This window comes from Pomacea canaliculata, linkage group LG2 (assembly GCF_003073045.1).
Source record: "Pomacea canaliculata isolate SZHN2017 linkage group LG2, ASM307304v1, whole genome shotgun sequence".
Classification (NCBI taxonomy): Eukaryota; Metazoa; Mollusca; class Gastropoda; order Architaenioglossa; family Ampullariidae; genus Pomacea; species Pomacea canaliculata.
This window is the reverse complement of record NC_037591.1, coordinates 23,646,717-23,718,805: the sequence shown is the minus strand read 5'-3', so window position 1 is coordinate 23,718,805 and position 72,089 is coordinate 23,646,717. Positions and strand designations below refer to the sequence as shown.

The window sequence follows — 72,089 nt, the reverse complement described above, 5'->3', positions numbered from 1 at the left end:
GATGCGGATCCCTTGAGGGATGCTGAGGGTAACCTGTGATATGACTGAAAGTATTTCAAATACGTCCAGTTGCGATGCAGGAGGCTGTTTGGTAACATTCATCCGCGGACCTCAGACCAGCTCAGCTCCCGATATTGCCTACTACCTGGACCTGTCCCCTTCTCCCACCCTTTAACCCCAAACGTTTCAGATTTCTTGATTCTGCAACAGCGGAGACCTTTTCGTTTTGAGGGTTTTAAGGGGAGGACAAAGGAAAATGGTTGGCGCACTGGTCACGTGACTAACGGACAAGGCTGGGAACGGTGGAGAGTGAGAGAAGGCCAAATGCGAGGTCGCGAAAGGCACTTTCTCAAAATGTCAGCGTTGGGAAGGCGAGAGATTGTGTGGGTGGAGGGTTGGGGTGTGGGGTGGGCACTGGGGGAGGCTGGACGGGGTAGGTAGGGTGGTGGTTGTGGTTGACAGTGACAGGTGGCTTGTGCACTGCATGCAGTCGTCAGCCCATCATCGTTCCCGCGGCTCACCTCTGTCGTCGGGTCCATCCAGGCGACGGTGCGCTGATGCTCTTGCCCCGGTCTCCCACTACCAGCTGTGACCATCCATTGCCAAGTCACACCGGGAGCTGTCACTGAGAAGCTGGAGATGGTTGTTTTATCATTATTTTAAGTACACAGATGCCTGAATTTCTGTAAAGCCTGTTATCATAAAGCTTACTACACTCTGTGTGTAGCTGAACCAGACACAGTATGAATTATTATTATTATTATTATTATTATTATTATTGTTAGTTTTCCAATCATTACTTGTTTTACCATAAAGCCTTGTATTTTATTTGCATCACAAGTAACACGAATTGTCCAGCCTTCAAAAGTTGGGAAATTAAGACTTAAAAAAAATGTTATCTCTTTTTATTATCGTATTTTTATTATTGCTGCTTTTGTTTTGTGCCGTGCCCTCTGTTTGGGCGTGTAACACTATCGAAGACCTGCCTCCATCAAATACTCATTGTTTCAAAAACGGATTCTATCGATAACACAACTGTTTTATTCCCAGAACTACCTCAAGTCCCGGTCTTACGACGCTGCCTTTCACGATGACCTCTGGGCATCTATGACTATGGTGAGTATAGTTCATTCTTCACTCATTCACAACATTAAGTTTTTGTGCATGTCGTCTCACTTTGTAACCAGAACATGCTGAGCCTGCCTGAGCAGACACAGAAGTTCTCAAACAGGGCGTTCCGAGTTGTAGACAACAGATTTTACTTCTTTGCTTCTTTATTTATTTCTTTATTTTTGTTTTCTGTCTTTCTACCACCTGGCGCCGACAATGACCTGAAGCAAGCCCAGATTGATGGGAAGAACCTCAACATTAAATCTATAATGGACACGTGGACCCTGCAGATGAACTATCCAGTTGTGACCTTGACCCGTGAAGGACCCGATAATGTGAAGGTCACCCAGACCCGCTACTTGCAGGACCCGGCAGCCAATGACCCCGGCAAATACGCATCTCCATTCGGGTACGAGCGTGTTGTTTGAATCTCTCATTGGAACTTTGGAACCGGGGCTCAGATTAAAGTCTGTAAAGACTGGGTGGATTGGAAAATAACATACACATTCTCTACAATGTCTTCTAGAAGTGTCCCTACGATCTCCGAAAATCCTCCGAAAAATTTCAGACTCCCGCGCACACACACATACACACACTTATACCACCTAATAAGTTAATGTATTGTATGCAAAATCACATATACATCCATCTGTGCCTACATCATCCATACCAACCTCTCGCCATCCACATATAGTCAAGAGAAGTGAGGGAAGAAGGGGTGGAGGGGCGGGGCAGAGAGCTTAAGGTGAGGAGTGAGGCGGACTGACTTGTCTTACGACAGGTACACGTGGGACATTCCACTCACCTTCACCAGCAGCCGAGAAAGGAACTTCAATAAGACGGACGCCGACGTGCACTGGCTGTGGCGCACGATCTCCATGAGTGAGTAGTGCTCACTGGTTCAGGTTGTGTCAGTGAGTGAGAGAAAAAGTGAGAGATTTTTTTTTCTCAGTGCATAAATGTGTGTGTGTGTTTGTTGCTATTTTTGTGTGTGCTTGTGGGTGTGTTTTTCTCGATACTTATCAGGAAACGTTTTCTAGGTGTGATACGTGCACCGGACCAATTACCTCCCCTGAGTGACCCCAATGGCTGGATTATCGGCAACGTGTTGCAATACGGGTACTACCGCGTCAACTACGACATCGCTAACTGGAACGCCCTCTGCCGTCAACTCCAAACTAACTATAAGGTGGGTAGACTTCATTGGTAAACTCATGCACTGCGCTTTTAGGACAGAAGGATGTATATTATGTAGACGACTGTTTGCCACGTTGGTATGCTTGCAATCTCTCTCTCTGATCGAATAGCTCTGATTATTTTATTTTTTTAAAAAAGGCAGAACTTGACTGTGGGTTTGCTTTTCAGCTCATTCCTGCAATCAATCGCGCCCAGATCATCAACGACGCGTGGAGCTTGGCCAGGTAAAAAGAAAAAGGGAGAAAGTGTTGTGAAAGTTGAGTATACCTTCAAAGAGAAGAAAGGAATGAAAAAGTAGAAAAGAGAAAGTAATGAATCAAGAAGTGTGCATGTGTGGGTGATTTAAAGTGCAGCAAATTCATTAGTACAATGAGGTGCTAGTTTTCCTAATGACAAACCTATGAACATCACTATCCACGGAAAGAGGTCAAACTCGTAAGTTCAAGTTTATAAAAATACATTCCAAATTAACGTGTCTCAGCTAGAAACCTTGACAATGTAAACCTAACTCCGATGTATGTGTTGTTGACTTCTTTTTGTGATGGTGATGTCTGGAGACCTGTGATTTGAGACTGGAAAGGGATTATTCACCAACATTTGGGGAACATGTCATTAAAAGATAATATATACCCTACTATACCTTTAAGAGGTCCAAACTCTAGCCCTATATGTACCTACAAACACACACCATTGCAGGGGATGCTACCTGCCGCTGGAGATCGCCCTCAAGACGGTGGAGTACCTGCACGAAGAGATGGATTACGTCCCTTGGACCGTGGCGAAGCAGGAGTTGATGTACGTGGACATCATGCTGTCACGAACAGCTCTCTACGGCGACTTTCAGGTACAGCCATTAAGTGGTGGACAATGCACAGAGCAGGATCATATTATCTGGTTAAGATTACAGGAGGAGAATACTGCAAGCATTATACAGCTTCACAATTGCAAGGGAGCGTGTGTGGTGCAAAGATTAGGAAATAACATAGAGGGAGGTCAGCGAGGGTGAGTGAATCGGGTGGGGAAAGGGAGGCTTTAAAAGAATTACATCCTTGTCTTTTCAAAGACACACAAACACGAGCTTCTATCCACGATTTCAAGGTTGTTATGATTCTCTGCCTAGCCCACGTGACCCAAGCACAGACAGGAACAGTGATAACAGAATGGGAGTCACACCCACAGTCTAAGAGAAGCAAGCTGACAAACCGACAAATTAACAACATATTCATACATACAAAAATTCTGATTGGACTTCAAAAATACCAGGGATCGTAATATTATTATGCAATGAGGGGAAACATTGCCGCTGGGAAGAAACCAAGGGCAAGCATCTTGTCTTCTAAGTTGAAAAGTGGTGTGCAGACCTCACCCTACCCTCCACAAACATTGCTGTGATACCTTGCCCCTCGCCACTGTTTTAAAACTACCAAGGCGGTGTAAAGCTATATCTGTATAAATACAGGTTGTCTTGTCCCTGACTTCCCCACGTTCCGACTAACCCTCGCTTCCTCCCTGCGGCTCCCAAAAGGCTCGGCAGGTGGTAAACAACCAACGGCGCAATACATATTTTTTTCCAAATGCCAAACACGACGCAGATTTGTAGGAGCGGCGAATTTTACAGTGCGAGAAAGTCTTTACAGATTCTCCTTCCATGTTCACACCAGTTTTTTTATTATTATTGTTGTTAATCAGCAGACTGTCTGTCGGTGATCTCGCTGTGTCCGTAGATGTTTCCAAGAAATTCCATTAGCCGCCTCGTACAAAGTGATTACATCTGTAAGATGGCGAGGCCACCTGCCGACGAGCTTCGCATCTCCTTCAGAAACGATATTAATGTTATCGCTTGTTCTTGATTGGCTTGTTGTATAGTGTTGTTAAGCCATATTGAGAGACTGTACAAGATGAATAACAACTATTAGAACGATTATCAACTTCTTCCTGCTGCCTGTCCTTTAGTCTTGCAAAGTAATTTTTTTTAAGCTTGTCACGTGCTCATACTCCACCTTTTTCAAGACCAGGTGCAGTGCGAGTTAAAGTATCGTAACATCTCATTATCTGCTCACCTTTGTGCCTATAAATCCATTAGTCTAAAAAATATAAATACATGGAAGAAAAAGCAAAAAGTTGACAGTATTACGTTATCGAAAATATTTTTAGCCAAGGAGTACTAATCTGGTTTTGGTTTATGATGTTTAGAAGTTCATGCTGTCCAAAGTGCGAGGCCCTTTCAGTGCCCTAGGGCTGAACAACACTGGGGCCACACACCTGGAAGCGTAAGTATGCACCTGCAGTTTGTATGCACCTCCTGCAGTTTGTATACACCTGTTGTTGTGCAGTGTCATAGGTGTGTCGACTGTTATATTTATTAGAGAAAAAAGCAGAATTACATCGAGTTTATTAACTCTTGAACTGCCCCTGGGGATCCATAAAGTTGTATTGTAACGACTAGATACTAGCAGGATATGAACTTTGCAGTAAAAAATATTTAATTTAAAAGCTAATGGTCTTGCTTGTAGACGTTTAGGCAAGGTGAAGATGTGGTGTGGAGGACGATTCTAGCCGTATAGCTGTTCTGTACAAACCATTTTTGAAGGCTTCTACAATATTTATGTCTGTTCCATTCACTTCCAGAAGCCGAAATAGCTCAGTTGGGAGAGCGTAAGACTGAAGAACTAAGGGTGTCTGGTTCGATTACGGGTTTTATGCAGAGGGAATTAATTTCAGCCTATAGCAAGAAAGAATTTTTTTAAAGGAAAAACCAAGCCCACCATCACTTTATAATTGCTTTGTACTGCACTAACAGATTTAAAAAAAATTGTTGCTTGCATAATGAAGACTGGCAACATGTACATAACGTTGTTTGTGTGTAAAAAAAAATGACGACCGTACATGAGTGAATTCATCTACCATGCCGAAACCCGGGATCGAACCAGGGACCTTTAGATCTTCAGTCTAACGCTCTCCCAACTGAGCTATTTCGGCTGACGTAAATCGTGAAGATAAATCAGGTTAATTCACTCGCTTGACCTAATTGTCACGTGCTATTAGTTTCTGGGTCAGTGGATGAATGCAGTAGCTGACACATTCACCCCACACAACCAAGGATGCTCAGAGGAAAGGTCGCAGTATTGTGTAAATAAAAATACGAAAGGAAGGCAAACCTCAGGCAGGCATTGACCACAGTATCTCGCATAATAATTAGTGTTGTGTACATTCCGTATTCATTGCGACCATAAGGGCAAATATCCAGTAAATTTTCAAGTTTTATGATGACCCCTTATCAGCAAGAATAAATACTAAATAATTTCCACGGTAATGTAGTCAAGAAAATATTTCTACTTACTTTGTATCATGTTTATTTCTTTTTTTTTCTTTATTTCAAATAGATTTACACGGGCAGCGCTGGCATCGAGGCTTGTTACTATGGAAACGAAGACTGTATAGGAAACGCCACAGCCCTGTTCCGGGAGTGGATGACACACCCGCAGACGAACCTGTATGACACTCGACAAGCTCGATCCTTAAGTTACTTATTTTGAACCAGTCTGATGGCAATGATATACACCCCGCCTTCTGGCAAAAATGATTAAATTAAGAATAGATAGAATTCTTTCCCTCAGAGGGAAAGTTATTTACACGAGTTATAGCACAAGTTGATCTGTTTGTTTTACAGGAATTACTATTTTTTATTGTTTAAAAGTGCTCAGACTCTCTCCCTTCATCTTACTTTATCTTGCGAATCGTCGATGCCATGTCAACAGGTCAGGTGGGGTACCTGAAAACTTCCACACATCCTTACCTTGGTCACAATGTTCACAAGGCTCACTTCTATACCCTCGTCACAACATTCACCAGCTGATGGAAGGTGGTGCTAGTTGTGGACCGTTCATAAGCTACCTCTCTAGTTCCGACAAAAGGGGAGGGAGTTCACTAAGACGCCCGTCTAAAGTCGGGTTTGCGCCAATGGCACACTTCACGAAGCTCAAGCCCCGCTGGTGATTGTGCATGCATTATTAAAGATGGCGTGCGCAAAGCCGGAGGTTGTTACGGAGAGGGGTGGCGAGTGTGTACTTCTCCCTTCTCTCCGCCCCACCACCCTCTTCCCGTCGTTAGAGGTTAGTCGGAAACTTGGGGATCGGTTTCAGAGCTGTCAAAGAGGAGACTGGAGCTGGGCGGGGAGATAAAAGGTTGGAAACTGAGGAGGTGGACAAAAAGGGTTCACAGACGTCTTGGTGTTTACGGGCAAGCAGCAGACGACCAAAGATGGAGACAAGACCGAGGAGGGGTGTGTAGTAGTGGAGGCTGAGAAGCAAAATAAGCTTAACTTGAGCCACCGGTGGGCGATAACTGGCAAGATAGTAACCGGAAGTTGAAGAGGGTCACAAGGATTACAGCAGTAACCGTTAACTCAGTCAGGTCCAGGAGATCGGCGCTTGTAGATAAGGCATCCCACCCTTTGTCTCTCTGCAGTCTTGCCCAACTACTTAGCTTGTGCAACGCCCACATAGCTAGGAGCTAAAATATACTGAATATCAGACTTCTCAGAACCAGAGAATGTAAAATGTAAAAGCCGGTGAGTACACCTCACTCCTGTCCTGAGCAAGTAGTGGTGAGTGGGTGTCAGTCGCGACAGGAATTACATTGTCGATCTGAACCGTCCTCGATGTCTTTAAACCTATAACAGCACTCATCAGCTTAGGGGATGCTTTATAGCCACCCGGGATGTTCTAACTACAGTTGGCCCGACACGAATGACAACATGGTTGGTGAAGAACGCAAACTTTTGTGTCGTGGCCAAAACTAACTTGTTGTTTGGTGACCCGTGGGGTTTGGAACTAGCTTCGATTTTGACTGCATTCTTCGATGCTTGACTGTAGTCCCGCTTGTTAGCATTTCTTCCTGTTTCTTATTTTTGTAAGTCTACGAATACTAATGGACTGTTGACTTATGACATGGTCATGCGATCCAACAAGACCCAGTACTGAAATACCTCGCACTTCCGTTTTAGTTTGCGCACGCGCACTAGCTCATCTGCCTAACCCAGCCTAAATACACTTAATTTTTTTTACCAATGATATTGCTCTCTCGATAAATTTCTGTTTATAAATTTCACACATATATCGATGTTTTAAAGGCAGGTTCGTTATTGCATAAGGGCATATAGTCTCTAGACAACAGACTGACTTAGACCTTCTGAGCAGAAGAGTGGGTGGACAGCTATCTCACTCCCCTGTGAGTCCACCCGTGCTTAATTCCTGGCGTGTGTCTGTGCGAGTCTGGGGACGTGTTGTGTCTGTGCTGCTTCCCATCTGTCATCTAGTCTGCTGTCGGCAGCGATGCTTTCTCTGATCATCAATGTCGTCTGCTTGCAGGATAGACCCAAGTCTCAAGACCACCGTGTACTGCACGGCCATCCGCGAGGGCGGGCTGGCTGAGTGGGACTTCGCCTACGAGCAGTACAACACTGCGACAGTCGCCGCGGAGAAGACGAGGCTCCTGAGGGCGCTGTCCTGCTCCACGCACGTCTGGATACTCAGCAGGTAAAAGCCACTCCATGTGGCCCCACAGGGGGCGCTTCTAGCTTGCTGTCTACATTAGACAGATAGCAGTGCCGACAGACAGCAAAGCCGCTGTTATTATTATCATCATCATCATCATCATCATCATCATCATCATCATCGCATCAACAACGTAGTCACCACCGTTACCTGGCTATTCGCAAACACCATGATGGCTGTTATACAACTTCGTTGCAAAAACGTCGATTGATGTCATCATTACGTTTTGCCTCCATCCATCTATTGTCTACGATCATCATTTACTGCTGATCTTTGTCTACAGTTAACGGGCAGCTTCGCTATTATGGAAAAGAAATAAGAAAAGAAAAAAGATTAACCCATTTCCAACTCTGCTTGCTTGGCTGGTTGGCTAGCTGGGTGTTTGAAAAAAAAATTGTTTTGTTTGCTGCACGTTTATGAAGAGTAGCCGTTCTTCTTCCATTCGAGGCTTTAAAAAATTTGAGAAAAAAATTGCAGCAACATGGATGGCAGGCGAAAATTGATGTCCTCTCACTCAGATTTCCGCCCCTAATTTACTAGAGGAAAAGCCATTTTCAAAAACGAATTAACTCCTGGCTTTGAATAAATGACCAATTTCCAGTGATCAAAGATTGCACCTCGGGCAGCGTGGTTTGCCTGAACTAGAAAGGCTGTAATGCTGAGTGTGCTGGAGTGAAAGATTTGCCCACTCACGCAAACCTGCAGGAGATGTGGTTTCTGCGATCATTCGTATGTCCTCTCCATGCTTCGTCCTTGCTGACTTGTCGGTGACGAGTGGTACACGCCATTCAAAAGCATTTAGGGTGAACGCTATACCCTAACAAACAGCTTGTATCAATCTTGTAAAAAAAAGAAGACAACATTTGTTTTCTTCTGTCATCATTGTCTGTCCCGTTTTGTCATTATTTTCATCTTCAATCGACTGCCGTCCACATGTTGCAGCTGCTTACATTGCATCTCCGTCCATCAGTAGTGGAAGTAGCTGCTGCTGCTAGCGTAAAGATAAAGACTATGCCAGCACATAAAAGCTACCGACTTTAATGAGGCCATCTTGCTACTTCACAAGCATTTTTGCACGATATTTTACAATCACAATTGTTTCCTCTTGCTATTTGTTAATTGTTTTATATCAAGTGCTCACAATTTATTAAAAAAAAAAAAAAACTACATCTAACGTACATTGACCTTCACCCTTGTCTTGCAGGTTTCTGAAGCTGTCGTTGGTCTCGTCAGAGATTCGTAAGCAAGATGCCCTCAGGATCATTCAAAGCGTCTCTGAAAACGAGATTGGGAGGAGTCTTGCGTGGGACTTTTTAGGGCCAACTGGCCAGCGTTGTACAAGGAGTAAGTCTGTCATCGCCATGTTTAAAGACTTAGGCTTCCAAAGTGTTGGGTTACCTATAGCTCTCCCACCGATGCAAATAGAAGTGCAACGGTCGTAAAGGCCTTTTCTCATGATGTTCTTGAAAAATAAATGTTGAACAGTACCTGAACGGACTAACTACTGGTGTTACGAGTTCGTAATGTCAAAGGTGATAACCTGATGAGAAATGAATAATGAGTTACTCCCCTGTAAGATAACAGCTTCTTCCTAAAAGTGAAAATATTTTTTTAAGGCCACAAAGAAACATTTGCTTCTAACAGAGTGCAAAGAACAAGTAATTTCTTTCACTGTGCTCAAATATTCTTGTGCGGGGCATTTTCTTCTCGTTAATTTAACAGAAATCAACTTGCGAGTTAACATGACGACCTCAGTCACGTCCTCCTTCAACACGGAATTCGAACTTCAGCAGGTAATTTTTTTTTTAAGAAAAGCTTTACAGTCCACTTGTATATTTCCCTTTTATCTCATAACGTTTATTGCTTGCGATTGTCTGTTACAGTTAAGATCTGTTTTGAAAAGAACGAGCAGGTTTTGTAAACATGTGGCAAGTGAATATTAATTCTAGATACTAACGCAAAAATTAACAATCGTTAGCAGAAATTAATGAACTCTCCCTCTTTAACACCAAATGATGATGATACTGATGTAAACATTGATGTAGCATTGTGCGGTGACTATTCTCTGGCTGGTGTATGTGGACGGAGCTCACTTTGTGTTGCACTTTGTTCCAGCTGAAAGATTTCATGGACATGTACCCGGACAGAGGGTCGGGTGCCCGGGCATTCGACCAGGCAGTGGAGAAGACCCAGAGCAATGTGGCCTGGATGAAGAAGCACTATGACACCCTGAAATCTTGGCTCGCCACCCAGAAACTTGCAGTCTGAGAGACAGGGTGGCGGGGAGGGAGGAAGGTAGGGAAGGAGAGAAGTAGTTCAGCGACTGGAGGTGCATTGACCTGTGACAGTTCTCTACCTTTGCTGGGTGAATGCGCAGTTATATGGATTTGGGGGTCGACATCGACAGGCCACGAGTTCAGACTGTGAAAAACGTTTTCAGACCACCGGAATAGAAGAAAATAGATGCATCATTATATAGTTTTCATCAACAAATCTTTTACTGTATGGAACGCGGGACTACAGTGCTCTGTGTGCGTGCATTTGTGAGTGTGTGTGTGGGTGCACGAGCGCGTGTGAGCTCAGCCCCCTCTCTCCATGGCCTCATATGGTAGGGGGCAAAGGGCAGCCTCGTGGTTAACCTGTGAAGACAACAGTAAACATTGAAATTTTGTACTTAAGCAGACGCAAGCAGTTAAAAGGTTAAAGGATGATTAAATCTGTTTACCCAGGGTGGTCACGGTCATGAAGTAGTCAAACCATTAACCCTTAAAATTGCACTTAAGCTCTGTTACAGAATTCCGGCTAACTGGCATTTTGTTGTCTGCGGGGATTTGAGGAATTCGATCAGTTGAGTGGGGACTGCAGAATATTGCAAATGATCCGGAGTGATGATCATTGTTAATGCCGGGTGTGCTAGTCCAGCTTGATGTTATGCTGGGCTGTGCTCTTCACATTTACTGTTCTTGTATGGCAAGGTAGCTTTGTTGTTGTGGATGTTTTTCTGTGTAGACTAGTAGTTACTCTGTGTGAGTTGTTATTGACATTGGAACTTCATCGCTCTTTCTGATGTTATTGTGTGGGGGGACAGTTTTAATGAAATCTTTAAGGATGTTTATATTTTTTGCACTCTGTGTTTCCCTTTTCTGTTCATTCATTAAAAATTTCATTGTTTCAATGATGTACTGTAGAGTCTCAATTCCCAAAGATGTGATTTTTTTTTTATTAATGTGTCACCTTCTAAGGGGTATTGAGATATTCCAAATATATACCTAAATATTCACATACATTCCCATCTATCTTTATATACAATATCTCTCGCTCACACATACATCCACTGATCAGTTGATATCAGCTAATACAGTAAGAACTAATTTTCTGTATCACTCAATTCTATCATTCGTCCAGCCTTTTAATATATACGTGCGTTTGTAATCAAATAAATCAAAACAGATAAACACGTGTAAACAAAGGATAAATTTTTTGGTCATGTGATGTTTCTGTCCTCCTCTCCTACCTCGGTCACAGATACATAATCATACTCTCATGGATGTAATCTCTCACACATTCTATCAATTCTTCTAGGTGATAGCACATTAACAGACGCATAAGAGACTTAGTACTCAAAACAGTGCTACTGATGATGTTCAGCTTGGGAATAACAGGATCCCCTGAAGTGGATAACAAAACAACTGACCGAACTGTCCTGCATGATAATGAGTGTTCCTTCTTTAAGGGCACATGTTTTCCATTCTTATAGAGAGCATGTTGTCACCTCGAGAACAGTCGTCTCTTCCTGCAGTTACAAACGTTCTCCAGGTGAGCAGTCTCTTTCCACAGGTAGACAGCAGAGACCGCAGGTAAATCATCTGACACTTAAGAAATGGACTTGTTTGTATGGCGGTGAGACCGCAGGGTGTTTGAGGTAACCATGGCAACAGAAAGGTGGTAGGTTATACAAACACTTAGGACAATCCGTGGTTAGGTTAGCGGTCACGTGCGTGACGGAGATGAAAATCCTGTTGGCAACTAGTCGACGGTTGGACTGTCTGCCCTGGAGGCGGGCTGTCATAGTTCGGGCATTGTGAGAGGCTGTTGGTGGCGCCACCGTGTGTAGCGTACAAAGGTTAAAAGTCAAGGGTGTAGTGAAACTGGTTTACCGTGTCTAGGGTTAAAGGTAAGTGTTAGACGTAACTCAAACCTCTCTTTCTGCTGTCTTTACATCCCATAATAAAATACGCGACACTTGCAGCGCGTCTGCTTGGTGGTCACGTGACAGGAGGAGAGGTTCGCAGCCGCAGGTCCGAGGATGTCTGGAACTAGCAGCCTCTCTGCTGCACAGTGGTGTTTGTACTGGACAGCTGATCGATGTGGTTCATTGACTTCTTTCACTAATAATTACAACAACAAAAAAACAAAAAAAAAAAACTAAGCAAACCTACCTTCTTCACCCACCCGGTCGTCCCTAGCTTTTGCCATCGAGTCGAGCGCAGCTTCGTTTTGCTCGAGTAGATTTAATTTTCTCGTGGTGCTTCGTCCACGTCGCACATGTATATGCACATATGATATTTCTGGCAAACAAAAACTAAAATAAATAAAAAAGGACGGCATAAAGTAATAGTTAAAAAAATAGTTCCTCTTACTTAAACAGAGATGGCATATGAAAGAATGTTGTGTGTGTGGTTTTTTTTAAAAATATCTCAATACCCACGAAAGGGTAAAAGGAATAAAGAATCTTGAATCTTGGTTAATGAGGCAACCAATTATAGTCTGTGGTTAGGGTTATCATGTACGTACCAGTGTAAATGCCAATGAGAGGATGGCAGTGACATCATCATTGTTTTTGCTTACCGAGCCTGAAATATTCAATGTCCATTAATACAAGTATCGCGTGCTAATATAATGGCTAATATAGGACGAGGACAAGAATATAAAGCAACAATAAAATCCAGTAACGAAGACAATAAAAACAGCAAGAACAAAAAGGAATAAAGTCAATTAAGTAATATTTCGCAACAATAACAACGCATCAACAAACCTTAAAATAATAACAAATGACATAATATCAAACTCCTTTCCTCAGACCCTGACATAACCCTAAATAATCTGAGCCCTGACACAAACCCTAGCTCAGACATAACTAACTCTAAATGCACGCTTCTCGAGCTAAGGAGTTCAAAGGTAAAAGACTTGAAAGACATCTATTTTTTTGAAAGAATTTTAGACAAGCATTTTAGAGAAAAAAGTGTAAATAATGATGAGAGGTAAAACATGATTTAAGCACAAAAGAAACTGCTTTTTGTCGCTGCAACCGTATCCACATCGGCGTGAGTTCATGTACAGTTCATCTCCCAACACGATTAGAATTCTCCTCCGAAGTGTGAATATAACAATCTGACAACGTGTCCTGAGAACATGGAAATTTTTGTGGATTCCCATTCATTCAGAGGAAAATAAATCTGTTCACTGTCTTTCTAGATGCGATGAAAGTGGTGGAAGGTTGTGAATGTGACCAAAGCAATGGTTGCTGCATATTGAGTGAGGCAATGACCATTAATTCTTTGGTGTCAGAGAAAAGCCGCACTCAGACTAGTGTCATTCCCTAAACTTCCTTGAGATATAAGGATGCAGACAACTCTGGAGAAATGTAAGACTGACAAATGTGATATTCCAGGAATTTAGTAATACTTTCAGCTTCTTCCTTGTAGACTTATTAGCCTTGGCATTATAAATGACCGAGAAAGAGCTAAAGTAAAGCCTCAGCTCAATTTACACGAAGGTGAGATTAGATATTGCAGTAATTTTTTTTTTTTTACAAATACAGAGAATTGTTCGATGGTAGTGGATTTGTTGGATGTAACAAGGTTTCCTCCAGGTGTGGCATTCATTAGATAATGGCCGCATCAGCCGAAGACTTCCTGTTAATTATCTTAATATGAGGTCTTCATTTAACCTATCTTCCGATAACACCTCATGGACCCTACTTCATAAGTAAAACTTAATTTTGTTTAGTGATGACAGAGATGACAGTTTACATCGAAGTTCAAAGAAATTTCTAATCTTTAACAAGTATTTGGTGCTTAAATTGTTCAACAGGTTATAGACAAATCGCTGGGGACACAAGATAAGAAAGTGTAATTTGGCGCAGAGTTGTTTTTCTTGACAATGCCTGCTATGGATCTGAATTAGAAGAAACTCCATCTCGATGACCAGTTATTTAAAAAAGAGAAAATTTCCACATCTGTGGCTGGCACGTAGGAATTTTTTCCCAGGAATGCAATTAAAGATTCATTGGTTTGCATCTGGAGGCACTGCAGTCTATGTCACATACGTGTGTACAGAAGCAGCGAGAATGACAGCTGAAAAAACAAAAATCATCGGGAACACCTACCCCAGTGTCGTGCCCTGCTTCCATACCCTCCCTTGCCCCTTACAGCAGCACACAGGCATGATGTAGACAGCGGGGTGGGTGGGAAGATGTGAAGGGAAAAGGCTCAATCAGTGAGACCATCTGCGAGGAACGGTTACCTCAAAGTGTCACCATGGAAACGCCTTCCTCGAAGACCTTGGACATTCATGTTGTGAAAACCTAGCTGTAGTCAAGATGACACAGCGGACTTAGTATGATGTCAACGATACGCATAAATCATTATGTGCACCTATTCCTCAGAATGAGGTAGGTATTACAGTGAGTAGTCATTGTCTACCTATTCACCGCAGTACGGTAATCATGGCGGTGAGTATAGATAGACATCGTGTACACCTACTCACCACAGTACGGTCGCAATTTAGCTCAAACCTCGTCTACACCTATTAGCCTCAGTGCAGTAGTCATTGTAGTGAATAGTAATCATCAACACCTTTTCACCACATTTCACCACTCTGAACTGAACACTCACCACGCATGAGATTTCTACGGTCTCCATGGAGATGCTTTGTCTGCTGAATTCTGTTTAGACTTTGTCACCTGAACTCAATGGCTTCTTTATTGCTACTTTTCCACCTCTACTTGCTGTCTGATATTGTTAATTTTCCCTTTCTGTCTTGTACTTTTATTTTCCACCTCTACGTGCTGTCTTCTTTCTTACTCGACGCTCTCTCCCACTTTCCATGCGGAACACGCAATCAGACATTTTCTCAGTACATATCTCGGCAGCTTTCTTTAATCCACGGCTTCCTAAAAGATAAAGAAAATCAGTTCAATGACTGCACGATAATCCCCAATGTCGAGAGCAAGGTCACGTGACTTGGCCACACAGACATAGTCGTTTCCATGGCGACCTCTCGTTGTAAAGTCCCCTGTCCGCAGGTGGTCTCGATGATGAGCTTTTCCTCTCCCCCTCCCCATCCATTCCCCAGCCACCCTTCCCCTGCTGTCTTGGTGATGCTTGCGTGCAGAACGAGATTTTGGCGGTAATGTATTAACAACACGATGCTGACATCTTGTCACTCTCGTGGTAAGGTCTTCAGGGTAGAAATCCTCCTGATGGTCTCAGTTTCCTCCCTTCGTCCGCCTCATCCCGGGGTTTGCCATGGTGATGCCTGCCTCACTGCCAGATGCCTCGCACGATGGCTGCTGGCGCTGGACCTTGACAATGAAGTCCATAGGAGTGTTTTGCATGATGCGAAACCTAACTGCCCACCGGAAACATAAAGTCACCTTTGTTTGTTTGTTTTGTCTCATCCTGGGAACGTTCCTCCGCGCATCACTCGCAAGGTTTCGAACTTTGTGTCCCTAGAAGGCAGTTGGTCATCGTAGAGAGGAAAGAAATCACTAAACTTGGTTTAGAGCGAAGAGATTGATGGACAGAAGAGGATGGATCTGGATGACAGGTGGTTGGTCCAGGTGGTGGTGTTGGCGATGGCTTGAGGAGTGGAGCTGCATTGTTTGCGTAACTGCTTCCTCACGTCTGCTCGGAGTTATCTTTAGTGTCCTACCCAACCACTGACCAACCCACGATAATCTTACAACACTCGCTGTGTGGGCTTCTGTCTGCCACTGAGCCTGCGCAGTCATTGAAATCACTGCGTCATTTCCTCAAGCACGTGGTCTCTTAAAAAAAAAACCTGCTAGGAGAGATAAAAAAATTTTTAAAAAAAACCCACAAACCAACAACTCGCCAAAACGCAATCTAGGATGCTGAAAAATTCTAAAATGCGTTTGTGGAAAAGTATGACAGATGGGAAAAGAAAGCTCGTGATTGCTTTGCTTTGTTCTTCTCTTTTTTCTTTTTTTTTTTTTTGCACTTTCGCCCACTCTTCCCTCCCCTTTTACCCGCAGCCATTATCTCCCTTGACAACTGTACTGTTGAAGACGCTTGCAGTGATATAAAAACATACTCTACATACAAGCTTATTCATTGCACCATTTTAATAATTTAACTTGATATCGTTTACACTGCAGAGAATCATCATCTTCGTCGTTGTCGTCGGAAGCGGCATTTACATCAGTGTAGCGCTCAACCACATGGCGTTGTACAGTTATCTAAACAGTATAAACGGTAAAAAAATGTACAACAAATGAACGCAGTGAAAGCTACAGATGATGTGGAACAATAAGCAGACACAAACAGGTATGGGGCACTATCACACTGACACATACCTCCTCAAATAATTAAATTAAATCAGAATTAATTCAGCTACAGAAAACCAGATGTATGAAACGTTGACAGCTTACAATACTGGGATAGTATTTCCTTACGAGCACCAGTCTGGAGGTTGAAGGTCAGGATTTACGCCATATTGATAAAGTAAATCTCTAAAGGACTGAACAGACGAAACTCAAAATAATTACCACTACTAGTGACCGGAAGACATGCTGCCGACCATTTTCATTTCCCTTATGACACACCGCGCCATTCAGCCTTTGTGTTTCGCCCCAAGTCAGAATGAAAATGTCTGCTTAGATGTCTGTACAGGATTAGAGTGGAAACCGATGTCGATGTCTTGAGGAAGCGTGGAAAACCAACTGAGGTTTTAATTTAACGATTTTTGGCACAACAGCGGAAGTGAGATCATGAATGAGTGGCAGTCGCTTCCAGTTGCTGTCATATTTTCTGGAGAAAAAATCCTGTTTGGGCATGCGACATACGACTTCCAAATGGAACGCACCCCATCCCCTAACCTCCGTTAAACTAAAAAATATTGTGAAGGTTGCTATGTGTAAATGCCAGGAGAAGAAAACTTTCTGACAGGTAGTAGCATCATATTGTTGTTGTGTGTGTGCGCGCGTTTATGAATGCGTGGAAAATTGTGTTTGTCTGGATATGCATATACATCTGTGAACGTATCTGTGAGCACGTTTATGTATATGATGTGTGTGTGTGTGTGCAAAATGTATGTAAATGTGAATGTGTGACAAAAGGATAATTGCATTCTTCATAAGCCCACCGTGAGACTAAAGGCACGTGCTTCTTTCATTGTGTGTTTGTGATTCGCCATCACATCAAGTAGCTGCTGCTGCTGGCCGTCATCGATGACTCAGGAGGTAACAATAGGATCGGAGGTGCACAGCTGCGGACCAGCGTGTAGAAATGCCATAATTTGTCTTGCAGAAAACATCTGCCGTAAATTCCAGTCAACAGCTGAGCAGACAAGGCGCCTTTGATTACAGATGATTATCCAGGTTGGGTTGCATGGACCTCATGTACTCCTCCCCGCCCGTTACAGCGCCCATCACATTTCCAGGGCGAAAGGCATTATGGGCAACTTTATGTACGGGGGAAGGAGATACGAGAGTCCATGCAGCTCGCCCTCCACTGCAAAGGCGGCTTTAATTGATTTGAGAAGGCAATCAAAGGCGATCCTCCATCTGCCTCCCACTTGTGCAGCCGCCCAGGTATGTACAGCAACATAACCTCGCGTACCCTGAGTACAGACCGTCAGTTGTAGCCATTGTATCGAGTGAAACACACGGGGCTACCTGGCCGTGTCCGGGTGGTGACTACCACTGAATAGTTCAGTGGATAATAAATGTGGTTTTTTTTTATACTGCTTCTGTTTCCTCCATCGTTCATCATGGTGAAAGTCACTCCACAACCCCTACCCGTCTTTCGCCCCTTTATCAGCCTCCCCTCCGCTCTTTCTCTCTGGTACTATTTTGAATAACACAAAGTGTTATATCTACAATAATTCCCTGATCGAGTTTTTTTTTTTAAATCTTTACATGTAAGTCAATCTGAGTGCAGATGTATTCGCGCAAGCGTAACATCGTCTTTTTTTTCATGGTGAATAAAACTGTCATCTGCAAGTCGCCCCATACAACCCAGAGACTGATTTAGAAATTATTTACAAGAAATTAGACCAAAAGTGGTTCATTGGTCGCATCATGTAGCAAAACGCAAAGAACTCGCAGGAGCAAGCATGCACTTACATACAAAAGCTTACACAAGCATTAGTGTCCACACGTGCACAGAGAAAAAGTGTGTTTGCGCGCGCGTGCATATTATTTCAGCTGCGCAAAGAGCACGGGATAGAGAAAAGAATGAACTGCTGGCGCACAGGTATCAAGTTCTCTGCTGGAGTCGGATTTGTTCAGCCTGTAGATAATGCTACTTTCGGCTGAAATATCTGTAGAACGAGAACAAAAACTCGAACCTTTTGGTCAGGGGAATGGTTTTCACTGAACCTTCAAATGCTCTTTTAATTAATTTTCTTTGCTTCATTCTTTCATGGACGTTGGGGCTGTGATCTGCATTAATCTGCCCAGATCTCCATTTTTTTCTGTGTTCGTTAGCTCATTGTTCCTCGCTTGACGAGCTTTGAGAGAGAGAGAAGGGAGTGCTCACGCGCTCCTATGATCCTATAATGAAATGAGGACAAATACTAATTAGCAATCCACAAATTACATAAAATACATATTCTAACAAATTTTTTAAGAGTATATACAGAGAGGTAAATAAATATACTGCGAGCCACATTCATGTTGATTTAGCATTCATACACGTGAACTTGCTGATGCCGGAAGAGAACATTAAGCTCCTAACAGCAAGACTAGTGTTGCAGACCTCGGCACACACAGGTTAACGGTGGTTCGGACAGAATACATTGCTTGCAGCTGATGGTGAGACCTGCCGGTGACCCAGCGCTGTTTTGGCGAGCTTATTGCCAACCCCCCCGTGTAATCATGCTACTGACTCACAGAGGGTTTGCATTTGCTTTGTTCTCCACATGGCAACCCAGTCCCCGAAGAATTACATAATTTCCATAAGCCGACCTCGCACTTAGTCTTAATTAAGATGGACGTTGGTGATTACATAAACATTTTGAGCTAGAATGGGTTAGCCGTTATTGCAGCGGTATTTCCAGTTTAGGCATAAAATTATGATCTCATGGCCTTCCTGAATTGTACAACGCATTGTCACAAGAAATCCATGCTAACTACCTTTTGTGAGTAGTAGTTATGTGTTGTAAATCGGTATTTGAAAGATGTCATCTGCTTTTGATTTTTTTTGGGTTTAGATCGCATAAAAATGCTTGAAGGAAGAATTGCTATGTCATCATCATCCTCGTCGTCGTCATCATCATCATGAATAGTGGACACATGAATTTGAATCTTGTCTGGAATCAAGAGTAGTGTAGCTTGTTCTACAAGAACAGCAGCCTGTCTGCCTTTGTCGTCTTTAAGCAGTAGTCATCGTCCTGCACGAGAAAGCTGTTCGCTCTTTTGACGAGACATTGTTCAGAACAACAGAACCGGAATTTGCGTTTTGTATCTGCCCTCCACAATCTCCTCGAGTGTGTATGTGTGGGTGATGAGCAATATTCACTCTTGTTCATAGGATTTACGCCCCGTGGAGAGCTCGGCCTTTCAACACCATCTCCACCCCAGCCCCTACCTACCCACCCACACACTACCACCACCACCACCGAACCCATCTCTCTGTCTACTGGTGTTCTCCCTTTCTCCGCCCTGCGTGACTGTTTGCGGTCATTCTCAAGCTGGGGATTGCAATTAAATGCAGATGATAGCCGAGCCACTAGCCTCTCTCTCCACAATGTTTTTATCACAGCATGTAAGTAGTCCTGACTTAATTAAGACAGAGCTCTGCTTACTGCTACAACCATCTTTGTTCCTCCTTGCGTATACGGTTACCGGTAAAACTGGCGTCGAGTACGTGTAGGCTTGCATCGTCTTTGGATAATAAGGACAACTGTTCTCGTGTAATGTTGCCAACGCTGCCAACTGTTCTCGTGTAATGTTGACAACTAAAGAAATTCTCTTAAATCGTCTTCTTAAACATTTCAAGCTTAGACCCCAACACTCGTTGTGAAAAGATCGTTAATTTTCACAGATTGCTACAAATGTTTACCTGCGGAAATATAGACAATATATTATGTTTGCATGTAGAATGTGAAAGAAATGTGCTTACCTTTCTTCCCGCAAAGTCTTTTTTTTTCCCAATGACCACCTAAGTTTGACCGCTTATCTCTACATAATTTTAAAGTTTTTTCGAGGGCTGTCACAGAAGGAGTGAGAGGAAGAGAGTCGCTCCTCCTATCGCATGTAACGGTACAAACAACAGTCCAATTAGAGTTTGCCGTACATTCAGTCTTGCTCTGGGTGGTGTTTCTAAATTGCACGATGTCGACAGCTTTATCAGATTTAATGAAAAGCTCGCACATAATCATGAAAGACGATAAGCAGAAGACAAGATAATTTCAACACGCGCCGAGGAAGATGAATACAAAAAGAAAAGCACATCAACAAAGGGACGACAGAGTTCACTGAGTGCAAGGGTACAAGGTGTAGAGAACTGAAAATTTACCCAAATGTCTAAAGCACAATGAGTATTTAAATACCCCAATATCTAACGATTAAAATTATAGTCTTGACAGTGTTTCCTCCCTCAACTCCCACCCCATCCCAACCTGCCTCAACAGATGACAAGCAGCACAGCAGCAAACGTGTCGCAGTTTACTCCTATTGTTCGCACCCAAACTAAAGCCAACATGAAGCAAAAATCGTACCCGTGATTGTTGTGTCTACCCGGGACAAAATCGTTAATATGAGTCATTAACAACATCATATTCATCCACTCCTGCAGACGTAACGCAGGGATGAAGAAGGCACAGCCCTCCTCTTCCCCCGTACCACCACCATCAACACCACCACCACCATCAACACCACCCTCTCTCTCTCTCGCCCCTCAACACACCCGCTCACGTATGTGCCATACGACATAGCACGAGCAGGCTGAGCTTGATGCTGGTTACCATGGCGACCAGCTAGCTGGGCAATAAGGCCTGTGCTTTTGTTTTGATGACAGAGACTTCCAGTCGTGGCGGCTGATTCAGGAGTCGCGCGCAGTGCAAAGGGCTTACAGGAGCTCTGGGTGTAGGGTGTACACGGTGTACACGGTGTACAGAGGGCTTCACGGTCCGCTTTACAAAGGGTACACAGTACATACCTCGGGCAAATACTTGGCGGGGTATGATTCATACTCAACACAAAAAATACCTCTGCTGTATCTTTAAGGTGCAAAAGACAAAGAGCCTAGAGGTGTTCTTTGTGCAATGCGCTGACGAAGATTTTTGTTAAATAAGATGTCAATAAGTCGCTTGAAAAAATGTGGATTACTTAAAGCAGTACTAGAGCAGCCATGACCATGACCACCACCTTGACCTGTCTGTTTGAAAAAAAAACCAACATTATCATTCCAGACTAAATCAGTAAGTTTAAGACACAAAAAGAAGATAATTCATGCATTAAACCAGTGGAAATTATTTATTAAATCAAGAAGATAAGAAAAAAGCATAAAAGGAACACTATGCAATACAACTGTCAAATGCAGTGATTGTAGTAATCACCATGACAACATACAGAGGTGACAGAAGAATCAGAGAGTGAGGAACGAGACAGTCCTCCAGTAACATCGACTATGATTTCAGCCTCGTCCCACAAAGGAAATCACACCAACCACAATAAACCGAATTCAGCAGAAGACAGAATTTTAATGGTTCATCAAGGATATAATTGTTATATGAAAAATACCGACTTCATCCCCAACCAAATATTGTACATATCGTATGACCAGTACAGTAGGTACAAGTTTACTAACCAACCTTCATTTCGAATCGTTTGAGCAATTTTCGCTCTGTTTGATTGACTATAAACAAGGGTGGGAAGTAAAATTTTCAGAGCCATGAGTAACGATGGAAAAGTTGTTCGAGAGAGTTTCCAACCAGAAATAACGGTTTGAGCAATGAACCTCTCACTGACCACCTGCCGCATAGAGTGGCCAGCTCCATCCTAGTGTTTAGGTTCCAGGACTCTACGAGGGACATGGTGCTTCAACTGCAAGTAAAGAATTCCTAAAGCAGTAGAGCTATTGCACTGTGAGTGGTTCCTCGTGTCTAAAGCATATAAAAAGCTCTCCTTTTCTTCCATCCCTTTTCCCCTTATCTCTCCTGGTAAATAAGGAGAGGAGGGATCGTAAAGGGTGTTTTTTAATCACCTGTCTGGGTGATCGTACAACCGATAGACTTGTTCAGAAGTCGATGGCAGTAACCAGTGTGCGTAATAATGAAGCAGAGGTAAGCTTACCACAGAGTTAGTTGTGGACTGCAAGCAGTTCTGGGTCCTGGACTGGTTTTCAAATGCCGACGTCTGAGGCTGCTTGCTTACAAAACACTACTAAGGACACAAAAAGTTTGTTAAGGTTGTAAGTATTTAGCTTTGGGTACTTCAGGTTCATAAGTACGACTCAGATTATGACGCCTCCCATCTGTCGAAATCGCTCAGTTTGCAGTTTCACCGAGATCTTGCGAGTAGAAGAAGCCGCCGTCCTTTGGTTCGTGCGCAGAACAAATTCGGTCATACGGGATGTGACGTCACATGATGCCATCGCCTACAGCGGGAGGAAAAGGGAGATGGGGCGGGGAATAGGAAAATATGATGAATTCTTCGTAGGGGACCTTCTCAAGGATGGCAAGCGCAAAGAGGTTGAGGAGAAGAAGCAGCAGGCTGAGCCCAACACGAGTCTGTGACTTGCCTCGTGGCATTCGCGCAATGAGCCTACCTACGTCATCCCCCGCTCACTCCTCCCCTCCCTCTACCCTTCTACCCACCTACCTACCCCTACCATCGTCCCAGAATCCTCTAGTATCTTCATGTTACTTTTTGCAGGCAATATCAACTGATATCGGGAGGAGTGTTTGCTTGTGATGATAATGTCCACAATTAACCCACATATTAATATTTATTTTTTTTTTTACTTTTTTCGTTTTTATCTCTCTCTCTTTCTCTGAAGGTATATTATAGCTACTTGCACTCCGAAACCATTAGAAGTCGGTGGTCCGCGATGATTCCCCAATGCAAGTCTTGGCGCCCTAGGGGATTGATGTGAGGAGGGAGTAGGGAGGGAAGAGTGGAGGAGGGATGCAGAAATGACTTCTTGTCGCCTCCACTCGAGGTAGCGATGGATTTTGTTCAGCCGGGATCCGTGAAGCAAAGTTGGCAAGGCACGCGATGCCTGGCTGATGAAAACCACAAGTGTGAGATGACGAGAGGAAGAGAGAGAGAGAATGACCCGTGTCTACTAAAGGAGGAACATTCAACAGTTTACACAGTATCCTTGCAGGTCGAAATTAAGAGCCGTTAAAACAACATCCCGCGGTTCTCTCGAGACCTCTTACTTAATTTCTCAGTGATATCTCCTCGCTACATCCAGTGCAGCCACCTGCAAAATGTGTTTGATTAAAGGCGGAGACAAGCTACCTTCCACCTGAGGAGAGAGTTGAAGGGAGGGACGAGCTTTGATGTTGTTGCATGTTAAGTGGATCTTTGTTTTTTTGTTCTCCTGGGAAGGAAACAGACAATTAACACTTGTCAGACGGACTCGTTTAAAGTTTGGATGGGGAAAGAAAGTTGCTTTAACATAAAGTTCTCTTAGTGCAGGGACTTACAACTTTAGGCTTCATCGTCTTGTGGGCGCTGTAAGGAGTGTGGCAGTCTTCATGATAATGAGCAGAATGTTTATGAATGTGCATGGATGTGTAAGTTTAAGAATCCAGCACTATACTAGCAGTTAATGCTTATGTCGAAAAGTTTGATGAGATGGATTCCACTGAATATAAGGGCAACAGAAACTTGTCGAATACAAGGTTTGGAAAAACTAAAGGTAGAGAGCATTGGCTAGGGCTGAAGAGGTAGAAACAAGTTGGCGGGTGGAGGTGCACAGGCCAATGTACCTGTCTCAGCTGGTAGAGATTAGTGTCAGAAAAATGACTTGTAGAAATTAAGTGTTAAAATCTACTAAAGACTTGTAAAAAGTTCAGATAACAAAGATCACTGTGGATTACAGTATTTCAGTCCAAAGTGTGGGTAGGTCACCAGACCTGTTTACTAAAGGCTTCACAGATTATTGAAAAAAAAAAAGCAAAGTATGGACAATAAATATCTATCTAAGAAGGATGAGCGAGAGAGAGAGAGAGAAAAAGAGGAGGAATAAAGTCTCAGGCTGCAGCAGGCAAGAAGGGGGTTGCCGTTCAGGGGAAAGTGTCAGCAGCTACCCCTCGTCAAGCAAATCAGACACACGTGCGGAAGTCTGACGGAGAGGTAGGAATGGTGTTAGGAGAGCACGAGCATCTCTCTGCATCTTACAACGGTCTGCCCTTCATATTCACCCCTCGTGTACACGTCCCTCTACTCTCAGACTCTTGCCCATCTTTGGGCATGGCTGACTTGCCGTCAGATCACGTGACTTTGTCCATCGGAGACTTAGAGTTTCTGCACATAGTGCAGCAGTGTAGGTGATGGGCTGGTGCTGCTTTTGAATTTTGGTGAAGACACCAGTGATGATGATGATGATGATGATAACGATGATAATGATGATGATGAGGTGAGAAACAAGTGTTTTCGACATGAGAATCTCACTACCTTTCTTTTAATCTCTCCGTCTCTCTCTCATGCCAAATAAACAGCAAAATGACTTGCATCTAGTAAGTCGATTTAAGACCTGGGAAAAAAATCATACTTTACGAAAACATGTCCGTACTAAATGCCATATAGCAAGATGATAGATGACAAGCAGAATCGTTCACTTTTAAAGGTCGACTTTAACTTGTTGCTGTAATGGCATATCTCATATCCTTCATCTTTTCAGCAGAAACTCCTTTTTTTCAGTGAAGTGGCAAATATGTCTTTCAGCTTTCCAATTGGTAATTTCCCTCCTTTCATTACAGCTGAACCTGTTATTCAGCCACGTCAGTGGAGAAAGAACGGAAATCTCCTTTGAATGTCCATGACAACAAGGCCTGGTCGTCCATGCCTGCCACCACTGCCAGCCCCACATCCTCACAGTGTCGCTCAGGCTTCACTTGACAATAGTTTAAGATTAAGTTAAAGCGGGGCCATAAAAACTTTTAAAAAAAATCATTCTCTGTGGAAACCACAGCCGTTGCTAAGCTACTGAAAGAGATGAAAAAGAAGAGATGGAGAGTGACAAAGAGTGAGAAGGCGGGTAGGGGGATGTTGGGGTATTGATTTTGTTTACTGTAGGCTTTGTACCCAAGAGGGATGGCATGAACGTATACAGTGTTTTTGCATTAGTATACATAAACATGTTCATAAATAATACATGTGGTATAAACACAGTTTGTATGTCTACACATTTATATATATTCGTGTAGTGACTTGTCCTGTGACTGACGACCTTGTTCTGAGCTTGTCCCACCCTCCTCCTCATTCCTACCCCCGTTCGCCCTCCCCGTACATCAACCCGCTGTTGATGCGAGCGGATGTGTACATCTCATCTGTCAAGTGGCAACTAGAGATGATGTGACGGGGGCGCTTGTTTGTGTTTGTCATATTTGCAGCCTTGTAACAAGACCATGATAAATGCTAACACACTCACAGATATACGCTCACTGAAACCTACTGTGGCGATTAGGATGATGAATGCGGAAAACCACGATGACGATGACGATGACGATGACGATGACGACAATGATAATGTGAGTAGAGAAGAAGTGGGAAGAAAGGTAAAACATTGTGAAGACACTACAGCAACATAATCGCGTGAGGCGCATGCCATCAAGAGCGGGACACAACTCATGAAGCTTTTGGCCGCCTCCTAATCGAGTTGCAACGACTGGGAACAAGACTGGAAAGGACGACGAAAAGATGAAGTCCTGGTCCACCCTTTGCTTCTATCGGATCTGAGGGTTTCAAGGGTTCCCGCAATGTCGCAGCCATAGGTTTCTATAATACTATATACCTCGATACATACAAATACCTTCGAAATTTTATTTTTATTTTATATGTAATAAAAAAAATTCTATTTTTATATGACATCCTTCGCTGCTTTACGTCCCCCAACCGTCTGTGGAGTCAGGTACCCATTCCGACAGCTGGATCGTTTGGGAAAATTCGTTATGCGCCTGGGCGCCAGTCTACCCGTGGATGAATGAATAATAATGTTAGTCAACCTAAGACCATTTCAAATGAAGATCCATACTGCATTACAGTTAGGTTTTTTTCCATGACCCATGATTGTTCGAAGCACGTGACATGCATAGTAATTAATGCATGACTTAAAATTGTTTGCACAAAATTGAGGAACAAATTCTCTATTTCCGTGGCACGCAACGCAATGAACCTTAACTGCAAAGCTGATGAAAAAAAAAAACCCCTGACATATCCCTATCACCCGGTTCATTAAAGGCAGTTAATTAACGGCACAAAGGTCCACGCCCACTACCATCTGTTCAATCTGCTCAGCTCCCCTTCCCTCTGCTCAGTAGGATCGAACCCGATACCTCAGTCGAAGCTTCTTAGCACGGAGCCGAGCATTCCATCGGAGTAATGCATTTATACCGAACTTAATGATTGATTGTAGGAGATGAATGCGAAACGTGCCTTCAATGTTTGAATGTCATATTTGCTCCCTTTGATTAATTGCTCCTGCTCCTGCACTTATTCAGAAGGGTCCATGTGTAGCGAGGTGTATATATATATAGTCTCATAAACTATCTGAGTGGTTGTGAGAAATCTGATATATGTATGAAGAAGGGAAGATCTGATACTCGTGTTGTCAGAAATGTCTGTATGCCTGAAGCCTTTACTAGAAGTGCTGCACCATTAAGCGAAGATGCGATTTCTGCAAATTATAATTTTAACGAACAAGCCACTCTCCGTTTCTTGCACTTACTGACCTTCGCCCTCTGGTGACACGTGGTTTTCGTCAGACGTTTTCAGGTTGTACTGTTTGAGCCCAAAATGAAAACAAACCCTGGTGAGAGATTTAATGTTGAACACGGGTCCAGCAAGAAATCTTGGGTCTGTATTTCGACAACGAGGGAAGTGGGGAAAAAAAAGAGTTTTAAACACAAAGTGAATTTCTAAGGTTGACTCCATCATTAACTGTAAAAAGTCAGCCGTGAGGTAGGAGCCTGCACACAAACTAGGAATTCATGGCTACTCCATAGTTTTCTTCCTTTGGGAATTAACTATTATATGTCACAGCTTTTTTTTTTATGTACTTTATAATGCTTCTGGTTTAATTTCATTTGTGTGTTCAGGGAGGAATAATTGCACATTTAAGCAAGAAAGAAAAAATAGAAATGTGGAAACAAGGAAGCCACATCTAGACCGATTTCGGTTACAGCCCGTGGTTTGGTACAGGAGAATCCCATATGTTGGAATGTTACATGTTTAACCGAACGGTTGTGTATTGTTGATAATGTTATTAAATTCTGGGACATTTGTTGGTATTACATTATTAATTTGACAAATAAGTGTTGCTGTGAAAGCGGGTTTAGGTCTGAGTAGAGGCCGGAGTAGAAGATAAAGAAAATGATGAGACTGGATGGTAGCCTAGCAACAAAACGGCCACAAACAAATTGAGAGACCGCTTTACTACAGTTTGAAACTTAAACATTCTTAACCTATTGTTATCCAGTTGATCAGTAAATGGAAAAGCGAAAGAAAGTATTTGCTGGAGGTAACTGATTAAATTACCAGGACCACATAAAATAAGGGATTACTATCAATTGAAATAAAGAAGACAGCGCGTGCGCGCACGCACGCTCACAGCAACAAATTTATTGTGGTGGACACAGGATGACTTGGTTTTCGATGTCGGAAATGATAGAATAAGTTTCTAATTGATATTGCCAGCTGTAAGAAAATGTGTAGACTGTTATTAACGGCGAGAATATATTTTTTTCCGGAATGTTCGTTCGACATGAAAAAAAAACCCAAACATCTGCAGCTGGTTCCATTGTTCACTCAAAACTAGAAAAGTAAAGAGTTGATTTATAATTACATTGTGGCAGGAAATATACGAAGACCATGAAAGTGAAGACTTGGTAACTTCCTGGCCCCAGAATATCTGTTGAAACTACTGACACCCTGCCACCAGAGTCCATCTCTTCGGTCTGCTTGTGTTGTCCTCTCTGCGCCCAATATGGCGGGAGGAATTTAGCATGAGCTCCTCCTCTTCTCTGGCTCCATTATCTGGAATCCTCTGCTTTCCCCCTCCGGCTTCAAACTCCATCTCTTTAAGAAATATTCGACATAATCAAGCGTATTATTCCGCTCACTAAATGCACTTAATTAATGGTTTGCATAGTGTCCTCCGTTTGCTGACGTGTATGCTTCTTGTATGTTTGACTGTCAGTCATTCACGTGCAGCGCATTGAGCTCACATCCACATGATGATGATGACGATGATGATGACGATGACGACGACGAAGACGACGATGATGATGATGATGATTTGGTAAAATAAAAAAACACAAAAATGTGTTTTCATTTGTCCTCAGTATTTTTAACTACTTTTTCTTTGATGCTGAAAACTGAACTTTTTGTCTTACCTGTCTCTGTAGCGCTTACAAGAGAAAATGTAAAAACTAATAACTGTTTACAGAAGCTAGGAATTATTTGCAGAAACTAAGCAATGTTCACAGAAACAAGAGAAACAAGGAATTGTTCACCGAAAATACAAATATTTACAGAACCTGTGATGGTCACATGAACTGGAGACTGCTTCACGTGTGTCTCTCTATTTCCGTATCTGTATGATTGATTGATTGATTGATGGATGGATGGAGTGAGTGAGTGAGTGAGTGAGTGAGTGAGTGAGTGAGTGAGTGAGTGAGTGAGTGAGTGAGTCAGTGAGTCAGTGAGTTAGTGAGTCAGTGTGAATGAGAGGCCTGTCTACATTCACTTCTCGAAGGTTCTGGAAGACGGTTCCGGGCGCAAGGCCAAACTAAGACATAGTGTGTCTCCAACAGTGATGCAAGTAGGAAGAACACAGAGAAGACATGCCTCTGGAAAATTCTATTTTTGCTACTGTCTGTAGCAATCAATCCTTTTTCCTTTAACTCGGTTAACAAAGACCATGCAGCCATCTTTTTTCTAGGTTTTCGCCAGTTGCTAACTTTCGGCTCTTTGGGCGGACGTGACAAGAATCAATCAATCAATCAATCAATCAATCAATCAATCAATCAATCAATCAATCAATCAATCAATCAATCAATCAATGAGACGGGCATCTGGGGCAGTTGGCGTATTAAAGAAGTAAAGAGACATGTACAGCTCTTTATATATATATATTTTCTTTTCTCTCCTAAAAATCATTTAGCCTTGTCGTAATGTAAGCTCTTCTATTTTTTGGCCATCCATTGCCTGCTGCATTACACCCGCACTCTTTTTTTAAAGCCATTTTTTTTACATGAAACTGTATATTAGTAGGCATTCTGGGAACAAAAAATAGCACATGCGCATTAAGATTTGCTTATCTGCTTTTTATTCTTCCGGATGAGTGATCACCTTAGTCACGAAAGGCCTGTCAGTGCTTTAGGTTGATGAATGTTTCACAATCATGGTCTTGCCGCAGAGCTGATGTGGCTTTGAGACGACTATACATGTCTTACTTACCTACATGAACTGAAAATCATAGGTAGAGGAGCCATTACTCTGTAATAGGATTTCAGACATTATCGAAACTAGCATTTTGCTCTAGTGTCTGTGGATTTTTGGATCCATTATTATCATTACTCTTTCTGACAGCCTCGTTTTATTTATTTGTTTGATCCCTGCTTCTCTTTTTTAAATTCCATTTTTCTGTCTCTGCTGTTCCTAAGTAGAGTAGAGAGCAGCAAAGACCATGGTGACTGTTTTCTGACTTAGCTAGCAAATGTTACCCCGGGTACTTTGTGTAATGGTTCCCCGTTTCTTTCCGTCCAGACTGGTTACAAGTACCCGAAGACAATTCCTTCATTTATTTTGATCGAGGCTGAAACTAAGCGTTTGCGAGGAGCGGGTCGGCTGCCATCATGTTCGCACACCTGCGCCCAGCTTTGGTGCATGCAAGTACACACTACACACACACACTTACTCACACACACACGTGCACCTACATGGTGCATGCAAGTACGTACTACACACACACAAACACTCACACACACATCGTGCATGCAAGTACGTACCACACACACAGCGCGCCCCATGCGCTGACTTATGCCGGTTGCAGACGACAGCCGACCACGTGACCAGGCGGGTCAATAACTGAGCGGCGCGGGCGACGCGCATGCACTCGCAGTCGCGCGGCACGGACAAGCCAATCGTGTTCCTGTCGTCTGCTCCCAGGCTCTGCTCGCCACACGATCTTTGGCGCCAAGACTCGCAGTGCAGCGAAAACCATCTCTTTAGTCCCAGGGACCATTGTACCTTTCTCGATACACAAGACCTTTCTAATTTCTCTTTTTCTTTCTTTTTTCTGTGCTGATAAAACAAAACTTATCTTCCTTCCCAACCGGAACAACCGATCGCAATCATGCCTCTCACAGATTTCCAGCTGAAAAAGGTCAACACTGTTTATCAAAACCTGTATGGTAAGTATATTTTTGTTCAAAATTTTATTTTATAAACTTTGTATATTTTTAAGACTGGATAAGTCCTTTTGGCATGGTATACATGTTTCTGATAGACTCTTAACCATTTTCGTTGTATATGACTTTAATGTGCAGGAGTTTCTGATTTTTTTTCTATTTTTCAATTAGAAATACGCAAGCTTTAGTTTAAAGGGTTGAGAAGAACATCAGCTCAGAATTGCTCATCATGTTTTGATTAACTCATTTTTCTTTTTGGATGTAAAACAATTCAAAGTCCGACCAGTTTGGAATGCATGCAAACTAAGACTTAATTAGCCGATGACAAAATGGATTTTACGAAATTGATTAAAGGGCCATTGGTGCGATGATAGTGTCTATATTCATATTGATTGCCTGTTACCCGACCCTCATCATGGTTAGTCGGCCACCAGGGCTCGTATTTATGGTAATCGACAGTGTACCCATGCATAAAACTCTCTAACTTGTATAGCAAACCAGCTGGTTAAGTTATCCCAGCAGGCAAGCTAATCCCGATTCACGAGCCTTTGCGAGAAGTTACCTAATCGTCGGGCAAAACAAAAATTCTGCATTTAGTGTGTCATTGCGCATGCGTCTTTGGGTTAAAGGGCGAGTCCAAGAATTTAGGGGTTTGAGCCGCTATCTCCGGTTTGCCGATTTACCTGGTTAGATAGGTTAACAGGCTGGGTAAACGGGCTTTATGAATATGAGCCCTGCAGCTGACGGTTAAAACCCCGTATCCAAGGCGTCTGGGTGGGCAGACTCGAACTCCTTCTGACCGACTAATTTATCGGATGGGTCCTCTAGGTGATAAAATATAGTCTGGAACAAACAGGAACAAATAGGCTTTGGGAGGAACTTTATCAGTAAATATAGGCAAGTTAAAGTTTAATTATAGACAAATATGATGATTCAAAATTAATTAGCAAACGTAGTTTTTTTATTGATTTAATAATTAGAAACTAACAGACTCCAACAAAAATAAATAAATAAAACTAAACATCTCATATGGCATTATTTTCTTGCGTTTTGATTTCTCCCGACGCTGGATTACCTAACATTTGCTAACATTTGTTTGAGTATAAGTACTTTGGGTGGTGTGATCATTACGCTGACGTAAGCTGTCGACTAGTTTAATTAGTAACTGCACCAGGTGCGCTCAAAAGTCTCTTTAGTGTATCCCCATTTTTGTCATTAGTGTATACAACATCATCACCATTTTTGTTTCTTTAGTGCATACCACATCCCCATATCTGTCCTCCCTCTTTCGTTCTCCCTCCTTCCATTTCTCCTTCCCAACTACATGTGTGCTGTCCTGGGGTTGTTTTTTTTCCTTTACCACGTGCGTGCGTGTGATTTTCTGTGTACATAAAAGGAAAAAGATTGTGCATGCTGTTCACACTAAATCACACTAACAGATCCTTTGTTGGATTTTTACTAAGGCTTTTTATGAAGAGCATTTTGAATGTGACATTAAATTTGTCCTCGAATACAGCAATAAAATTGTCTCCTTGAGTAGAGAAATGTGTTAGTGAGGTTTTTGAGGCAACGTGCCTCAGATGGTCATTGCAATTACTCAAAATTGTAGCAATAAATAATGAGGATTAGAAAGATTGTTTTGTTGAAAATATACACTAAAGGTTTCCCCATGTACAAAAGCTAGGAGTACCTTGTAAATAGGAAGTTGCGATGGCGAAATGTCTTGGATTTAATACTTATTGGGAGTGTTCTATTACAAATCTTGTTAACAGTGACTGTCATGACAGTGTGGACTCCATGACTCCCTAGGTAATGGTAGAACTCTTTGTCAGCATTGTGACATGTCAGGTCACTACAGTTCAAGTTTCGTCCCTCATTGCAGTATATGTGCTGCTAGTGCCATGGTAGTACAGGATACGACAGTGTTAGTGTCACAACAAAGTAATTTTCTGGTTTCAAGACAATACAGAGTTCTGGAATCGTGGCACTATAGAACATGATGAGAAGATACCCGCTACTGTGTGGCACCATATACACAACAAAACCAAAGAAGCTGTAAACTCACGTGCAGACTGAGTGTTGTTTTGAACTTGCACAAACTGCCTTTCATCTTGCACAAGCCGCCGTCTCCTGCAGTTTCGATTCTCTTTTACAGTTGACACAGATTGCTTTCTTTGTGTGCTGGGGACTCCTTCCAGACTATCAGACTGTGATGCAGTAGCAGCTTCCGGCAAGTCCTCTGTGCAGGGTCTCTGATGGTGGTGCTGCTACTAGTACGGACGGTAATCGATGTAAAGAACACGACTAAAGTCTGGATGCTGCTTGCAGGACTGTCCTCATCCACAACTCTTTTGGTTTAGAGAGACAACCTCTGCTCTGCATGCAAACAGGATTCAATACAAGGAAGGATCCATTTTAAAGTAAACTGTAGAAATGGTTTAATTTTTTTATTGTTGTTGCCTTCTCTTGCGTGTACGAAGTTTTCTTGGAAACAAATAAGGATTGAGGTAAAAGGAGGTCAGAGGTTTTCATTGTTGAATGATGAACCCATTTTTCGGGAGTGATTCACATTTTTGTTATCTCGAAACAGTGGCATTGTGGAGGTGGGAATCGTGCTATACAATTTCAAGTACAGAGTAGAGCAAAGGATGGCTGAACAAAGTGGAAATTACTAGCACGAGGGAAAATGCATTTCTTGTCAAATCGTATCTCAAATTGGGCTTAGAATCTTTTCCTTCGAGAACATGGTGGTCTCCGAGAAATGGTGCGAAGGGGAATTTTTGGACACAATTGTAAGTAAACGGTTCCTCCTTAGCCCGAACATTTTAGTGGAAACAGTTCAGGAAAGCAGTAAATATCATTTAAGCTCCACTTTTCTTTTCACTTGCCTTCTCTTTCAGTCAACCTAACAGGCTGCATTCATCTCATTGGTATGTTCTTTTTATTCTCTGTGCACAACAGAAAACGCTCCAGTGGCATGTAATAAATTTATGTTCAGAACATTTTATAGACCCTTTTAAAAACATTTTTACAAGTAGCTTTATCTATTACTTTCTAAACTATGTCATTCTACAATAAAAGCAACTGCTGCAAACAAGTGAAAAGTTCAGCTCTTTAATACTTGTGAGCAGCCATTAAGCGGCTTTTACAAAGATTATTCAATGGAAATTGTCTTCTACGACCAACTCGTCTGCTGTCCGCACAATACGAGATTCATGATATTGCATTTCGCATTTTGTCATTCTGCTTTGATTATCTTCGGGTTTCTCTTTTTTTCGAAAATCTCATCACTTCCAGGAGCTTGAAGACGATTATTTTTATCTAACGGTCGAATATAGCTTTCGAACACCTAATCACAACGAAAAGAGAGAGGAAGAGCAAGTATATGTATAGAGAGATTACGAGGAGGAGGAAATGCAACAGAGCAATAGGCATGGGCTCATTCAAGAGATTAAATGTCACGGGTTCATTTCCAAGTAAGGCGGTGATTTAAAGCCGTTATTAATACAGTCGACAGTTTAACCCTGTTCTCTCACAGTCCTAAAGATACCCTTGAGACATAACTGTCATCCAAATGGCTGAAACACTAGTACTGGTATTTTTAAAACCTCGCCATAAACTTTGCTCGCCTTTGTGGAGGTATGCAAAATCAAAGCCCCTTTCCACCCTTCCTCAAGTTCCTCAAGTTCGATGGCTTTCTTTATTTAATATGGTCATCTAATGGGGTTTTTCCTTCTGTGCTACATCTTGGCGAACGAATCCTATCCTGGGGTCGTTATTACGAAGAAATGGTAACATTATCTCATAGCTGGCTTGAAGAGGTCAGATGATGGTCTATAGGTCCCAGTCTTTCCTACAGCTCACAACTGTAATGGCAAATGGCTTCCATCGGCTGTAGGCATTGAGTAGAGGTAAAATGAAACCCAGGGGTACGGATGTTTTTCTGGTTCATAACTTCTGACAGTGTGCTCTACCTTAAAGCAGAAGTCACCTATATGGGGCTGGCCTCGATCTGTGATTGGACAACTCTAGAAGGTCACGCAGCATATGATAATTTGATTGAGGGAAAGCTAAAGATGGCGGAAGGAAAGAGTCCGGGTCCGCTTTTCACTTACCGTCGTCTAGACACATCAAACCACTTATGCTCATTGCTCCTCGGGTCACTAAGTTATGGAATCCTTTACTTCATCAAAATCATCCTCCTCCTTCTTCTCCTCCTCCTAGTCATCATCCTTCAGTACTGGCCATGATTGACCAAACACCAAACACACCCTTCTATTTTCTGACGGATCTTAGCAGTTCTGACATATCTGCTGCATAAAATGGTTGTCTTCTGTTGGATTCTGCTCACCTCTCTTAATGTCTGCCTCTTTGTCTACCTCCCTGTACTGTTCAGTGGAGTGCTGTCTGGGCAAGCCTGATTATCTGGAGATGTCCCCGTTTCACTTTGCATCTTTTACCCTGGTCAGGGGGTCTTGGTACTCATTGGCCTCATTCAGTTCCGCACTTCCTCACTGTTGATGTGGTCTTAAAAAAAGAAAGAAAGAAAAAAAAATCTTCCTGAAATACTTCATCTTCATAGTTTGCATTATTTTCTATGCGCGCCCACTCTCAGAGTCGAAGTCTGTAGCTGGTTTACTCTGTGTGTATCAGACCAGTCTCTCTCTCTCACACACACACATTACCACACTCTGAAGACTGGCCTGGATGTAGCGATTGTTAACCCAACGACATGTTGAGGCGGTCCGCGAGCCAAGAAATAGCAGTCCAGACAAATAATACAGTCTGCCTCTGTCTTTATTAGTCCCGCTTGACATCCCTTCTCTGTTTTGCCAACCTCTTTACCAGCTCCACATTGTCTGGAGCACTCCTGAACAAGTAATTGTAGTCTTTCCCTTTCATGTCCGCCATCTTTTTCTCTGGAATCCTCATTGTGCCTTCTAGCATACTTCACAGCGGCACTACCATGACATATATATTCTGATGTAGTCACAGCCATGCTTTGCGAGCTGGTGACTGTGACAAAGAATAACTTTTAAAAATATACAGTCCACCAAAAATAGAAATTTAATAAAAAAAATGATGAATAGCGTTTTAGTCACCACAGAAACTTTATTGCATATATATATATTGTGATTAAGAAAGAAAGAAAATACACGAAGACTTCCGACCAATAAGCGACACGAGAGAAAAGGCGCGTGCAGTGCATCGCTCGTGTATAACGGACAAGGACAATCTAATACTGGAGCAAGGTACAGTTCTGTACTTAGTATGTTCGGCTCAAACCCCAGGCTGATGGGATCACGATCCCTCTAGAGGTAAGCTTTAAGGGTCATACATGGCTTGTCGTTAGGAGTCGCGATGGCTGTCCGAGCAGAAAAGGGAATGGTCAGAGTTGTCGCGAGGGTTGCACGGGCTCCCACGGGCGTCTCGCGTGCACAGCTGATGTCGGAGGCCGTGATTGATCTTTTTTTTCGCCAGCATTCGGCAAATACGTGGATGCATCATTGTTTTCTTCCTCGCTCTCAACTCACCTTCCGCCTTGGGGCTTCTGGCACTGGAGCTGAAAATGTCCAATCATGACTGCAGCTGTGTTGTCATAGATGCAGATTGTCCTGACCTTCTGTGCGTGGGCTTTTAATCTTGTCTGTGACTTTTTATTTTACACATCTTTGTGAACTTCGACAATACTGTATTCAAGCGCTTTTTTTTCACACCCGATGGCAATAAGAAGTCAGAGGCTACGGAAATTATCATTGTCACTACGCCCACTATCACAAAAACATCGAAAGGTTTGTGACCTTTAAGGAAACATCTGAGTCGCAGCAGAGAGTTTAGGAAGAGTAGTGAAATGCTAGAATAGTTTGTGTGAAATAATTGACCTCCCATGTGATCTTGCCGGCCAGAAAGGGGAGGAGTCAGTGAGGAAGGAAATCAGAGTGGCTTTGGCGGAGGGAGGAGAAAAGACCGAGAGGAGAGGAGGAGACGGGTGCAGCAAACGGCACGAAAATAGAGAGAAGAGAGAGATAGAGGGGAAAATAATTTGCACAAAGTGAGGGCAAAGAGTAGGAAAAGATTTCAAGATCTCGAAGGATAATTTTTTTTTAAAGGTAAAAAGGAAGAAGTTGCGTTGTCGTGGAGACCAACTGACAGACACGATGTATCGGGGAGTATTTTTAAAATCTCAGTGAAACCGCTAAATGTTGACGTCATCATCTGTGAGTGACTTCCCTTAGCTGGGGTAAACAAACCCGCCATGTTAGTGAGAATCGTGAACGACTATCCGTTTCCTCTTAAAAGTTCGAACCTCTCCTTGAACCCTAATTTAATTATCTTTTTCGTTGGAGTGCATCATTAACAAAAGCCACAATAGCTTTTCATTCAGCAATTGGGAATTAAAATATTAAAATGATTAAACTGCAGACGTTAGGTTCCAATAGATAAAAAAGAAATTAAGAATAGGTGCAGGATTTTGTAACTGACGGGAAAATCGTTCAAAATTAATTGAGACGACAAGTAAGTGTGTTACATTACCAATTTCATAGTAGACCTTGCAGTCACCTGCTGCTGACTGTTATTAGCACGATCTTTCGGAAATTACTTTTTCAGTCTTGCATGATGTACTCTGTAATTAGTTCTATATTCACGTGTGCTTATCACTCACTGAGCGCCATCTTGTTTTCATGTTAGAGAAGGGGAAGTGGAGGGCTGAGGATAACACTTGATGTTGAACTCCAGGGCTAGTTGTCTTTGTTAACGCCGGCGAGAGGAATTTTAATACAAGCTGAAAATATAAACAGACTGGTCGAGCAGATCGAAGAAAAGACGAGATGAACACGAAACAGACAAGGCTGCCCAGGAAAACAGAGTGGTTAAACAAACACTACAGTAGAGTGGTCGGCCAGGAAAGAAAACCAGCTGCATCATCAAGAGAGGCTGGCTGTGCATCTCAACACTGGGGGCTGAGCGGCAGTGCACTTGTGAACAGAACATCTGAGAACACGAGCAGCTGGTCACACCAACGGTGAACTCATTTGTTGCCAGTGACAATAACATCTCCTGGTCGCCCATTGCCCAGTCCCCTCCTCTCTCTGTTCTCTGGTTGGTAAGGTATTTAATCTCCGTTGTGACTACAAGACATCTGCAGGCGAATGGCCACAATTAGCACCGGGCAGCTGAAGCTGACAGAGTCCCCCTCTTAAACCCTGGAGCTAATTTCATCGGCGACCTCGCCGTGACACCATTTGCAGGAGCTGGGTGTAGGCGGATAGGTATTCCAGAAAATGTGCCTGCGAGTAATTAAAAATAAACCAGACTGAAGCATAACATTAAACTAAAAATGCAATGTCACTAATGAAAAAAAATACCTTGTGAAGTACAATTTGTCTAATGAAGGAGTGATGGAGAAGAAAGTATTTATAGACTGACATTAATTTTAACTTCTGACATCATCAACGATAACAGCCAGTGAGAGATCCTCTAGTTCAGACTAATGAGGCGTTGTCATAATCGCAACCAAATTCCTGTGAGTTGTCGGGAAATAGGATCTTGAGATCCTTCCAAAAGAAGATGAGAACAAAAAGCTTGGATCTTGCGAGCACAAGTGTTGATCGCTCGATTGAAAAGGTTTAGCATCTAGTAATGAACTTAACCTAGACCTTTGAAAATATTTTTTAATTTTTAGGTTAGCCTTTAGGTGTATGGAGATACTACAAGACAGCTGCAGGCGAGCGATCGAACATTCTAGCGATTGTTGGTCTGCTTGTCTTAAAGGATATAGGGCAAGCAAAACTTAGAACAATGTCTGGCTCTGTTTTCGCTCCATACCTTCCACTTTATTATTTGCTGTTTACTGTTTTATTGAGTTTGAGATCTTACTTTTCATTCTTCATACATGATGTCATCTGCCGCTACTTATTTCCGTTTTCTATTCCCTCATTCTTTCTATGTTTCTCTCTCCAAGCCCCTTACAAAGATCACCCAACTGTCAATATCCTTAGTAACACTATCATTATAATCATCGACAACTAATTATGTTATTATCCCTGACAAAAAGTGGAGTTGGAATTAGACAGATGACTGTGCGGACCTTTGAAGACAAGACAGTCGCTTGGGGCAAGAAAATCACCATCTGCAATTTTCACATCGCGCTGTCATCATCGGTTGTAATTTTTATTTCAAGTTCTGTTTTCACCGGAAGTATGTCCTCACGAACACAGCTAGTTGTATTCACCAGAAGTCTATTTAACATAGGTTTTCCCACATTGAATCATGACAATCTGTATTTCCTGGCATGTGCATGTTTGTCCCGTGCATTGTTTATTTCACCATACACTTGATGTGCATATACTTTTCTTTCTCTCTCTCTTTATCATAAACTACGACAGCTGGAACCGTGACAGCAGCTCTTTTCCCTTGTTGGTTTTTTGTTTGTCGAATAAAATTAATGGCCTTTAGAAGGCTTCAATCAGATCAGTTTTCAGGAATGCACAGCCACCAGTCGTTCCAGTGAAGCCCTGCTGTTCGGTGTCGTTCAATAAGTGAAGAGCTTGTCATCTCAAATTAACATGCTTAGCAAATTCTTCCGAGACCTTGCCGCGTCTGCAACCGTCAAACAAAGGATAAAATCACAGATGAACTGCAATATTAGCAAGATAAGGGCTGGCACAACAGTTGAGAGATTTGCTTAAAGAAAATCCCTGTGACCGTTGAAGGAAAGGTCACTGATAAATGTACAGGGGAGTGGAGAACAGAAGGAAGGACAGGAAGAAACTGTCTTCAGATTTCTGGTCCTTAATAATGCGTCATTTCCGGCTAGCTTAGAAAAACCGGAAGGGCTGATAGTCAGTGCCCATACGCTTAGACAAAATACACTTAAGAAACTTTGTCAGGCTATTACACGAGATGGCACAGATTGAAAGCGGAGTGGCATTCTTCTTTGTTGAGACTTAATGCGTCCTTTGACAAGTTTGTCAGTCAAGCAAGGTAGTCGGAAGAAGCAAGATCCTCAAAAGCTCTGCAAATTGTTTCCTGCAATAACTTATCACTCATTGATCCGAGCTACACGGTAACTATACCACTCGTATAATTGATAATTGCTGTGTGCTGCACTGTAAGCTACAGCCATCTGTCAAACCAGAAGTCAAGGAGAACAAACCTGTTATTTTGACCCAGGGTATCCTTTATCACCTGCTCTGTTCTGAGTTGGGCATCTCTAGTGCAGAGCAGCCTGACCTATCCTTAGGGTCAGTTATGTTAGTGTCCGCGGTAGTAGCTATAAAAGGATGGTAAAGTTGTTAAATATTGTCTTATTTCACATTACTTTATAATTACAGCCCCTCGAGTAAAACAACGAACAACATCCGTGGGATATGGACACACTTTATAATTATGAAGACAAGGCGGTTGATGTTAATTTTCCCGGGTTGCCTAGGGTAATGACTTACTCTCTATTTATTACCACAGCCCCTGGTGATGACATTCCCTTGAATCCAGCTGTTTGAATGGGTTAAGGCCAGACACCGGTCGAAAAATTGTCAAAAATTTTACATTTTGGCCATTTTCAGATTACTTCATACTGTCAAAGTTCATATTTTGTTTCTATTCACTCGCAAGTGGTTTTCATAGAATAATCTAGAAATATGTCTATTTTGTCAATGAAAACATCTACTTCTATCCTATTTACTTTTCCGAGCGCAGAATTAGCGAGAATAGAGAATGTTTGAGACATAGCAACACACCTCGCCACGTGGCAACTGTGTCACATCGTATATCGGTCGAAAGGTCATGACATGAATTTTTCAAACAAAGGCTGAGTCAAAACCTTAGAAGGCCCCAAGCTATGATACAAGCTCTTTTTCTAGACGACACAAAGGTCGGAAACTTCCTTAATGGACGCATGCGTAACATACTTTGCATATAGCCAATCAGAATTCACTAATGCGACCTAGACGGGGTCATAGGGCACACGAACACGCTTCGGCTGTGCTCGGGTATCCACAAGCAACTGTCATGGCCTCCGGATGTGTAAACAAATGCGACGCAATTCAAGCTTGTTCTGGGATATTTTTTTTCTTAAGACATTAACGTTAATATACATGTTCATTGTGCCTGTCAGACGCTCATTTCTTCTCACAATACAGTGCAAAAAAATAAAAACCACGTGGACATTCTTAGACCGTCGTAGCAGCTAAAAAAAGTAACTTATTGAACCGAATTCGGCTGTCGAAATCACCATCAGTCCATGTGGTTTAGCGAGCGAAATAAAGCGAAGTTTCATTTCTGCTGCAAATCTCGGTAGTAATCAGGACTAGATGCGAACATTTACACATTTGAGTCAACTTGCAATGCTAGTTATTTATGTACTTTGTCAGGAATGTAGGGAACAGAGCTTAATCATTTGCACAGAAAAAAGGTTGGGTGGGGTTGGATGGTCCTTACTCCAACCAAATGTAACAACAGAATGTGAAGACAATTATGTGTAACATTCCTAACAAACATGAAAACTGCTATCTAGTCAAGTTTGAAGCCATTCAGTGTCTAGAGAACACATCATTGTCAGCCCCTAAAGGCCAGACAGCTATAGTGCTTTTCCCAGAAATCTTTGACAGAAATAAGATACCCCCTAGCCACAAAATCAACCATCTTTAATCATGTGACTAATTCAGCATAAGAGCAAACATAATTCATAAATAATCCTAGAGCAGCTGCTTAAATTCTGGTGGCAGTCAGTGATGTATCTCTAGATTTCTGGTCAGCAGTTGGGTACAACAAACCATGTTGATTTCTAAAAGTGAATAAAATAATTAAATTTTATTGTTAATGTTAAAGTTATAATGAGTAACACATGAAATTGAAAGATGGTTATATTTTCATTCATCAGGTAAATTACATGAAAGGCTTAGAGAAAACAAAGTTACTAAGTCTTGATATTTCTCTGCTCGCGCTGATTTTCCATTGTTTTGTTACAGTTTTTGGTTTACTTAAAATCCCTATAAGGCTAAATTTTGAATGAAGTTTTCGTGACCTTTTGTTTTTTTAGTTTCTTGTTTTTAATATTCTATGAAGTTTTCTTTAAAAAAATATTGAGTAGTTTAGAAGTACTCTAGCTTTCAGTTTTTCTTTCCTCGTTTTCTCAGCTTCTTGTTTTGGTCAGAGACTGTTTACTTCAAAAGCTAACTCCTTCTTTTTGACAAGAGATATAGATCTGCAATTTTGTTGAGCTTTTCTTCATACAAATTTAAACATTTGTAGGAGAGCTTTTTACAAAATATTTAGTATTTTGGTAGTTATACCGTTTTAAATCAAAATTTCTTAAAATTTAACACAGTGTTTTACAAAAAAATTCATTAAAAAAAACTAAGCCGATTTTGCAAAATCCCCTCCTACGTTGTAGATCTTACTTTTAGGTACTATTTCAACAGAATTTTGAGTCTACTCACAAAATTGGCAAAGTTATAAGCTTTTTAAAATGTTTGTTTGGGCGCCATTTTGGATTGTTTCCATGGCAACCGATCGCGCGACGAGTGCAGTAAAACAATTTTTTTTAAACTTCATTCAAAGGCTAAACAGCTGGTAAAAAAAAATCCGCGCTATCCCGTGAAACAAAAAACTTTTTTTTTCGACCGGTGTCTGGCCTTAAAGAAAACAAGGAGCCAATACATTATTATAAATATCTCCATGGGCTTGCAGGCCAGACTATCAGAACTGTGATTTCTTGTTATTTTATGGTCCTCTGCCTACTTAGGTGTCACGACTACTGGTGTAGCCATCTTCACCATTTTTTTAAGATGCATGATTTTCAAGACTTTTTATTCCTTATTAGGGAAGATATTGATTTACGTGGCGGTGGCTCGAAGGAAGTCAAACGATGCCGAACGAACATAGAATATATATTCCCTCCCGAGGGGCTGGACAGAGGGGCTAATTTGAGACATACTGAGGGAATTGAGATGTGAACTGACAGTATCTGAACAGAATAGTACTGAGGAGGTTAGAAGAGAACTGTCACTTAATTAAAAAGCATCGACTTTTCATAGTCCTTATGCTGCTGTAATATCGAGGGCTTTCCTTCCAGTCTGGACAAGTATACGAGCATCTTACCTAACCCTAACCCTTACATTATCAAGTTTTGCAGCTAAGATTCAAAAACCCTCCTGAATTTGTTATTTGTGACAAATCGCTTTATCCTCCACCTTTTTCTCTTGTACATTCGTCACCTTTCTCCGTCTAATGTGCTCACTCACACACTGATTCTCTAGATATATATATATATACCATCTGCAAGACAGCTATCTGTCGACACCAGATGCAACTGAACCATTCTTCTCTCCACTTATTCCTCTTTTAGATCGCCACCTTGCACTACATTCTTTTCATCCCTTCATTCCTCGTCTGTGCTTTCTCAATAAAATCGTTTTTTTTTAAACTCTCACTTCACGAGCTGTCTGTTCTCACCTATGCGCGTCTGTCGTTTTTCTTTCATCTTCAATTTCATAATTTTTTTCTTTGATTTTACTGTCATGCACTTAGGTATGCATCTACACAAAAGCGCGTGCAGTGTGTATGTATTGTATAAACATGCGTGCTTGTGTGTGTGTGTGTGTGCTATCCAGCTTTTTACACATACTGCCGATGACATGCTATCGGGGAACTATTTGACGCCGCGCGCGTAATATGAAGAAACTGTTTCCGGTGCTTAACTACGCGCAGCATGCCCAACTTCCTCTTATTGATCTTTCCACACCCTCAATACCAGCTGCAACCCAAGCGGCAGCAAATCGTGGTGTACCTGAACAACCACGCAGGCGTGACGGACCAAAGTTTTAGGTGAACATCGCAGGTAAACACTTTATATGACTGCACCACAGGCCAGAAAAAATAGCTGCAAGACGGTTGAAAGAAGAGTTGGTTAGCTCCTTACAGTCCATGTTCCTTACAGCCATCTATCAAACCTTACAAACGGTTACTTACATGCAGACTGTGTGAGCTATGAAAGATTGTCTGGATATAGCTGCATAGGCAAGTTAAATAATTTTTCTTAATATAAACGAATCTGCAATTGAAAGACAATCAAATATGAAGCCTACTCTACTGCCGTCAGATAATTCTCTTCATAAAATAAAATAAAAAAAGTATAAAAAAAATTTCTTCGGTTTTTCTCCACCAAGCAGCAGCCTGCTTGATGTCTTAAAACACTATTAACTCTGGCTCATTTATTTCATCATTTTGAACACGGCGTCCAAACAAACACACACACACGCACACATCAGGTTCAGTTTGTCAGCAGGGTGACATCCTACACGTGGGGGACCAGAACAGGTTTCTGTCAATCGATCCCTGCACTTCTCATCGTTAGTCCACTAATCAAAAAGAAGACCCAATATTGTGGAGTGGAGTACAGACAGACTGGGAATTAATAAGAGAGAGAGAGACAAAGACAGGAAGAAATCTAGGGAGAGGGGGTTGACAGCGGCTTCATGGAGAGAGGATGGGAGGAAAGAGAGGGGAGGGCAAGACATCCCCTACACATGGTCAAGGGAGAAAGAAGGAGGATGAATGAGACTGAACGGAGGAAGCGGGCACAAGACAAGAAATTTTAATCAGAAGTTTTAGCAGATTTTTCTTTACTCTGTTTATTTTCAATAATCGTCCAGCAGAGTGTGTGAGGCCTCTCCAGCCCAGAGAACTGGTCGGCAGCATTCATTACACTCAGAAATAACGAGGCCAGGTGCTTGAAACACCCACTTATGGGCAGCTGTGGCGCGTGCAAATGACCTACTGAGCTCCAACTTTTTAAATGGCCCACATTTGAGTTCACTTGTAACTTGCAAATGACCCACAGAGGGTATAGTCCACTGCAACTCATCCTTATTCCACAGTACATAGATAGGCCTGCTTCATCATTCTGGTTTCAGAAATAGCATTTGTTGTATCAATGGATCCGTCAAAAGAAATTCGTGACACTCTTCTTGTTGTTGCCCCCAGTAAATCATGTCTTCTGTCCGTGCCGTGCTACAAACCACGGAAACGATTGTCATGGTAACATCCCAAATACGACCCACTGCCATACCAGATTTCCTTGAAAACTATTTCCTACATCTAGATACATGATACACGAGCGGTGACATCGAGAAGCGAGAGATTTACGGTGCACAGGCATTTGCCCTAGAAAACTTCATCCCTACCAGCATCATATCCACCCGGTTAACACTCGCTCACCTCCTCTTCGTCGCAACCCTCCGGACACTAAAATCGACCACAAAAAGTTAAAAATCAACTGCACTGACAAAGGCTGCAGAATGAGCTTTCACTTCTGTCACCTTGCCAGTTTCACAGGCAGCTCAAGAAAAATCAAGAGACAGCCTTTGTCAATACTGCTCTCGTTAACCCTCAGACATCGAGGAGGCTGTGATGCTGCTGCTCGCGCGTACGACTCACTCTGTGTCATTATAGAGGGCAGCACCCACCCAGAAAACAGCGAGTTTAAGAGCTTTTTTGCACAGAATCGACTAGAACTATAGTAAATCTCTATTTTCTGACAACGGGAAGAAGATAGATGGTAATTTGAAACATTTTTCTCGATCACAAGCTCGGTGACTCGTTAAAAATGTGACCTTCCGGGATTATTCTCTTTTATCTCGCTTTCTTTATCATCTGTTGTTAGGTTGGCTGATTGTTAATAACATCAAAATTTAATTTTCCAACAATTTATCTTTTTTTTTCCTCCGTAAAAAAATGCCAGTAAGTATCGGTTTAAAGCTTCTGTTTTGTGTTATTTTCTGTATCGTATTGTATTGCATTCCTTACGGGGCCACTCTGTGTCATGCCAGGCTCTGAGTAATGAAAGTTTTTAGACAATCTTCATCGCTGCATGTTCTTAAGTCTGCAAATGATAATCTCCACCAACTCGGTGATTCAAGGGAATGAATACTGCCCTTCCGTTTATTTTTAATGCAATCTACCACCTCAAGTAGTAATCAAGTAAGAAGAACAAGAAGAAGAAAAAGAAATTTTTACCCTCACTGCCGCTCATAATCCTTATTTTTTATTATTCTTCATTAAGACCTGACAACAGAAGAAAAGTGGTTTGTGGCTTTGATGCTAATTTTCACAAGGTCTCACATAACAACATTTCTGAAAAATAAAACTTGTCATGTGAGACCTCTGGAAGCGAACCATTAAGAGAAACAATAATTTTTTGTACTTTCTTTGATGATTTGTGCGCAGTTCAACAACGATACCTTGCTTTCCCACTGAACAGTTTATTTTTTGCGAATCTTTTACAGATTCTGACAAGCTGTGCACAAGCTTTCTTCCTTTAACCTTCAGATTTAAGTAGGTGTTTCACTTCCTTGTTGTGTCTCTAAACGTAAAAACAAGATACTTGAGCAACTTTGCGATAAAAAAAAAATAATGGCGGGAATCAGCGAGAAAATGCGAGACTGTATGAGAGAATGTTGTTTATTGCCCAGATATCGTACACCGAGTTGACTTCATGAATTGTTGGGATGCAAAGCTCGGGTACTGCAATAAAACAGACGGCAGCTGTCTTTGAAATGCCAATGGTAGGTCGCATGGGAAGCGGGTCGCGGTGATGACTGGGATTGTCCATTGGAACTGCACGTGACAAAAGCGCTGTCTGACCTCGAGCTGAGGGCGATATCGGAAAGTTCTACAGACATTTTACTATCTGAGGTGAACCAGAAAAAAAAGTTAGCAACACGACACTGTCAAGGCATTTTTATGATCGACCAACTGATGCAATCTCCAGTTCTTTGAAAGTCGTATTCTCTCTCTCACTTATGCATGTATTTTCTGTTGTTTCTGATTCTCTTTGTCTCTTTCATGTCTCTACGTTGGAATGGGTCCTGAATTCGGATTTCGTATCGGACACACACACACATGTACAAACACTCCCTGCAATCAGACTGTAGATGCATCGACACATAAGTTAAATCTGACGTTTCCTTTAAGGTCGAGGGCTTTCCCATCTTGCATGTACTCTAAGACCAGATACTACAAAAAACGATATTCGCAGGTGCACACTCTTTACTTTACCCGCTATTTCAACGCATTATAAGGCGTGCTTATCCCATAAACTAACATAAAAGACATAAAATAAATGCAATGGAGCTCCTTTCTTCGCAAAAAAAGCTATAAATATAAAAGTTCTCGGTGTTCTCTATCTCGTGTCTTCTCCTTACTCTGCGAGCTGGAGGTCAGTCGATATTTCTAACGGTCGGGCGTTGTGTGTGTGTGTGGAAGAGGAGGAGATGGCACTGGATTATCGAGGCATAAATCTGAGGATACCTAAAAATGTAAACTCTTCGAGGCGGATCTGGTACAGAATCCTTTGATCATCTGCATGGAAACTTGGAGATGAGAGGCACTCTATCGCAGGTGTTGATGGCTGCTTGCTGCTCTTGTGAATTTTATTTATTGCAGGAAAACGAGGGCTGTGTAGGAAAGTGTGTGTATGCGCGCTTGTGTGCGTGGTTATATTTGGTTACATGTGCGCTTTTTGCGCGTGCGTGAGTGCGTGCTAGAGAGAGAGGAGGGGGGTGACTGTTACTCGGTGCTTGGAATCTGGAACTTGGTGACACGATTCACATGAGGCTTTGCAAGCCAAAGCTTTTTTTTTTTGGAGAGGAACCAACCCTCTTACGGGCCTCTCCTCTTCCCTCCCATCGTCTGACATCCACAAAAGACGGCACCACGACCTCCTTCTCTTGTTACTCTGCCGCAACCATCTGGTTAGAGGTCGAAACCATTCACCTCCCCCCACCCTCTACCCTCAGCGCTATCTCCTGCACGCGCCAGTTGCTGCAGTAATCTGGCATCTGTAATTAAGCACGTGCTTACATGCACAACCGCGAACGCATCGACAGCCGTGGATAACCATATATGGCAGGAGCGTGTTGAGTGGCGGGGTATAGGCAAACAATCGACATCCCCTACCCACCCTGACCTCCCCTTCACCCCTTCGGGTACGTCACGGGTGCTATGCTGTCTCGGCGAGATCCGATGTCACAAAAATGCACGCGATGCTGATGCTGTGCCCCCACCACACCACCACCATCACCATCACCACCACCACCACACCACCACCACCACCACCACCCAACTATCCCCAAGCAGGGCTGCAGATCACTTCCACCTGCTTACCTACTCCAACTACTTACCTCTAAACCCCCAACCACTCCCAGCTTCCCCAACTACCTGCAGTCCACGCTCGCAGAGCAGGTCCTATACGGCTACCTCGTGACGTCAGCAGAATGTCAACTGTTTTGCCGCTACTCAGCCTTGACCCTGTGCCACAGATCAAGAAATGTAAATGTTTAAAATCTTGTTAACACTGTACTGCCACCTCACCCCGTGTCTTATCGATGTCTCTTTATTGCTGCCGTGGGACGTGCGGTCGAAGACAGAAGACAGGGCGAGAGGGTTCTTATTGGTCTGAGCCTCGCGCGCATCCCACCCGCCTTCACCTTAAAGTCGTTCACCCTAGCTACCTCGATAGAAAATGGGTGAAAAAAAAAACACACACATATCACATCACATAGGGCTGATGAGTTCGTGAAAAATCGTTAATAATAATTTCTGTTGTTTTCATCATCATAATCATCATCATCATCATCATCGACTGACTAAGCAAAAATTATATCCGCGCCACCTTTTTGGTTAGAGAGCGCGATAACCAGATTCTAGTAAGGATAATCTATCTTAATAATAACAACGATGGTAACAGCGATGTTTGTGTCATCGTTTGCCTGTTCACGATTATGTCCTGGAACGTGGGGCCGCTGGCCTAGGTGCGGAGGCTCGCAGAACAGATTCCGTGTGTTAGTCCCTGGGGAGCCATCAGTGGGAGAGAGGCCCCCTGGGAAAGGGTTAATAATCTGCGTGATTTGTTTGGAAAGATTCACCTTCATAGAAGGTTTCTTCGTCAGCATTCATTGGCACAGATAGCAAACACCGACAGAGCGTGTGACTAGTTTTGGATTCTCATACAATTAGCATAGGAAGTAAACAGAAGTGAAATTAGTCACTCGGCGGACACAGCACGTGTAACTAGAATGTGAAGTAGCTCTGGTCAAGTCCAATCGCGGTGCAGGACATCCCCTACCTTTTTGTTAAAAAAAAAACAACAAACAAATCCCGTTTTTCGATAGATGGGAACGAGGTGGAAGGATGGTAAGGTTTCAATAGTTTTCCAAAGCGGACTTGGAACCAGCGACTTCACAAGCTGAGCACACCAAGCGCCAGACCACAGAGTTGCCTCCTGGTGTCGCTCGATGGATGCTTAGGTGGTAGCCGGCAATATCAAAGAACTTTGAAAGGACATTGTTGTTAAAATTTGCTCTGCGTAGTAGTTTTTTTAATTATTATTATTTTGGCCTTCTGACAAGGAATTTCATAATAAGTAAAGCAGACATTAAAATAAAGATTTGCTCCAGGATACTAATTTATATCCACTCTTTTAAAATTGTTTCACGGAATCAGAGCACTGTATAAGTCTCCTCACATTAACAACTTTATTGATTGCAGGTGGACAGAATGTATTGTCAATCCAAGTAAAAGCTACAATGCTCCAGACACATCCTCAGGTTGTAAAGGCTATTGTAAGCAAGTTACCAAGCAACCTTGCGTCACGTGCGTAGGAGGACAGACAGACTTGAGTCTTCTTGGGTCATAACCGCCCACAAGAGGCACTCGGTCTCGCCTCCTCGCTATCTGTTCCTGCCACTAGTGAACAACGCATGCAGCCTCGAAGAACAGAGGATCCTGCCAGATACTTTCCTGATTCATTTTGTCGTGCAGCCATCATCTCATCTCACAGAAAACAATTTATTACGGACTTCTGAGAAGACTTCCAACGCAGGGCCCGGTATAAGATCACAACAACCCGGAGTTATCTGCCCCTTCCTTCTAGCCTGTTGGTTTCATGAATAACATTACACATCAAACGGAGCTTAAAAAGATTTTTTGCCGTTCGCTGTCTAGGGAAGGCAGGTTAGTGAAGCAATCACGACTGCCTCACTGAAACTTGTTATTAAAATCTAATTGTGAGCTCGGGCGTGTCTTGGGGTTGCAGTGTCAAGGACGTCTGTGGGAGAGCAAGGTAACAAACGGAATTAACCGTTTACGGAAGACTGGGCGACACCATTCCTGTGGGTGTTTTAGTGCGGACCTGCTACGAATGTTCTTTGCTGGCGAGCCCCACCGAGGATTTGACAGAAAATTTTACTAGACTCCTATCTGGAGATGAAGGCTTTGGCTGGACATCAACAACGAATCCTCTTTATTCTTGCCGTTCTCCGGGTCTCTCCCTCCCTAACCAGCACACAAAATATTCAGAGAGGTGTTCATGCAAATTTCCCAATTAAAGTTTGCTGACTTCCGCTAGAAAATGGTTTAATTTACTTGACATGGAATCTAAATAGAAGGTAAGAGAAGCATTAATGGCCACCTGTATGTCGGTCATTGAGGTCGAGTTTTTTTCCCCCGAACTGGGAAGACTGAAAATCTGTATTCTTCGAGCTATTGATGTCACATTTAGTTTTCATCTGAAATCTGACAAAAGTCGTTCCGCTTGTTCAATGTTCTTAAGTATTCTTTCAAAAGTCAGGTAGACAAAAGAAAACCGACTTTAAAAGATTTGGTTACCTGTCAGCACTATGATATATGAAGCAGTCGCTGGAAAGGGAGCAAATAAAAACGTAACTCTGCTCCCACTTATCAAGTGACAGTTAAACCAGTTTATTTGTTCTCTTTGAAAAACTTATAAAACTTAAAAACTTATAAATCTGTATCTTAGTAATCAGTCTTGTTTAAAAAAATTAAAGGATTAAATAATGAGATTCAGTTCTCTAAGGTTCAAAATGCTTAACTTTTCTATGCTTTTTTTTAATCGCTGCCTTCTGAAGCTATTGAAGAAACTAAAAAAAAAAATTGTCAAGAAAACAAGCACACATTTTATAATGTTCAAATGTCCAATATTTTTGCAAACATTTTTTCTTCCATTCCGTAAAGGACAAATTTTGATTCCTTTTTCATTCAAGCAGGTTTTAATCGCAGTCATGTTAATTTAATATACTAGAAAAAAAATTTCTCAACTAAAATATCACTTTAAAGCCAGAGTGCAGCTACAGTCTTGTCTGAAGTTATTTTACTTCCTGGATTGTGTCCCCATTTCACTACCAGTTTAATGTTTACTAATCACCGGGCCATAAAATCTTTGCTTCATATTATATAAGAACCATGTATTCATCATTACATGTTTACAGTTCCGACGATATGATGTATTTCGTGCCATCGTGCTTCTTGAACTTTCCAGACTACTTTTTTATTCACTAATGTTTCAGTCCTCGGTGTAAGACTTGACAATGATGCTCCTCAGAGAGTTCACTGCTTCAGACCAGAGTTTTCAAACATTTATTTATCTCGCCTTGACCACGAGATCTACCCCTTGGTACCCACAAAACCTTTCATCATACATGCGATAAGGGGACAGAACTGGGTGTTTATGACAAAAGTAAGGTTTCTGCGTGCATCGTAAACACCATTAACGGTCGTTCGAACTGCCTAACACATAAATGTGAAGACTCTTGTTTCCACATTACCCACCTAATGCGAGTATCTAACAAGTTTCGCTCACATTCCATTTTGGAAAAAAATGTAATCGTAAATGTTCGTGACTATGGAGATGAGAGCGAGTGACACTAAATAATGGCGTGACCGTACCACGTGACACTGACCGTGGGTAGGCAGCTCAATAAATCAGCGATAAAAATACAACAGAATTTTGCTGCCATGGTACCCAGAATAAGCTTGCAATACGACCTCTTTCATGCCCATGCGAATGGGTTCCCAGTTATATTTTCCTTTCTTTCATATTCTTGCCGTTAACTTCCTTCTTTTTCGTTTGGCATTTAAAGGCCCACTAGCAACTGACTTTTCAAGGTTAGGCGAAACCTGTCTGTCCACCATTTTTGCAGTTGAAGAGAAGACAGGAGGTCTCAGGATCCGATGCTTGGCTCTTCCACCGAGTGTGAAATGTGGAGGATTGTTAAAGAGCGTTTATGGGCCCTTTAATACTGCATTTGTTTCTCGTTGTGACGTTGGTGATCGATGGAAAAGACGATACCCATGCTCGTTATGGAAAATGGTGGGAGGGTGAGGCAAGGGAGAGTAATAGATCGCTGGGGGAGGAAGGGGGGAACAGGGCAACACTGTCACGGTCGTTGTCAGAAATGAATGTGAAATGGCACTGTCACGAGCTTTTCGTCTCTTTCTCTCCCAACTTTCCCCATTAACCTGTTGCATGCTACGTGCGTGCCAGTCCAAGGCGTGCCCTTAAGTTTGTAGTAACGGCTGGGAGTGGAGGGGGAGAGGAGAGGAGGTGAGCGAACGTCGTTTGTGCGCGGAAAGTGCCAACTCACGGATCGACAACTCTATTGACGAATTGGAACCTGGAGTTCAGACCCTTAGTCCTCGCCAGCTCGTGCACCAATTAGGGTTGTGGCGCAGATCGTGGAAGGGCGTGGCCGCTTTATTTGGCTTCATCAAACGTTATCGTCTTTTCTTCCCCGAGTCTCTCCTGCACCTTTCCAGGATTAGCGATAATTTTCACGCACAAGTCGGGAACTTGTTTGCACATCACAGTATTTTACAATACTCAAACATTACGGGATGGTTTGCTTCGACAAACAGTCAAATGTCAGGTTTGAAAACACGAAGACAAATAACACTCAACGAAAATAAGATAAACATTTTCAGAGGCACATTTTAAAATAGTTTCAATGTTTTATTCATCTTAAAAATAATTAATTAAGGAAGGTTACACATGGTCATGAAGACACATCCCAGAAGCAAGCAGCTTGATTAGATAACCTCCCCTGAATCTATCGACAGCCTGTCGTGACAGTTATTTGAATTATCGAGGTGAGAAACAGGATGACAGACGCCTAGTAGTAGCTCATTCCCATGCTTTCTTAAGCCCTCAAAAGTAAACTTTAGATCCCTAAATAAAAATTTTAAAAAAAAACAAAGAAAGAAAAATCCCCACAAACTACACTTTGTAATGAGTGGGGAAGGGAGGTAACTGGCAGCAAAAAGGAAAGAAGAATGTGAATTACGCGGTGGCAGGTAAGGCCGTGAAACACGTGATGATAGGAAGGCGGTGAAATAAGTGCTAATCATAAATGCATGGAGGTGAGGAAGGGCATGATGTGAAGTGTGAAGTGCACCTAGTTGCAGGCGGCATGGCGATGGCAGTTACGTGAAGCTAACGACGGGCTCGAGAGGAGACTCGATGAGTGTACCGATAATGTCCAAAGTGATTTCTCTCATATCCGTCAAAGCAGATGGCGAAAGTTATGAAGAGGTCGGCCAAGATTAGCATAGGAAAAAGGTTATGTTACCCACTTACACACACACACACGTGCGCGAGCGAATCCATGCACGTAGCCAAGCACTCATCACGCGTGCGCGCGCACACACACATATACACTGCAAAGCTTGCACATCGGCCTCTGTAGAGGACATTATCGCGATGTATCGTTCTTGGATGTTTGTGTGGCATGAATATGCGAGGAGCGCACAAAAGCAGGTCCAAGCAAGTAAAATATTGGCATTCTGCCGTCTTTTATGCGCCCGATGCCACATGCTGGCACCGCATCACTGCTTTATTGCCAGCTCTACTACGACAGCCAGGTAACCCAGTCAGTAACCCGACTTTCCCCACCTGCCTTTTTCGGATCTTATCAATGTCAGCGCATGCGCAACAGACTGCAAGCACCGTTTCACCTCGAATCGCATCCCGACCCCGTTCAGGTTCGTATCTTTCCTGTGGACTCTCCCTCTATGACATATTTTTCTATCTTTATCCTGTTACAAGCACTCTGTGTTATCTTCAAATAGTGCATTGATGACAATGACAATGACCTCGTTCCTTCCTGCAAAAGTTAGACTCCTCCGTACAATGTTAATCATTCCCCCTCGCCACACACACACCAAATTCTATATAACCCAATACAGAAAAAATAATATGTTAAGTTCTTTAGTCGATAACTATGACTACTGTCGAAATAAAGGAGCACATCAACCGCTTAGTACTGCACTTATAACGGACAAATCTGCAGCTGAAGATGCTCCTCAAATTTAGGAGTGGAGTGAAGTGTTTTGTGGAGCATAATACACCAAACATTGGTGACCAGTCTCTGCTTCCTGATAAAACATTGGAAGCGAAGAAATGGTCATTAGTTTAGAAAAGTTCTGGTGCACAAGTAAAAGTCCACTTTACACACATACATGATGGTCAGCTGATCTTCTGTGTGGAAGTGTTCTTCACATATTGTGCTCCGTTTATTTATTTCTTCACAATGCCGTGTAGTTTGTTTGTCCTTCCTCATCGACAGCTGTCCAAGATTACAAGTCAATAAAGATGTATCGATTTTTTCCTGCATTTGATCGATCTTCATTTCCACACACCATGGTCTCATCTGTCCTCCCTCCTCTATCCCCCTCCCACTCAGGGAAGGAGGGGGACGGCATTGTTTGACGTTTGGCTATTGATGAAGACCTAGCCTTACCTGTACAGGTGAGCTTAGCAACTAGACATATACATTGTCAAAACATGCATGCGTGTGCAAAAGAAAAAAACTGTGCGTGCTGAAGAAATATCGGTCAGGTCGGATGACGGGGGTTCACTGCAAAGTACGACTGCCCTGCATCATATTCTCTGCCTGAGGACAGGTATAATCTGGTGCAGGTGTGAATGCACGCAGTAGATTGCGATCGTGGGCGGTAGGAACGAAAGGGGGGGAAAGGGGGAGTTATGCGCATGAAAAAAATGTGAGTGGGTTGGGGGAGAGAAGCGGAATGTGCTGTTATTCCTGCTGTGGAATTACATCAGTTCCAGATGGAACGAAACCAGTTTCAGTTGCCAAAAACTAGTTTGTTGAAGGTTTGAGTTGTTTTCACGTTTGCTCCGAATCGGTTGTGTAGATGTCATCGCTAGCAACGATGGTAAGCTGTCAATAGTGTCTTCATTATATGCTGCTCTTGAAACATCGATGTGTACACTTGTCACAACAAAATATTCCTATTTAGTATTATTTTCAGTTTTAAAAAGCGAACGGTCTTCGAATAATGATCAGCTCTTTATAAGGAAAAATAAAAGGAAAAGGAAAATGAGAAGATTTTTTTTTCTGGCATTACTTCATTATATTTGCACATTCATTACATCATTAAATAAACAGACTTTAGGCGTGATGGGATTGATGTTGGTACGATGGTTAAGGTATCAATACAGTATTTATTCTTTAATTTGCACAATAAAGTAGGACTACCTGTCACACTGTATTCGCAAACGATGGTTCACCCAAACGCAAAAAGGCCATCTTAGTTGTGCGTCACCAACACACCACCCGCTTACCTCTCGCTTCTTTTGAGGCTTTTGTTGCTTTGGATAGCCAGCCAAATACCAGGAAAAGCAGATCCACTTCATCTTTCTCAAAAGCTCGCTTTCTGACTTTCGATATGTCTCCAAAAGGGAACACTTTTTTGCTTCAATCGCGGCTTCTTCATGCTCGGGCGAAGATTAATTCAATTAATGTTCCTGCATTATTCACGGCTCTGCTTCCCCCTTTGCATCCACACACACCCCCTCCGGTTGACGAGCCCACCTTCCTGGGCGTGGAACCCCGCCCCCTGCGCAGCACCCATCTCCTACCCCGCCCTCCACCTCCCTGTGCCTCCCACCTTCATGGCTGCAGGCAGGTCAGCAGCAGACGGTTTGGTCATCTGCGGGTCGTCGGCGGCTCTGCACAGGAAGGCTGTGGACTAGCGCCAATGGCGGACAGCCACCCTCGATCGCGAGCAGAAGATCTGCGAGATGGGAAATGAGAAAAAAATGTAAGGCACAGAACAACGGCTAACCTGGGGTAGGGAAAAGCTGATTGGCGGGGTGGGCAGGGGATGGAGACAGTGGGGTGGATGTCATTGGGATAAACGTCATGCTAACGGCAAGGCGTAAAATAAGTAGATAAACTTCCTGGTAATGCCATGAAGGAGTCGAGGGTAAAATAGGCTGATAAACCTCAAACAGCAGGCGAAGGATGCTTCTTTAGTGTGGAGAGAGAGAGAGGATGATTACAGATGGAGGTGAAAGACAGAAGGATGAAGGGTTGGTGGTGGGTGAGTGCATCTCTACTATGTCAGGAAATAGTATTTCTCTCTTTTTATTCTCTCTTGCTGAGATTGTACAGATGAGAAGCAGTATGGCCTGTGTTACTGTCTGACCTTTAACATGTTGCCATAAAAATAAAGCTGACACGAATACTTTCACTCAAACCACGCTCTCCATAATGTATTTGCCCTATTTGTACTTTGTAGTTTTCCTCACGAACGATGTTAGGTCTGTACACAGGGTGTCGAAATTGACATTAAGCCATCTGGAAATGTGATAAACTCGAAGCTAGTTTAAAGAAATAAAGAAACATACTGTGGCACCTTCGCTAAATCTTTCCCTGAAAAGTGAAACAAAATCTGTGCAAGGTATCTCGAAGGTCGGAGACTGTAGGGAGTGTTTTTACCTGGAGGACAGGCAGGGTAGCACACATTTTTTCACCACCTTTCAATTTTTACACCAATTTCAGCATTCACTGTATATAGTTATCTGTGAGTTGAAGGAGAATTACTTCAACCCTTTCTGTTAGATTAAAGATGAATTGCATAAGCAGCCATGTTTCTATTCTAGAAAAATTAGCGAAAGCGGAATGAGCTATTTGTAAATTGGATAAGATATAGACTATTTTAAGGAAAGTTTGGACTTTCCATATAAACTGAAAGAATAATAAACGAAAGCGTGAAATACATTGCTCTTATGATAATGACGTGTTTCCTTTCGAGAACATTCTGATATCTTGCCTTCTCAGACTATTTTTTATATTTTAGTTTGCCCGTGATATGCATTTCAATGTCCTCTAGTTTTAATCCTTTTCCCATCACACTTTGCCTGGCTCGCCTTAGTTCTTCTCTAGATACACCGCAGCAATGCTCCCTGCCCTCTGGTTGCCCTTCCGTTATCTTGCTTACTTCAATCGGATTTTTGCATCTTCCGTGTCGAAGAGTTGTCCTTTTTCTTAGGAGTTATTTCCACGTGAATGTGAGACAAAAATATTCAAACAGCTTTGCAAATGATGTTCATTGACTGATGTCAACGTTTAGTTGCTAAATACTTTTTTTAACAGCATACCTTTTGTTGAAAGCTATTTATTTTCAGTTTCAAAGACCAGATAAATATGTTTGTCTATGTGAGTTGATCGAGTGACCCCTATGATTCAAAGCTCTGTGTACTGAAAGGTTAAAGGTCAGATTCACACAGGCAGGGATAACCGACAGTGAAAAATAATAACATGAAGCGCTGGTCTTTGTGCTCCTTCATCACAGTGCCACGGTCCTGGTGTCCACTGTAGACCTGATGCTTCTTATATGTCGGACCGATGTCATTCTGATGTCGGCTGATGTTGGTCTAGATGTCCAACCATTGTCGCATCCTCGCAAGGTCAGATTCGCGTGTTTGGTGTAAAATAAAAGAGGGAGAGAAGGGGGGACTCTCTTCTCGCCAGATCCCAGCTACCAAATATTTTCTCACCATCTGCTGCTGATTACCTGTTACACAGAAGTGCACGTGACCACTGTGTGAGGAGGCGCTGTTTGATCAACTCCAGCAGCTGAGGCCGCGTGCTTTATCAGCCTTTCACTTTCCTGTCTTGCATTGAAAGTAGCATCCGAGTTCCTGTTACCATCAATCTCCTGTCCAATTTTCCGTTAGTGTTTTTTAAATCTGAGATGGAGGCGTGGCCACCATGTCTTTAACATGCACTGTCCTGTTTGTTTTATCTGTTACAGCTGAAAAGATTCCCATATACCGTCAGCAGAGTATGCTGTATATATGAGCATAGAGCAGTAATGGCCTTCCTTGTTTCATTCCCAACCTGTTTGACCCGTGAGCACCAGGTGCCTTTCTTCCCTTCAGACTGTGCATTGCTCTGTCGACTTCTTTTTTGTAGGACTGGTAGTTCTGCAGGTTTGATGGTTTTCATGTGGTTGTTTTGAAATGCTGTCTTCAGCTGAAAGTTCCACAGGTCTTTTCAAAATTCATTCCTCCGGTTAAGTATAGCTGTGCTTCCTGTGAGAAGGTAGTTATTACTGTCCTCAGTTACTAAGGTCTTGTGTTGACCTGAGGATCTTTTATATTTGCTAGGCCTTTTTTCTGTCACGCCTTACCATTCCTTCCTCTGTGGTCCGGCTTTGTCCCTCAATCCACTTTTCCCTGACTTCTTCCCTTTCCTGATGGCACAATTCACTTCTTTGGAAGCTTCTTCGGGTTTACTTTCTTTTTATCTCTTTAAGACCCTCCTTTAATCACAAAGATCTAGGATGTCGTTCATGACCCAGGGTTGTTTCTTCTTCCTTTGACCTCTGAACACTTCCTGGGCTGTTCCCTGTAGCATCTCTTTGATGTTTCCAGCGAGGATGTCTACATTACAGTCTCCCAAGTTCATTACGAAAAATTTACCTACAACTTTGGCCTAAAAGACTGATAAGAAATATAGCTAAAACATCTAAGCATCAAAAATACTCGCAACAGTCCGAAATATTGCAAATACTGTATTTACATCTCTACTTCACAAATAATTAGTACCTTTGTGTAAACATCCCAATACTCATGAAATATATTAGGCACTGCAAGATATATGAAGAGACGACTGAAAATTACAAAATGGTAAAGAGCATCACAAAAAGTTGGTGGTATTTGTTACCAAGCGCCACAGCTAATACCGAAAAGACGATTAGGGAAGCCTGCAACATGTTATCGGTCCACGAAGACGTTGATGGCGAAGACTAAACTGTTATCGTCCCGGATTCAGATTTAGCAACAATACCGGTAAAAGGTCAGCAGTGGGGCAATGTCTCTGCTGCAAGGTTTCGTGAGCTCAAGTTCACCACGCAGAAGACAAGGCTAATGAAAGAGGCTCTCCCGGAATTGTTCCAGCCCCCGAGAGACCTGCTAAGAAAATGAAGTGCGGGACTGTTTCTGACATTTTCAGGGTGTCCTGTCCACGCGCTCCGCCAGCCTGTCTCCACACCGTCAGTCGTGGGTGTCGCGCTAAACACATGATGAACCTCATCTTTTTTTCCCTCTGTCCTTCCTGACTGCCTGCCTCGTTTATCTCGTTCTTTCTTTTATTTTTTTTTTTCTTGATATTTTTCCTTCAATGTACCCATCCCGCATTCGTCCTTTATATCCTTTGTGTCATTCTCCGTTTTTATCTTTTTTTCATTCTTCTATCCTCTTTTGCTTGGTTTTTCCTTCTTTTGTTTCCCTTTCTTATTTTTTATGATTATCCTGAGTCTTTCTAGTCACTACAAAATGCGACTAATTTGTCATTTGTCTCTTCCCTGACTTGATCTTCCTAGTTTCAGCATCCCCACACCCACCGTTTTCTTCGTTCTTATCTTCTTTGCTGAAGGGTTTGATACATCTAGCTTACATTGAGACAAGGCTGAGAGTTCCAGACTGGATAGGGCTAGGTAGTGCCATAAATTATGTCCAATCCCGTGCCATCGTGTGACTAAATTCAGCCTAACCAACCCACATAGGCCTGCAGGTGTCACCATTCCTGCAGACCAAAGAGGCCGCCATGCGAGGCACTAGAGGAGGCTTTTCCACCGGCGACATATTGATTTCTGCAGCTTTTCCTCCTTGTGAGACAACTGTTAACCGCTGTGTAGCTGCAGCTAATTCGTGTGTGAGCGGTGTTCAGGGTCGTCTCGTGCTCCGCCACGACAGTCGGTGCTTTCTGATTGTTCTCTCACTATGTATGCACGTGCATGTGTGCGTTGGCATAGGCAGGTGCATGTTTGTATATTTTGGATTGAGTCCATATGTGTAAGTAAGGTGTATGTGTGTGTGGAAAAAAACCATATTCATGCATATAAACATGAGCTACATACAACAAGCATACCTCAGTGGCCAGTGATCCGCACTGCCTTGGTGGTAAGTGCTTTACCCTGGCACTACCTTGCCACCCTCGATATTGTAATATGGTTGCTTGAGCTTCGTGTATCCATTTAAGCTACACGTAGGCATCCATTTACATGGGTAGATATAGTACTTACTTATACCGTAGATGACTAACACAGTGACAGATGTGTATAGAGGGAGGGGAAAGAAAGTAGAGGGGAGGGTTGAGAGCAGACGGGGGAAGTAAGAGAGCACTCCTGTTTTCCAGTAACTAGTAGCAACAAGACATCGCCTGAAACTTTGATTTTTAGCCAGCCGTGACTTCAAAAGCAATCGATCGCCATCCATCCTGTGCCGTCTCGTCTTTTCCTTTCCGTGGCTCCTTCTGGCTTATGGTGAGAGGGCGCGGAGACCGAGACATTGCGACAGACACCGGTGCGACCTCAGTGGAGATGGCAAGCAGCAGAAAAGACAAGCTGGCGGCACAGATGGCAGGACGCGTAGGCGTGACGCCAAGTTATCTTCCTGGTGCTTCAAACAAGATAGTTGGGCTTTCTGTCATCGTCTGCCCTTTAAGGCTAATACGTTTTTAAAATCTTCTAAATGGAAAGCTATGAAAACATGGCGAAGACAAAGTCCTTAGAGAAACACGAGAAGTCTTTTTTTTTCTAAATCATTAGAAAAGCCACGGGTGGTGACAGTGGCTGAAATTCTGCCTTGTCCCCGGAGACAGGTCTAGTTTCTTGCCTCCACCTGTGTTTCTGAAGGCTATCCCGTGTCCTGGCTAGGTGGTGCGCGTGGACATTCCCTGGGTATTCTAGAACGCTCGTGGATGTTGTTCTTAGTACACTCGACTCTCATGAAACTGACTTTAAAGCCTTTCTGTCCATATTTTTGACAAATAACACTTACAGTACACTCAACTCGTTTGAAACTAGCTTTGAAGCTTCTCTGGATATATTTATTCTAGACAGCTCTTAAAGGAAAGTGTCCTGTACAAATCTTCGCTGGCCATGGAGCGGTTTTTCAGGGATCTCTCTCGTTGGTCAACAGAGCAGAGAAACTAGGAAAACCATCGTATGCGTATGCAGAGATTAAACAAGGCTTTTTGTTTTGTTTTCTAACTTCTCTGGCAGTCACTCAAGCCAGCTGTCCATTATTTAAACAAACAGTACCTTGGTTCATAGAGTGCACTCCTTCTCCACCTTTGCTCACACTGTGTGTGTGTGGTAAGGAGCGGGTGAGAGAGAACATGCATGCACGTGTTCACTTAACATGCTCGTGCTAAGTGTGTCAGAGAGAGGTGGGAATGGAATGTGCACTTTCAGCTCTTTGAGTGTATAGGTTGGCATGCTCGCGAATGCCCAGCATCTTCACAGGCGACCTCTTGGTTACCTGATTTATAGCGATGTCAGCTGTGTGTGTGTGCATGTCCGTGCAAATGCACGCATGCAAGTGTGAGTAGTAAAACAAGATCACGACTTTCCTTTTGCTTGTTTGTCACCAAGAAACTACCTTTATTATTATTCGAGGCTGTTTCATTTTCTTTATTTTTTTCTCTCTTTGTGTCATTGCCCTAGTTATCGCATTACATAAAATAAATTTATTCTCTGTGGATGTTTATTATCGTTGAAACGAATGAAAGTCTTAGAAGGTAACAGAGGCATGATTACACAGATGTCAGAAGGATATGGACATCTCAGACGAGTATAAATGTTGGAGTGACAGACGTGTCATCGTAGACTAGCCACAAATATCAATGTCATCAAACCTCAAACTACATGACCTAGGTTAGCTGTAATCATTAGATGCGGATTTTATTTTGCCATTTTTTTCGTTCTTCATTCTTTTCTCTCTTTAGCTCTGTGCTGTTGCCTCTAAAGCGAAACTTCGTGGTTCTGCACGGCTGTGAACATTTGATGCGTGACTGAGATGTCAGCTAATAAATTTGTAACAGACTAATCCTGTAGATGGAGATAGCTTATGCTTTTCCTGCTTCAGCAAAAAAGTCCGGCGAATGTGAAAAAAAAATCACATCATGGCCTCCTTTCACTGGTAATCTCTTCGGACTGGAGGTAGAATCAGTGAAGAGATACAATTGTGCAACTGGACACGTCGATACAGCACAATGACATGCCCGGCCTTCATCACTTCTAGAATCATCCTTTCAGAGTTCACGGAACTCCACGAGAATGGCAGCAGAAGTTCAAAGCACCTGTAACGATAGTCTGCAAATAATAATATTTGATATTTCTGTAGAGTGTCAAATCATGAGGTTAGGTCAAGAAAGCCATTCCACATTAATGTATTAAGATTAAAGACGACCTCAAGCCAAGGTTGTTTACACTTGTAAACTTATTACCAAACATCAAAGATTCTTGACAGCATAATGACGAGTTTCAACTTGGAACCGTGGTTCGAAGCCCCTTGTATACATGTGTATATATGTGGCTAGACTTCCTTTTTATCTGTATCATCTTTAGGGCATTCGTAGGTTATGGTGTCCAGCATCGTATGTCCAGGCCAGCGACTCGGTGTCTGGGTTAGGAAATATTTTTATTTTTTCGGCAGAAAGTCTGCACGAGAAACGAAAATATTGCAGTAATGTTATCTAAACGCAGGGAACGGAAAATACTGCTGTCTAGACGATGAGAACAGAAATTACTGGTGTATTGAGGTTAATGACACTGCGTTTTGTCACAAACACCCACGCACACAAACACGCACAGGGAGAGACAAACTGAGAGGACTACAGACTACGATATACTGATTTTCATTTTAATTTTTTTCAGACTCCAACAAGGACGGCGTCATAGATCACAAAGATTTCAAAGATGCTGTCGAAGTAAGTGCTAACAAACCCAAGAGACAAATGTAGCTCATTCTGTCAACATTCTACATTTCAATACCTCTGTCTTCATTCTACTTGTGTGAGAGCGATGAGAGAGCTTAGAAAACTGCATTTCACTTTTTCTTCATTTTTTTTTTCCTCCAGTCGGTCGCTCAGTAGCAAACGCAGCGCAAAGCAAAAATTACATTAGCAGAAACTGAAGTATGCCTTGTTCTTTGGGAAAGGAAACCAGAAATGGCCTACAGAGGATTTCAACATTTTTTTTTTAACGGTTGCTCCGAGTTCCAGAAGAGTCGCTGTTTTTTGTAGAGATAGGCGAAAGGGGAGGTAACGCCATTCAAAGAGGTTGGAGGGTGCCCGACGGCCAGCAACTCCGTTTTGAACTGTAAGACTAGGAGGTAGGGTGGAGGTTGTGGGTAAAAGTTGGAGGGTTTGGAAGGAGAGCGTTCCGCCAGTCCAGAGCCTCCTTTCAAAAGGGAAATTAAAAAGAGATGTTTTTTTCCTTTAAGAACAAAATCTTTCAACTTCACATGAACTCACTTTATCTTGAGGCTTGGTAAGGCTGCCTTGGCCTGACATCCTCAACAAGTGCTATCTGACGCCAGGCGCTGTGATCACGTGTGCATGGATTATGGAGTGCTCTCGCTGCCATGTTCACTGCCGCTTCGTCTTTTAGTTGAATCTGAGTCCCCCTCCTCCACTTTCCGTTTGAAACGCAGAATTGGTTTGTCTATGTTTGCACATTTAACAAAAAAAAAAAGGATGGATAGATGGGCAGAAGAACGGAAGAGATCAGATGGGCAGAAGGACGGAAGAGATCAGATGTGCATGCAGACGAGGGATTTAAAGACTTACTTTATTGTAAATTGTCGCTGCATTTAATAGAATTACTACTTAGGAGAAGGAACCGAAACCTCGTAAACATGACTCACTCTGCTGAAGGGCAGAATGACAAAGGACAAAAGGTTGCTGAATACTATCCTGTCTTCAATACACGGATCGAGTTTTTAATTGTAAGTTTATGAAAAATCTGATAATCGTATTAGGCACGTGGCAACAGAGAAGGGTTAGACAAATAAAATGACATTTAATGATTTAGTCCGCTTTGACACTTTCCTGAGAGGCTTACGGTTTACAATATGTGTGTGTGTTCTTCCAGAAAATCAGCAAACTGCATCACTGGGGCAAGAACACGGAACAGTATGACAAAGCCCAGAGTACGCTCGACAGCATATGGGAGGGTCTTAGGAAATACGCTGATAAGAACAAGGTAAGGCCTATCTCTTCCTTCCCACCCCCACTCCAAAAAAAAAAAAAACAAAAAAAAACAAAAAAACCCAAAAAACCTGTCAGTCCAACAGTCACTGCTGTCTCGTGCAGCCAGTGATTACAGCTGCCGGTGAACTGACTGACGATACTGATATCTGATGGAATTTTGTCGCCAAGGCTGCCCAAAACCTCGTATTCCCACATTGTGTCTAGAGTAGACGAATTTTCCTCGTTAACTTTTAGACCGAGGCCAAAACCCAATCGCTTCCGATTTAACTATCAACATCAGGAAAAAGAGCAGACGATGTGAACTCTTGCATTAACGGAAGTACAAAAACTCAAACTTTGTGGTCTGTTACGTTTTCAGTTTATTTCAGTTTAAAGACTTTTGCCACATAAAAAAAAAAACAAAGAAAAATCATTTAAATAACAAATTTATTGTAAATTCCTTGTTGACTTCAAGATTTTTATCGCGGTTTCGGATACAAAACGGCTAAATGGTTCGCCGAGACGTGACAGCCTACAACAGCGGTTCTCAACCTGTGGGGCGCGACCCCCTGGGGGGTCGCAACGTGCCTACAAGGGGGTCGCGAAGGTGGTCATTTTTTTTAAAAAGTTTCTTATACTGGTATTAGTGAAATTAGTTTACATTGTGTAACCGAGTGGTGCGGGGGCTCAAACTCCAAATCTCTTCTCCCTATTCAAGTACACTGTCTCGGCAATGCAGTGACTTCTCACTTCCAAAACTCAAAACACAATCCCCCTCTCAACAATTAAACCTCCAATCTCCCTCCTCTCACCTTTTGCCCTCTCTCTTCCCCAATCTCTCATCGCTGACTCCCCTCTCCCTCTCCAGTCACACCTCTCTTTTTTTTTTAAACATCTAAAAGGCACGCATTCAGGAAACGTCCATCATTCACACCCTTTCATTCGCACGTGCTCAGTCCTAGTACTCTATAGGTCCCTGACAGAAGGCCATGACCAGACAAGGGAAGGACACCACCATATTACAAACAACTGACAAGATGAATGCTTTCGTCCGAAAAATTTCGTTGTGGACGCAAAAGATACGCCAAGAAAATATTTTTGATATGTTTCCGTGCTTGTGTAAGTGCAAGGCTGACAACTTGAATCTTGATCAGGTGAAGAATGTAATTATTAGAAGAGCAGCTCATCGACCTTTCGAGTGACCAATCCCTGAAAATGGTCTTCCAAACAACACCAGTGCCAACATTCTGGATTAGCATCAACGGTGAATATCCTCTCCTTTCTGAGAAAGCAATGAAAGTTCTTCTAACATTTTCAACTTCGTATATGTGCGAGCAAGGATTTTCAGCATTAGCAGCACTGAAGTCGAAATACAGAAATCGTGTGGACGCAGAGGCTGAGCTGCGAATAGCAGTGGGTACAAACATCGCACCCAGGTTCGCTTCTCTATGCAACAGCAAGCAGGCTCAACCTTCTCATTAATCAAAGTGAGTGTCCAATAAAATAATATTTATTAGCTTTAGTAAAATTTCATTAACAGTTATACTTCTTGCAGATACGAACTTTGTTCTTCCGTTGTTGATTTCCTCGACGCGGCGTTCAAGGTTAGCTAAGGCTCCCCCCCCCCCGCTCTTCCACTGACCTAGCTGGCTAACGGGGTCGCGGACGTACCGGTGTTCGTCAGGGGGGTCGTCACATGTAAAAGGTTGAGAACCACTGGCCTACAACATCGCGAGAGGCCATTAGTCTCGGCAAACAGCCAGCAGTCCGGAAATACATACGTCAGTGGTCACATCATGTCGCTAGCTAGACAAAATTATTAAGCGTCCAGACCACTGACATCGCTAGATAAACCACTGACGTCACTAGATAAACCACTGACGTTGCTAGCTAAGCCACTGACGTCGCTAGATAAACCACTGACGTCACTAGATAAACCACTGACGTTGCTAGCTAAGCCACTGACGTCGCTAGATAAACCACTGACGTCGCTAGCTAAACTATTGACGTCGCTAGCTAAACCACTGGCGTCGCTAGATAAAATTATGAAATGTTCGAACCACTGACGTCACTTTAGTGATGACATTTGATGACGTTTGTTGACGTCAGGACAACATCGTGACGAGGGAGGAGTGGGCCAACATGTGGACCGACACCCTGGGCAAGGTGGAGAATGGCGAACCCTTCCCTGACTGGCAGCAACAGTACATCGAGTTCATGTTCTATGCCAACGACACTTCCGGTAAGTGATGGAGAAACTTCTGCGTCTTCCCGTCAGACTGATTCATTGATTGATTGATTAGTCGGACGAGAAGACGCAGAAAAGGTAGAAGCTAAAGAGGGTGTGTGTGTGGGTGGGTGTGTCATCTTGCCAAAAGCGCAATTCATTAGACAACGTGCTTTTACCAGCTTTAGTGGCAGTCATCAGACCGAGTGGCCAGCGAGAGACCTTCGGACTATGATTATGTTGACACGAGTGTGTCATGCCAGCCTCCGGTCAACGAGCTACTTAGTTTGGAGATGCTTTGGCTGATTATGCAAAGCTTTCTTTTCCTTTCTCTGGGTATTGTCTGGCGCTTGCCGCCACCCCATTACCATCCCACTTTATCACCGGTCTCGCCGCTGCCCAGAAGTCTTCCCAGAATTGCGCAGGTGCTCGGTGGCGATCGAACTGCGCAAGCTCTCCGCTCTGGAAGGCTTCCTGTTGCAGCCCAACCGTGCACACTCTCCATGCCCGCGAAATGCTGGCCGAACTCTCACCACTTGTTAAACAGCTTGCATGACGAGACTTTGTTGAGAAGAGTGTTTAATTTGCGGCTAACATTGTCTGTTTTGCTGTCGCTCTCCCAGTTCTTCAATGTGTCAGCCTATGCGTGTTTTATTCACTGCAGCACTCCTCGACAGAGTGAATCAGTTTTATACCTGGCGACAGGGCAACATGAGGCTTTGCACCTACACTTGCTTGCGCCCAGAGGAACCCTCTTTATTCCAAGCCATAGCTGTATCCGTGGTGGCCTTAACACTGTTTCGTGACTACAGCCTCCTGGCCGCGTGTCCAATCTGCTCCTGCTCCTTTGTCTTGAAACCCGGTCAGAATAAAAATATCCGTTGATTCTCATTTTCGCTTTTTTGCCGTTTTCACTGTGCACGTCATTCACTGACCTTAAGCTTGTCGAGTAACTGGCTGAAACTGGTTTCATTCTTCGGCAACAGCGGGTGGCGTTGGGGCGGAGGTATTTGAGGCACATAATAAACCCGAGAAATTACAAATACCCTACCCGGACTAGATCCGATGAAGCCGCCTAGGGTAGAAAATGAAATGCTGACTAGTTTAATTAATGTTTGTTTACTAATCTCTTAAATTTGCTTCTTAATAGTTGTAGGGGTGTGAAATACATTTGTGTGTTGGAAGCTTGCAGGGCTACAATGCTTTAATTATTCTTTCAGCCTGTAAGTAAAAAAAAAAAATTGACATAATATGCAGAACAGATTCCCTTTCAAACCTTTGCGCCAATATTACCGCTGAATATGAAGACCATTCCAGGAATTCTTCACCGCAACATGAAACGACCATAATACAAGTGGAAATCTACCCTGTCTTTGGAAAATGTACGAGTATTTAAAACATTTTCAATGATCTCGATGAAAATGCACCGAGCGAAAAAGGCATTCTTTGACACTTTTGCAGACAGAGAAAAGTCTCGAGGTTATGGCTGGTTGTTCCTCAGAGTCGCGACTTTGCAACACAAAATCTCATTATTAGTTTATTCCTTGCTACTCCTTTCATTATAACATGCGGAAATTTTGGTTCCATAGTCGTCCCTGTGATTTGCTTCCATAGTCGTCCCTGTCTTAGTCATATATATGACCTCCCAGATGATCTGACACAAAATTACAAGCCCTATCTCCTAAAAGCTGAGGCTCCGATTATTTATGTTGTGTTCTGTGCTCAACATAGTAACTGTTTCAATTTCTGATGAGCATCAAAACTTCAAGGAACATCTCTTAAAGAAATTCGTTAATGATTTAGTACGAATGTCCACCCTATAAATAGCCTATTTGCTTGCTGGAAATAAGCTGTTGCAAAGTTAAGGCGACAAGTTGCAGTTGGCGATGGCAATTTATGCATCATAGCAGGATCGTGCTCTGGAATACAAAGATTGGTCGGTGTCAGGGGCGAGTCATCTGTGGCAGGACTAGAAGGCTGCGCACGACTGTCGTCGTTAAGCTCGGCTTAGAGGTCCGCGTCAATGCTGTCTTAGGCTAATTATACGACCCCACCGTGCACACGACCTCCAACACGATGGCATTCTGTTATCGTATTGTGCTTATCTGCTTTCTCTTTGCATTTCTGGAGGAGGGAGGAGTTGTTTTGTTTTCTATCTTGCTCTTTCGCTAAGTAGCATCCACGTACCCACACAAAGGATTGCAGGGAGGGAAAGGTCTGTGGGAGTGGATGGGGTGGGAAGATCTTTGCTCTCCAAAGTCAGATACATCGTTGAGACATATGTGTTATTAAGACATATATTATATATATATATTATTAAGACATATATTTCTTTCGTTAGACGTTTAAGGGGTGCCTGAATATTTTATGGTTGAGTAATGTAGTTAAATACTAAGACATCCTCAAGTGTAGGGGACAGATTGAGTATAAAGTGTAAGAAAATAGAGGGAGCTCACGGGGATAGAGGGAGAGACCAGAAACTGTAGGAGGGGGAAGACAGTTTCCACTTTATTGAATTATTTTCTTGAAGGCCGGGCAATCAAAACTTCGACTTTCACGCCCATCCTCTGTGTGTTTGTGTCAAGGTGACGGCTTCATTGACAGAAGTGAGTTTGTCACCATTCAGACACTCTTCGGCAACAACGAAGAAGACAGCAACAAAGCTTTCGATAAGCTTTCAGAGGTAGGTGTGGAAACCCCAAAGAGACAAAAATTAAAGGTAATTAAAAAAGGCTAGCAAAGAATTCTGAACCCCCAACAATGTGACATAAAGTGATTGACCAGATTTCACTCATCAATCGACAAGTCAACGAACAAAAGCGGACGTTATCAGTTTTTGATGGTAACAAATGTTGAAAATAAGTGAGGAAAAAATGAAAGATGGAGAGAGTGGGAGATATGAGAAATAAGAAAAAAAGGCTTTATTATGATAGAATGTATGAAACTGATATAAAAAAAGGATAATTGGAGAAGAGAGAGTGGTGTGTGTGTGTGGAAGAGATTACTTGACATGGGATTTTTCAAATATTTTTTTGACCCTTTACTGCGGCGAAAGAAAATATCTTAAATCTTGTAGCGACGCAAAGTCTAGTAAACAACTCCTTCTGTCTTTGTCTCGACTAGTCACGTGGTCTAGTAAACAAACCTGTTATCTTTCTTTGTCAACAGTAATGACACGAAATCTAGTAAACATCTTTCTTTGTCTCAACCAGGGCACTGACGGCAAAATCTCAAAGCCCGAGTTCGAATCCCTCTGGAAAGAGTTCTTCGTCTCCAACGATGCCAACAGCCGTGGCAACTTCCTCTTCGGCCTTCCCCCTCAGTGAATCACCCATGGCAACAGCGCGACCTTGGCCTTGAGTGACGTCTAGTGTGAAAGACTCCCGTGTAAAGAGCGATTTCTTTTATTTTTAAATTTCTATACGGAAATGTTTGTACTGTTTTTATGGTGTTCTATTTAAACAAATCGTTGTTTTTGTGGATGAAATATTTGCTCATTTGTAAACGAAAAGATGGGACGGTATATAACTGCCGTAATGCCAGTGACGATAAACTGAAAAACGGGGAATTTTTTTTTTTTTTTTCGTTAGAAGAAGGGGGAAAGGGGTAACGTTGTAGGTCTGGTGTCTGTTGGGGAGCACATCTTGAGTTCTGCTTGAGCTCAACAATCTGATTACAGAACTTGCAGTAAAAAGGCAATACAGACCGTCGTTAAGGAAGGAAAGATTTTGGGGAGGTGGGAGGAATAAACGGTTTAGCCACGCTTGCCACACACACGCGCGCGTGGAACAACTGCTTGGTCCTAACTCTATCCTGGAAATTTACCTAAATAAAAAAAAAGTTTCTGATCCCAGTACATGTAGGGTACAGCACAGACGGGCAAAACAAGGCGGCCGGAAGGAGAGACTCCCTTTCCCCCGGATATTCATTGCTTCATTAACTGCCGAATCTGCAGTCCGTGATCCCTGGGTCCGTTTTCCGAGTCGAAGGAGGGGGGTGAGGTAATGCTTGCATTGATCCTGACCGTCAACCTCGTTCGCCGCTCGGCTGGAAGTAGTCTCATATTGAAATGTCGCCTGCGGCTTCATTAACTGCGAACTTCGCCGACGTAAACTTCGCTCATCGCAGAACATAACGCACGGCACAGACGACGGCCACGAATATTATGCGCGGCTACCCAGAGGACAAAGGATCAACATCGAATTTCTGGCATCTGGCCCAAACGATGTAGGGAAAATAAGAGCATGCTTTGTAGGTCTGCTTCTTGTTTCAGAAAGTTTACTGAAAAACCTAAATAATTTTGTGTAATAGACATACTTAAGGTTAGACACCGGTCGAAAAAAAATTTTTTTTGTTTCACGGGATAGCGCGGATTTTTTTGTATCAGCTATTTAGCCCTTGAATGAAGTTTCAAAAAATGGTTTTACTGCACTCCTCGCGCTATCGGTTGCCATGGAAACAATCCAAAATGGCGCCAAAACAAACAATTTTAAAAGCTAAAAACTTCTTCAATTTTGTGAGTAGACTCAAAATTCTTTTGAAATAGTTACCTAAAGACAGATCTACATTTCTATGATAAAGAATTTGCGAATTCCTCTTAGTTTTTTTTTATAATTTTTTTTTGTAAAAAAGTGTGTTAAATTTTAAGAAATTTTGATGTAAAACGGTATAACTACCAAACTACTAAGTAATTTTTAAAAATCTATCATAGAAATGTTTAAATTTGTATGAAGAAAAGCTCAACCAAATTGCAGATCTATATCTCTTGTCAAAAAGAAGGAGTAAGCTTTTGAAGTAAACAGTCTCTAACCAAAACAAGAAAGTGAGAAAACGAGGAAAGAAAAACTTAAAGCTTAGTAACTTCTAAACTACTCAATATTTTTTTAAAAGCTCTCATAGAAATGTTTAAATATGAATAAAGAAAACTTCAACCCAATTTTAGGCCTGTATCACATGCCAATATAAAGTTATAAGCTTTTGAACTAAACAAGCTTACTAAAACAAGAAACTGAAAAGGCGAAGGAAAACAAAGTGAAAGCTTAGTAACTACTAAACCACTAAATATTTTTTAAAAAGCTCTCACTGAAATATTTACATATGTATAAAGAAAACTTCATTCAAATTTTAGGCCTGTATCACATGTCAATATAAAGTTATAGGGATTTTAAGTAAACAAACTGTAACAAAAACAATGAACGGAAAAAGCGCGAGCAGAAATATCAAGCTTAGTAACTTTGTTTTATCTAAGCCTTTCATGTAATTTACCTGCTGAATGAAAAATATAACCATCTTTCAATGTGTTACTACATATAACTTTAACATTACTAATAAATTAATTATTTTATTCACTTTTAGAAAGTCAACATGGTTGTGTTGTGTACCCAACTGCTGACCAGGCTTCAGAGAAGTACACAGTAATAAAAACAATGGTGTTTGCAAACATTGAGCAACACAGTTATAGGTTTAGTTAGTTATATAGAAGTTCAGTGTCCACTAGCTTCATGGTTTTTGCCATCTTTGGTCTTTTGCTATCTAACATTTAGTGATGATATCGCATATTGCTTCCAATTTTTGCGAGCATCTACTGAAGTAGCAGCATTAGTAGGAAACACTCTCATCTTTATTAGCCTTCAGTTGCAGCATGATGGGATGAACATCAATTAAAGAAATTATTTCAAAAGCTTATAGGGGAGTATAACCAATTCTTGCAGCCCTATGCTCCACTGGGGGCAAATAGGAATAAGAATAACCTATTCATGAAATCTAGAGATACATCACTGGTGCACCAGAATTTAAGCAGCTGCTCATGTTCTGTTCCTCTGTATGCTAGGATAATTTTATGAATTACCTCTGTAGTCACATGGATTAAAGATGGTTGATTTTTGTGGCTAGGGGGTATCTTATTTTCTGTCAAAGATTTCTGGGAAAAGCACTATAGCTGTCTGGCCTTTTAGGGGGCTGACAATGATGTGCTCTCTAGACAATGAATGGCTTCAAACTTGACTAGATAGCAGTTTTCATTGT

The 72,089-nt window shown here is 42.4% G+C and overlaps 2 protein-coding genes, 1 long non-coding RNA gene and 1 other non-coding gene across 4 annotated transcripts in view; 3 read left to right on the top strand and 1 right to left on the bottom strand.

Moving 5' to 3' along the window:
• The window catches only part of LOC112555355 (aminopeptidase N-like), a 19,995-nt gene extending 10,691 nt beyond the window's left edge, over positions 1-9,304 (top strand). The window contains 10 exon segments of the mRNA XM_025223722.1: positions 1,051-1,116; positions 1,338-1,519; positions 1,892-1,992; positions 2,151-2,299; positions 2,476-2,531; positions 3,004-3,299; positions 4,501-4,577; positions 5,691-5,800; positions 7,677-7,844; positions 9,067-9,304. Of these exon segments, the coding sequence (XP_025079507.1) occupies positions 1,051-1,116; positions 1,338-1,519; positions 1,892-1,992; positions 2,151-2,299; positions 2,476-2,531; positions 3,004-3,299; positions 4,501-4,577; positions 5,691-5,800; positions 7,677-7,844; positions 9,067-9,304 (1,443 nt within the window).
• Trnaf-gaa lies at positions 5,214-5,286 on the bottom strand. The gene has a single exon. It is a non-coding gene; the product is annotated as a tRNA-Phe (tRNA).
• Positions 9,305-9,610: 306 nt separating the features above from the next.
• LOC112557735 lies at positions 9,611-11,037 on the top strand. The gene is made up of 2 exons (XR_003097999.1): positions 9,611-9,655; positions 9,978-11,037. It is a non-coding gene; the product is annotated as an uncharacterized LOC112557735 (long non-coding RNA).
• Positions 11,038-30,386: 19,349 nt separating this feature from the next.
• LOC112556864 (calexcitin-2-like) lies at positions 30,387-70,308 on the top strand. The gene is made up of 6 exons (XM_025226259.1): positions 30,387-30,698; positions 62,523-62,575; positions 63,741-63,851; positions 65,948-66,080; positions 68,651-68,748; positions 69,278-70,308. The coding sequence occupies exons 1-6, from the start codon at positions 30,641-30,643 to the stop codon at positions 69,389-69,391; spliced, it is 567 nt and encodes a 188-aa protein (XP_025082044.1). The 5' UTR covers positions 30,387-30,640; the 3' UTR covers positions 69,392-70,308.
• Positions 70,309-72,089: the final 1,781 nt, after the last annotated feature.

Coding starts and splice junctions, on each gene's coding strand:
- LOC112556864 (XM_025226259.1), top strand. CDS start 30,641: ATGCCTCTCACAGATTTCCAGCTGAAAAAGGTCAACACTGTTTATCAA. Junction 30,699..62,522: donor TGTTTATCAAAACCTGTATG/GTAAGTATATTT, acceptor AATTTTTTTCAG/ACTCCAACAAGGACGGCGTC. Junction 66,081..68,650: donor CTATGCCAACGACACTTCCG/GTAAGTGATGGA, acceptor GTTTGTGTCAAG/GTGACGGCTTCATTGACAGA.